Source organism: Haliotis rufescens, unplaced genomic scaffold (genome assembly GCF_023055435.1).
Source record: "Haliotis rufescens isolate VD_foot unplaced genomic scaffold, xgHalRufe1.0.p SCAF_15, whole genome shotgun sequence".
NCBI lineage: Eukaryota > Metazoa > Mollusca > Gastropoda > Lepetellida > Haliotidae > Haliotis > Haliotis rufescens.
Genome location: NW_025963835.1, coordinates 7,544,009 through 7,604,956, shown reverse-complemented (window position 1 = coordinate 7,604,956; position 60,948 = coordinate 7,544,009). Strand labels below are relative to the sequence as shown.

The 60,948-nt window shown below is 41.7% G+C and overlaps 2 protein-coding genes across 3 annotated transcripts; one reads left to right on the top strand and one right to left on the bottom strand.

Annotated features, from left to right (window-relative positions):
- Positions 1-1,914: 1,914 nt before the first annotated feature.
- On the bottom strand, positions 1,915-7,824 carry LOC124119277 (potassium voltage-gated channel protein Shaw-like). Of its 2 annotated transcripts, none has more exons than XM_048396099.1 (2): positions 7,721-7,824; positions 1,915-3,297 (listed from the first exon to the last, which is right to left on the bottom strand). In XM_048396099.1, the coding sequence occupies exons 1-2, from the start codon at positions 7,781-7,783 to the stop codon at positions 2,341-2,343; spliced, it is 1,020 nt and encodes a 339-aa protein (XP_048252056.1). In that variant the 5' UTR covers positions 7,784-7,824; the 3' UTR covers positions 1,915-2,340. The 2 variants fall into 2 exon arrangements, with proteins under 2 accessions (XP_048252056.1, XP_046337693.1); XM_046481737.2 differs by lacking the exon at positions 7,721-7,824 and adding an exon at positions 6,689-7,548.
- A 6,839-nt stretch (positions 7,825-14,663) lies between these two features.
- LOC124119285 (potassium voltage-gated channel protein Shaw-like) lies at positions 14,664-36,717 on the top strand. Its single transcript, XM_046481744.2, has 2 exons — positions 14,664-15,239; positions 34,470-36,717. Exons 1-2 carry the CDS (start codon positions 14,796-14,798, stop codon positions 35,418-35,420), a joined length of 1,395 nt encoding a protein of 464 aa, XP_046337700.1. The 5' UTR covers positions 14,664-14,795; the 3' UTR covers positions 35,421-36,717.
- The last annotated feature ends 24,231 nt before the right edge of the window (positions 36,718-60,948 follow it).

Genomic DNA, 60,948 nt, shown 5'->3' with positions numbered 1-60,948 from the left:
ACTTGCATATTGACCATGGTTCTATATTGTGTTCTGTCTACCACCGCGACCACCTCGAGGAAGACTTGTATATTCTCTGTGGTTTTATATTGTGTTCTGTCTTCCACTGCAACCACTTCAAGGAATACCTGCATATTCACTGTGGTTCTATATTGTGTTATGTCTACCGCCATGACCACTTTAAAGAACACCTACATATTCTCCATCGTTCAATATTGTGTTCTGTCTACCACTGCGACCACTTCGAGGAATACCTGCATATTCACTGTGGTTCTATACTGTGTTCTGTCAACCACCCGACCACTTCGAGGAACACCTACATATTCTCCATCGTTCTATATTGTGTTCTGTCAACCACTGCTACCACTGCGAGGAATACCCGCATATTCACTGTGGTTCTATATTGTGTCATGTCTACCACTGCGACCACTTTGAGGAACACTTGTATATTCTCTGTGGTTCTATATCGTGTTCTGTCTACCACCGCGACCACTTTGAGGAACACTTGTATATTCTCTGTGGTTCTATATTGTGTTCTGTCTACCACTGCGACCACTTCGAGGAACACTTGTTTATTCTCTATGGTTCTATATTGTGTTCTGTCTACCAACAAAACCACTTCGGGATAAACCTGCATATTCACCATGGTTGTATATTGCGTTCTGTCTACCACTGCGAACACTTCGAGGAACACTTGTTTATTCTCTGTGGTTCTATATTGTGTTATGTCTACCACTGCGACCACTTCGAGGAACACTTGTATATTCTCTGTGGTTCTATATTGTGTTCTGTCTACCAACGCAACCACTTCGGGATAAACCTGCATATTCACCATGGTTGTATATTGCGTTCTGTCTACCACCGCAACCACTTTGAGGAATACCTGCATATTCTCCGTCGTTCTATGTTGTGTAATGTCTACCACTGCGACCACTTCGAGGAACACTTGTTTATTCTCTGTGGTTCTATATTGTGTTCTGTCTACCACCGCGACCACTTCGAGGAACACCTGCATATTAACTGTGGTTCTATGTTGTGTTCTGTCTACCACCGCGACCACTTCGAGGAACACTTGTTTATTCTCTGTGGTTCTATATTGTGTTCTGTCTACCACCGCGACCACTTCGAGGAACACTTGTTTATTCTCTGTGGTTCTATATTGTGTTCTGTCTACCACCGCGACCGCTGCGAGGGATACTTGCATATTTTCCGTACACATGTCCCAAGGCGTCACACATCAGGCTATATGATGGATTTTGACTTGTTTTGTCATTATGTGTATTCTCTATTGACTGGGGTGACTTGTGCATCGTCGAACATAGTTTCATTGTTGCAATTATGCTATTTCGTTTTCGCTGAAATATTTATATAACTGTGTTATTTGCACATAGTTCTTTTTCATGCTTCTCCAATCACAAGTATTTTCCTAACAAAGGAGTCAAACAAATATTTCATTATGGCATCATTTGAAGATTTCTGAGTCATGCTTTGTGTTGTGATAAAATTTATCTCAAATACTAAATACCCTGATGACTATGATCATCTCGTTTGTTAACATGATTAAACATCAGGTGCTCTCCATACGAGTTTCCCAATCACCGCCATGTCCTCTCTTCATTTACATTTAGATAAATTAATCACAACGTGTTCGATAGTGTCACATGGTCACATTGTCTTATCTGTTAACGACTTGTGTCGGTACATTACCTGGACTGTTACCCAACAATATTACCCGGTCTGGGTATGACCTCAACCCGATACATTTAACCAAAATTGGCTTTTATCATGCTAATTTTAGCGACAACATTTGAAGATACGTCATGCCTCACTGTCCACTGAGCTCGGAGAACATGTCCCCTAGAAGTGATATGCCAGCGCGCAACACTGACGTGAAAAACATCACGCACACGTTTATAGTGAAATAAAACATTTATCACAACCATTGCAATCGTGCGTGCATAGACATTGGAACAATATTTAAAACATATTGCACAAAAAGGGTGAGCAGTGAAACAAGGAACAATCTGTATCTTGTGAGCTGATGCATGTTTGTACACGTGGTTTAAAAGTCGGAAGTAAATAACGTTCTTTCCTTTGAAATATATGCGTGTATCCATCTCCTTATGGCAATCACAACGTTCAATAAACTTTCACTCAACACAATGGAAAAACACATGTGGTCAGTCGTTCTGTATTCATGGCAGGCACCAGAGGGAAGTGTTTCCGAGAGGAGGGGGGCGACGGGGTGGAAAGAACAAGCAACAGTCCCGCAGTTCACATCGGATCTCACGAGCACTCAAATGGGTAAACAGCGGATCTATTATGTTCAACTTGAAACTTTTAAAAGTGAGTGGACGAACATCCACTATCATCGGCAGTATTTCCAGCTGTAGTCACACTTGATCCGTTTGCAACGTTGCTCTTCACCTCACCTTCCGTCTGGTGTGCACCCTCGTAACTCTCAACTCGCATCACTTCAAATGTATCCCCGTGTCTACGCATGTAGGCACATCTCCGATGGCGCTGTTTCCTTGCAGGTAGGCAAGAGTAGTAGGCACTGAAGTTTGTGGCAATGATTGCAATGGGCATGGAGAGCGTCACAAGCCCTGACAGGGCACATATGATACCAACTACATAGCCTGGGATGGACTCCGGGTAATAATCGCCGTACCCTACAGTCGTCATGGTGATTATGGCCCACCACAGAGCAACCGGGATGTTTTCAAACGTGTTTGTTTCTGCTAACACCTCAGCAAAATAGGCCAGTGTTCCAAATATGTTGATGGCAATAATCAACACAGTGAACAACATGAAGATTTCTTTGATGCTTGCCTTGTAAGTGAGAAACAGTACCTTCATGCTGTCAAACCTGCGTGCTATGTGGAATATACGTAATATTCGCAGAGAGAGTAAACTCCGGAGGACAATGACGATGATAGTGACCTCCTGTGATTGGTTGTTTTTCAATACAATCTCGTCAAGAAAGAATGAGCCCCACATTATGAAGACAAGTGCAAGGTCGACCAGGTTCATGAAGGAGCGGAAGAAGGTCTTCTTGCTTGGTGAGACCACGAACCGGAGGGGCAGCTCGAGGGTGAAGAATACGATACACGACACGTCCAGGTAGAACAGAATGACGTGGGAGTCACTCTCTAAGAGGGTACGAAAACTCTGGTAGGGGCCGGTTGTGTTGGTGCTGTTGGTGTTTGGCCTCTCTACCCGCAGTTCCCGGACTGAAGACAGGGTGAACACTACTATGGCCAGCAGGACGAAGATGAGATAGATGAGGTTCCATACCTGAAACACAAGACTACACAATGATGTATGTGCATATTGGCAGGGAAATACACTATTGCTAGCGGTTGTCAATCTTATATAAACAGCTCATATTAGAAATCTGTTTGATGGCTGTTCTGAATAGCACTTCCGCTATCGTTTCACTGTTTTTTCTGGTCCATCACTTGTTCGTCTGGTTTGTTTTACAGACCACCGGCGCATATCAGGAGTACTGCTGTGCGGCGCCAGGCAACAAACAAAGACTTACTATTTAATGCAAATTGTTCAAGTGGTGGGTGCTACCGGTGGGGCAGGACATGCTTCCCTTTACGCGAACACCTGTGTCATCACCTATACTCTGTGATCCTTTCATGTAATTGTCAGCGCTACACCCAGTGGAATCTGTTCGGGAGATAAGCGAGACTGGTTATTCTCTCGTGTTGCCGTTTTATTTACAGTGACATTCATTCAGGGAGACCTTTACACTGTAAATGTGTAAAAAAGAGACAATATGACTTTCCATAAGGGATCCGCTAGGCCAGACAGAAATATCAACTTGTACTGTTAAGGACACGTTGTAGTAACTCGAACACCGTTGTGTCGAAGTTAAAGGGACCTACGGAAATACTTCAAGGTATCCAAGTTTCGTGACAACCGAAAATGATAAATTAGCTAGGAAGGAATAACAGAAGCCATGCTTTTACTTCGAGACAACATTAAGTTCAACACACCAAAGTTCGACAAAACGGCTTTTGACTGTTTGTGCATGAAAATGTTACCAGACATTTTCAAATGGATGGTATCTGGTATCGTTTCTGCTGTACTTTTGCAATTTATGGACGTCAGGGGAAATGTATCTTTCTGGTGCCAAGCAATTTATGAATTAAGAACTTCCAGAAACTTTCGCAAATGAGTGTATTTGTAAGCATTTAGCTTTACTTATACATTTAGTGTAGTAATAAATCCAAAATATGCGTCTGCTTAAATGAACAATGAACACATATGATAAAGGTTTTCTCATTTCTGAGTGTATGCAGATCGTGTAGCCCCAGGATGGCCTCCACTCTACCCTGTCCTTTGATTGAGGAGGACGTGCGAAGAATATATGAATACCCACATAATAAGATTAAGAAGGAGAAGAAGAAGAGTAAGAGGAAGAGTAAGAATGAGTTTATATGGCGCCTAAATCCATCTCTAGGTGTTCAGTGGAGCTGTCCACATAAATAAACACATGTGGAACAGATGAGACGTGTCTTAAACTGGGATGGAGAAGATGATGTCCTTCTTTATACTTATTTGGTGTGTTAAATCAAATATTTAACATATTCTAGTTAATCAGTACGGGGGTCATTCAAGTATAGAATATGAGCAATATTTGACTTGAGTATAAAGCGTGAACACTATATTACCAGTCTTGTGGAGTATAAGCTAGTAAAAGAGTTTGAATTGTTATTATTATTTTGTATTGTATGTACACCCTGAGAGGAGGAGCACCTCACTTGGTCTATTCATGATGAGTATTGAACCTTCATAGACTATATGAAAGGCGCACGCCTTATCCATGGGGCTACCATACCGTTATTATTTACCACTAGAAACCCACATGTCTATTAGCACATGGATGGGGTATTGGTTTCAATCACTTGGTAGTATAATCTAGTACAGATGTTACAAGCGTACAAGCATGTGAAGTCTTTTCTTGAGCACGTTTACTGTCGTTAAACCTCCGTTACACAGCCAGCGTGTATGATATCCGACTTGTGTTACATGTGTGTGTGTGTGACGTGTATATAGGTATCTATTTTAGTTCCTTATCCTCTGTAAACTCCACCTTATTGTAATACCTCACCACGGTCGGGTAGGCTTAACCTATTTATTACAAGGCAGGACTCTATAGACCAGTGGCATGTACGTACCACAAAGCCACCTCAACGCTCCAATACAATACTGATTTATGGGACGAATGGCTTGATTTTACATGGCCACGTTGTTTAACATGAGGAGACAGATTAGACATATGTAGCCCACTCATGAACATTACCCACCGTTGAAATCATAGACTTAACATTTAGGCTCTGAAATGAACATATTTTACAGAAAAAAACAGCAGTTAAATTATCTTCTATAATAAAATCCTTCATTTTCAGAAACTGCAGTATTCTAGACTTGCTGTATGACAGACTATTGAAATCACAAAGCTGTGTCTATAATCGATTGAAGTCTTTAATTGACCTACATACCATCACGATTCTACAAAGTAGATTGCTAATCATTAGCCACAACCTCAGCGGAACTAACGACTTTCATTGTACAGATTTTACTGACTGTGGCTGAATGCTATATATTCTGTTAAATCTCACACTTAAGCTAAAACCGATTGACTACTTTCAACTCTGTGTGAGGACCACGTCCGTCCCTGCATGTTAGATTAGGGAGAGTTGTTACTGGGAATCCCCTCTGCGACATGTGGTCAAATACCTACTGTGTTTATGATACGTCGTGCCAGGTCGCCTTGACATATATGATCACTTTACACTGACAGCACACGCCCATACAGACAGAGGAATGAGAGAGTGCGGTCATGCACTATTTCATTACGTAAAAGCTGTATAATAAGTTATGCATAACTTGCCGCGATATGAACACGTTGTCCTACTTAATTATAATGTGTGTCCTATTTCACCTGCATATACAGCAGCAGAAGTATTGTGCGGGGCATTACGGAAACATAACGCCTCTATGTTATAAGTGGTCTCGGCAAGACGTACCTACATTGTAATCCCCTGAATATTGCCGCCTTACAGGGGATCGATATCGGCCGGTGGCTATTGTCCTGGAAGAAATTTCCTCGACGATAAAGCCAAAGCTACAATTGTAATGTAATAATAGCGTGAACTAAGCCTAAGTACTCAAAACGTTACCTATGAACTGTATCGGCCCTGGCATTTGATATAATCAACTGAAATCTGTTCTTTCTTCTACTGACGTCTATTCAGAAGTGAAACCCGCAAACTTTTAATTCATGAGAGGTCAACTCATATTGTGATTTATATCAGAACATGTTTTTCCAACATAATGTTCCCCCACACGCGGCCATGTTCCCCCACTAATTCCCCCTATACAGACACTCAGGAGCCCATTACGAACATCACGGTGGATCATGGCCGGTCCTAAACGACCGCTACTTGAACAACAAGTGCGAATGATATTCCTTTTCATATTGCTATGAATCAAACACAGGACTTGACATGCGTTTTGGAAAACGATGAGTGATGGTACATAAATAAATGTGTATTGACATAGTTCTATGTACACATACCATGTGCAATGTCTAGTATATCAAAGCTACATGCATACAGTATTATCATACGGCCTACACTATGGCAACTGGTTGATAACTGCACCACTTTACCTTGGCGGTCTGGGAGTAGAACGGTTTCTCCATCGTCAGCCAAATTTTCTCTTTCCAAGATGGGTGAGTCTCCGAGGAAGTGCCATTTTCTCCCAATGTTTTATCCAAAATGTTCAAAATTTGTGTCTCTTGCATTTGTTCGGTGTATTTATTCCAGCAACATTCGGAGATCATCTCCTCCGGGATGTCCCAGAACTCGAGTTCCTGTTTGAGGGCTAGGCCACACATGGTAGACGGTAGGTGCAGCTCGCGAGTCCTATACAGGTTCAGGATCGAGTTCACCACCTTCGGGTCTCTGTCAAAGAAGAACTCATTTATGTCGGGGTCATATTCAGGCGAACTTTGAGTCAATCGACCGAGCCTTGTCTTTGGAAGTTTTTGAATGGTTTTCCAATAAGTGACAAATTTCTTCCCCGCGACGTTGATTGTGATCCTGTCCATGTCAGCTGGGGTAGAGTATTTTGGCCAGGGCCCAGCTAGAGCATTACCACACGGGGTGCTGACCGAGCTCTATACAGGTGGAGTTACACCATCAGCTCTCTGACGTTATCCCCGTGTATACCAAACAGTGTACACGTAAGGAGCTCATTGTCCCGTGGGTGGTTTCTAGCCGCCTTGTATTCAGTAATATATAATTTATAGCCTATGTAAAAATTGGATGTAATGTAAATATTACAAGCTTTTGTCATATGTAAGTGGAGCGTTTAGCTTACTTCAAACTTTCATTGAATGACATAACATCTTGTCACACCAATCCAACAACGGATATCAGCAGCCTATCAGCTTGGCAAAGACTTGTATTTGATATTTAGCTTCCAGCAACAGGCTGGCGATATGTTTGAGATCCTCCGGGTCATCTCGCTCTCGTTCAGCCCAGCACTGTTGAGCAGTACAGTAGTGAACTATCGCAATAAATATAGTTTAGTTATATCACGTGCTTGTCTAATGTTGGAGGCAAGCGCAGTCAAGTGACGCCGGTCATAACCGTTAATACGTTTTGCTGAAAGCCAAGATTGCGAGTATGTTGCTTACCACACAAGGATCATAATCAGGGCGAACCTGTGCTCCGAACTCGCCATCAGCAGATCCTGACATGGCAAAGGGACGTAGTCCAGCACGTAAAGGTTCCTCGCCTCATACTAATGTGACCTCCACTCCCCCTTTCCACCCCACGCGTGCCCCCTAGGAGAGGTGCTAGAGAGGCAGAATCCGCACTCTAGCACTCGGGCGACTAAATTGGATAGGCTAGTCCGTCCAACCCATTTATCAGTCCCCCCATTTGACTGACAGGTCAACAAGGGTAGGTTGTTGATGCTGAGCTTGGTCTAACTATTGTTGCCATGGATCAGCCCAGATTGGCTAAGAGTGTCTCAATTAACACATGTCAATACAAATATAGCTATAACTGTTTTGTACTAAAGCCGAGCCTTAAAGAGAACAATCTGTTAGATGACAAGTATTGTTTATCAAGCTTGGTTGTTGAACTCCACTGAAGATAACGACCACTGTTTACTGAGTGCAGACTGGGGAATCAAAACATAGCTAAAGCCACAGCTGTCGAAATTACTTGTAACACATAATTACCAACCAGATATGTATGTATACAAACAGTGTAATTATATTTCTTTCATTAGACATTGTTACACATAACTGCCAATTTGTTACTACCAAACTTTCAAGATGTTTATTAAAATGCCGCAATGTAATCATTCATTGTCTGTTGAAAAAGAAGATATTTGAAGAGTCACAAAAATACCACGAAACCACGAAGGCGGTCAAAGACATGGAGAAGGCTGATAAAATCAAGATAGCTTTTCTCAACCTTGGTGCTCTTCCCTCTCCCGAACGTATTTGGATGCCGCTGGAAACCTAGTGAAATTGGATTCGAATTATTGAGGAGATACCTCGAAAATAGAGAACATGCTCTTTTTATTTAACACAATTTGAGGTTGTAAAGATTTATAAAAAACAACTTTTTTTGGTAATAGTAATCATTTGTGTTTAGTTTGCTAACTTTTTTGTGGTCTACTGCATTTGTAAAGATATCAGTGGATGGAGTAGTACTCCACTCAACCATGACTTAGGTGAGTGAGTGAGTAAGTATTGCTTTACGCCGCTTTTAGCAATATCACCAGAAAAAGGCTTCACAGCAAGTTTTTTTTCCAAAATATATTCTAGGATATAGTAACACGTACATCAAGTTGCAAACAGAAATTTTTTTTATTCTTCAAACATGTGCAAATGTATAAATTCTTAGTTAATTGCAATAGGCACATTGATAGACAAACGTGTATTTAGCCCCGAGTTCATGGCGATTTCATGATGAATCGATTGGAAGTTTATTGCACCGTCACTTTTCCTTTGGTAATCATTGGCGGTATTAACAGGTTGTACGTGGCTTTCATAGATAACATCCATGCTTAATTTAATCTTATAACAGTATGTGAAGGTTCGTGATTTTAATCCCATCACGGGACTCGGAAATGTTTGGCCGCTTCACATATATAGGACATCAAAAATTGTTATGCACTTATCACTTTCACTGAGAAAAGTGCGTTGTTTATTTTTGATATTATACATCTATTTAGGCATGGGTTCTTGCGTCACATCAAGGGCTTTATGGACACATAAGTGTCACTTTTCAATAACAGACCCATTTTGTGAGCACAAAGGATTTACAAAAAACTGTAAAGGGCAGTGTACCATAAACATTACAGGAAGATGCTGTACTCGAGGATTTTATAAATTGCTACACACATCAACGCAGATAAAACGCATCCTCTACATAATGTAAACCACAAAGAACACAAGAGCGCTGAATTTTAATTATCCCAGCATATGTTCCCTCTTCTTCAACTAACGTGGACATACATGTAAGGATTCTTCTCATTTTGCGACCACATAAAGCTAAGGAAGAATATGAAATATGAAATATAGTTTTAATTTGAAACTATCTGGTGTTGTAGATGTGGGGAAGAAAACATCAAGTTTCCGCACAGAGTCCCAGGCACCACTAAATAAGTTTGATATCAAATTGGGTTTAAGATATACGGCAAGTGGAAATGTGAACTATTATTCAGTAGCATGTTACAGAAGCCAGCTTGCATGATCTAAGAATGAAGTTAATCTGATATTTTATATAATTGTGAAAGTGTTTCAAAACAACATAGCAGAGTAACGTGACACTAGTTTTCAGAAGAGGATCCATATCCCTCACATCTTCCCCAGGCAAGGGAGTTAACTGACTATAAACGGGTCCAGTGTCCACCCTTGCTGAACTAGGCTGGAATTTCCTGGTTCGATCGTAGCCTCACCAGAGTTATGTCCCTTCTATGTCCCTCCTATTGACAATCAGATTCCACCTCTCATATCACTTGCATTTGCATCAAACAACATGGCGGTGCACAGTCAACTGATTACGTTAATCGAAAAAAAACCTCACGGTCCCTGTCACAAAGACACCCAGTGCCAATCAGTAAAGCCTTTGCAGGGTGGAAAAGACATTTTCATTTCGACAAGGACGGGTAGTGGGAAATTCCTTCCATACGAATGTGTGCCAGTGTAAATGTGTTTGAAGGATCGCGTTCACCTACTTACCCCCCCCCCCCCCCCCCCCCCCCCCACACACACACACACACACACCCACCCACCCCCTCCCCCCGCCCCCATGGTAGAACAGCACGAGGTACTAAACAACCTGTGTAGAACAACGCTTGAGTAATTTGATAGAAAACGAGAAGATTTGGAAATGGTTGATGGTACACATGAAATTGACCGAAATCTGAACAGCAGTCGCCATGTTGTTTACGACAAGGGTGGAAACTGGACTTGTATTGTCTCTTGCCTCAGGACGATGTATCCTTTACTGTTATGAATTGTTCTAAATTTTCTAACACCGGCGTCATGTGAAGTTTCTCATAATACCAACCCCTGGTTATAGGCAGCAGTGATATGCATAATAGTATATTGCTGACAACGATTATAAAACATTAAATAGAAATTGTACATGTTACGAACGTATCTGTTGTAGTAGACAAGGACGTAGCAGTACATACTATTCTATGCGTACATTTGATAATATATCTATTCATGGCCATCTTGTCAGCTCGCATGTTAAAGACACCTTTGGGAGCCATAGGGTGCCAAGAGACGCCATGTGATATCTCTTACAGGACCATGACAAAGTCTAGTTTAATATCAATTACAGGATCCTGGGATTGATATAACTGCTATTTCAGTGTGAGCATAATGACTAAACACAAATGTTGTTTTGAAATATTCACGATCTAGGTTTGTTGAAATCCCCACACGGGCGTGAGGTCTGTATGTACTGATTTGTATGCCGCACAAAGGAAATCGAAGAATTCACATCCATGATCCAACACTACCCGCAATGCAACATTCACTTTCAAAATAGATTCTGCTAGCAGTTGTGCATAATTCCCCAAAGATCGATGTTACATGATTAGGTACTACCATTTACGGTTCAACATCATACCATGTCCTGACATTAGTTTGTAAGGCAACTAGATCTGTCATCTACAAGCAATCGAATATCTGACCCGGATTGCCTGTAAGTTCCGCATATCACTGCGATTAAAGCGATAGTTGACGAATCGTTTTATTGACAATAGTGGTGATAAGTATCCTCAATTCTGTTGATGAACATGTAGTTTGATACACATGCTAGAAATACATGTTACTGCATGTTCGACCCGTGAAAATTCGGGGTAGAATCGGTCTTCAGCAACTCATGCTTGCCGTAAAAGAGGACTACGCTTGTCGTAAGAGGCGACTAACAAGATCGGGTGTTTAGGCTCGCTGACTTTGATGCATGTCATCGTATCCCAATTGCGTGGATCGATGCTCATGATGTCTATCACTGGATTGTCTGGCCTAGACTCGATTATTTACAGACCGCCGTCATATAGCTGGAATATCGCTGAGTTAAACAACAGACAAACAATTGATGGCACAAGGCTGTGAGAAAACAATACATTTCAACAATAGTATCCGTCGACACGTTCTAGCCTGTGATGAGACTTGAAGTTCAGATGCTAGTATTGATCTTGAAGACTTTAACAACATGCCAGGTATGTGGTTAAATATTGTAATACGCTTTCACAACATCTACTTGAATCTTCATTTTGTCCAGTATTACATTTACAAACAACAAAATATTTTTTTTAACTGAAGTCGATTTGAAAAGTTGAGAAGAGAGTGTTTGAATTTTAAAGAACCTTCCCATTAGAAGTATACTCATGAACCGCGTAGTACATGTTCGCAAACACGCTGAAGTGGAAACTACACTGTCCATTGCTACCTGCTCTTTACTAATCCATTCACGTGTGTGCCACTCCCTACTTCTCCTACAAGAGGAATGAACAGGCCATGAGACAGACAATGGCTCCTGGTCTCTTGTCGAGTTCTCACCATTTAGATGTTTTAAACACTTGATATTAACTGTTATTCTTGTCCGCGGGTACCAGAATGTTCGGTCAATTTAACACAAGTGCCTCACTCTACACTGATGACGTGAGACAGCATGTTTTCAGAGGACTATTTGAAATTACAGAGAGTCATGAGCAAAAACACGCCCTTTCAACAGTCTGATGGCCTTTATCTGTATATTGTTTCCCGGCAGATACAGCAGTATTGACTGATACATACATATGACGGAAGAAAAACAGCACCTGGAAGTATGAGTAATTGCCCTCGAGGCAGCGTGTATCTGCTGTGATGGTTGCTGTGAGGTGATTAGTATTCATGATCATATGTTTGCACATGTTCACTGCACACTACAAGATTGTATCAATAACGTTATATTCTGCTTATAACCTGAATTGAGTTGAGGGAAGAGGAATTACAACTCAACCAGTAATGTAAGATCTTTGTTGACGTGACCAGTTGACCAGAAATATACCATCGCACATGGCCACAATAAAACACAAGAGTGACTGACTGGTACATAGGTAACCTACAACATAAAGTACAACAATGACTGGCTGGTACACAGGTAACCTACAGCATAAAGTACAAGAGTGACTGGCTGGTACACAGGTAACCTACAACATAAAGAACAACAATGACTGGCTGGTACACAGGTAACCTACAACATAAAGAACAACAATGAGTGGCTGGTACATAGGTAACCTACAGCATAAAGTACAAGAGTGACTGGTTGGTACACAGGTAACCTACAACATAAAGAACAACAATGGCTGGCTGGTACACAGGTAACCTACAACATAAAGAACAACAATGGCTGGCTGGTACACAGGTAACCTACAACATAAAGAACAACAATGACTGGCTGGTACACAGGTAACCTACAACATAAAGAACAACGATGACTGGCTGGTACACAGGTAACTTACAACATTAAGTACAACAATGACTTGCTGGTACACAGGTAACTTACAACATTAAGTACAACAATGACTGGCTGGTACACAGGTAACTTACACCATAAAGTACAACGATGACTGGCTGGTACACAGGTAACCTACAACATAAAGAACAACAATGACTGGCTGGTACACAGGTAACCTACAACATAAAGTACAACAGTGACTAGCTGGTACACAGGTAACCTACAACATAAAGTACAACAATGACTGGCTGGTACACAGGTAACCAACAACATAAAGTACAACAATGACTGGCTGGTACACAGGTAACCTACAAGATGAAGTACAACGATGACTGGCAGGTACACAGGTAACTTACAACATTAAGTACAACAATGACTGGCTGGTACACAGGTAACTTACAACATAAAGTACAACAATGACTGGCTGGTACACAGGTAACTTACACCATAAAGTACAACGATGACTGGCTGGTACACAGGTAACCTACAACATAAAGTACAACGATGACTGGCTGGTAGAAAGGTAACCTACAGCATAAATTACAACAATGACTGACTGGTACACAGGTAACCCACAACATAAAGTACAACGATGACTGGCAGGTACACAGGTAACATACAACATAAAGTACAACGATGACTGGCTGGTACACAGGTAACCCACAACATAAAGTACAACGATGACTGGCAGGTACACAGGTAACATACAACATAAAGTACAACGATGACTGGCTGGTACACAGGTAACCCACAACATAAAGTACAACGATGACTGGCAGGTACACAGGTAACCTACAACATAAAGTACAACGGTGACTGGCTGGTACACAGGTAACCTAAAACATAAAGAACAACAATGGCTGGCTGGTACACAGGTAACCTACAACATAAAGTACAACAATGACTGGCTGGTACATACGTAACCTACAAGATGAAGCACAAGGGTGACTGTGTGGAACTATTCATTCAGTTAACGATAGCGGTACCTTTCTTCAACTCTGATGCATCTCCGTCAGGCTTTGAGAAGCAGTGTCTATGAGCACTATATAGCCGTGCTCCGGGGCTCATCAGAAGACTATCATGCCGGGTGGCCTCGCATGTCAAGGTGCCACGCAGTGCCAATACTGACATGTTGTTCGAAGGGGCGTTGAACCAAACTCAGTTTGTCACTCCTGATGTTACACATGCACCGTTAAACTGAGCTGATGTAGAAAAAACACGTTGTGGTGTCAACAGTCCAAATTGATTTCATGAATAATATATTAACCGCCTAATCAGCAATTTGCATGCTCATAATAATCATATCGTGTGAATACAACCTACTCACTAGAACTAGTTACAGTCCAAACGTTGTCTAAGAAACACATGATGCTCACCTGCTTTACTACTCTAATGCAAAATTAATTCTAGCTATTGTTTTTGTTTACAAGCACCGGTCGTTTAGCTGCACAACACATTTAATCAACGAAAGTGAAGCGCTCTTATTTCTCAACAATAGTAAACATTGATTGGCTTGTCGATAGATCAGCGTAGCGGCAGCTGAGCCCGGTGACGCGTGATACCCTGCAACAACCCACAGCGCGGTGGACAGGGAGGGTAGGCTGCAGGGCACTCCGCCGGCGAAGGATAACAGTTAATTACACAAGTCTCCATACTCTTATATTTAAGGTGTGAACATCCGAATTCAGCGTAATTGTCGTCAAGCTTGTCACCATTAATCAACAATTTAGCAAAATGGATAAGGTTGTTCTCAACGTTTCGGGAAAGAAGTTTGTGACGTTTTGGAAAACTCTGAAAAAGTTCCCAGATACCAGACTCGGAAGGCTGTCCAAGACGTCAAAACATTACGACTCTGCATGTGACGAGTTCTTCTTCGACAGAAATCCGAAGGTGATGACTGTTGTGCTGGACATGTATCGGGAAGGGGAGCTGCACTTCCCCGTCAATGTCTGCAGCGCCTGTGTTAAACAAGAACTTCAGTTCTGGGACATCCCCGAGGATTTTATTTCTGAGTGTTGCTGGAAGAGGTATTCGATTGGTAACGAAGATAAGGCCATCGTGGACATTATTGAGAGTTTTATGAGTGTTGTCCCCGAGTTTACTGACAAGGACCACGATACCTGGAGGAAGAGGATCTCAAACACCCTGGAATACCCTACATATTCCAGTGTTGCTATGGTAAATCAGTGATCACAGCATGTACTTATGTATTGCCTTTTTCTCAAACGCAACTCTCTTTGCCCTTCTGCCATCCTTCCATCTAACTATCCATGTGTGTATAACTGTGTTAGTGCGTTCGTGTTAGTGTCTGGGTGTTAGTGTTTGTGTGTGTTTGTGTTTGTGTGTGTGTGTGTGTGTTTGTTTGTTTTTGTTTTGTTTTTGTTGTTGTTGTTGTTGTTGTGTGTGTGTGTGTGTGTGTGTGTGTGTGTGTGTGTGTGTGTGTGTGTGTGTGTGTGTGTGTGTGTGTGTGTGTGTGTGTGTGTGTGTGTGATATCTGCCTACATTGTATTGCGACTTTATTAGACTGACGTCCATCACCGTGCGGCTATATCCGGGCATAGAAAGCACTGATTTATCACGCAAATAAGACATGACTATTGTGATGCAAGTATAATGACAGTATAATGATTTATTTTACTCATTAGCTTGTAGCTGATTGTTTATTTTATATCAAATTGCAAAAGTCTGTTATTGCCTTATTCTCACAAAAACACCGTTTATACTTGTCAGTTGTGTGTTGATCTAAATATTTTTTCGCAGCGATGAGGTTGATGTTGTTGATGTTGATGCCAGTGTAAGTGATGTTGATGATGAGGATAGTGTTGTTGATGTTGATGTTGATGGCGAGGATAGTGTTGGTGATGTTGATGTTGATGGAGAGGATAGTGTCGGTGATGTTGATGCTGATGCGGATGGAGAGGATAGTGTTGTTAATGCTGATGCTGATGGAGAGGATAGTGTCGGTGATGTTGATGGAGAGGATAGTGTTGGTGATGTTGATGATGGTGTTGATAGAGTTGGTGATGTTGATGGAGAGGATAGTGTCGGTGATGTTGATGTTGATGGAGAGGATAGTGTTGTTGATGTTGATGGAGAGGATAGTGTCGATGATGTTGATGGGGAGGATAGTGTTGGTGATGTTGATGTTGATGGAGAAGATAGAGTTGTTAATGTTGATGGAGAGGATAGTGGTGGTGATTTTGATGGAGAGGATAGTGTTGGTGATGTTGATGTTGATGGAGAAGAAAGAGTTGTTAATATTGATGTTGATGGAGGGGACAGTGTTGGTGATTTTGATGGAGAGGATAGTGTCGGTGATGTTGATGGAGAGGATTGTGTCGGTGATGTTGATGGAGAGGATAGTGTTGGTGATGTTGATGGAGAGGATAGTGTCGGTGATGTTGATGTTAATGGAAATGATAGTGTTGGTGATGTTGATGGAAAGGATAGTGTTGGTAATGTTGATGGAGAGGATAGTGTTGGTGATGTTGATGGAGAGGATAGTGTCGGTGATGTTGATGCTGATGGAGAGGGTAGTGTTGGTGATGTTGATGGAGAGGAAAATGTTGGTGATGTTGATGATGATAGAGAGGATAGTGTTGGTGATGCTTATGATGATAGAGAGGAAACTGTTGGTGATGTTGATGATGATAGAGAGGATAGTGTTGGTGATGCTTATGATGATAGAGAGGAAACTGTTGGTGATGTTGATGATTATAGAGAGGGTAGTGTTGGTGATGTTGATGATGATAGAGAGGAAACTGTTGGTGATGTTGATGATGATAGAGAGGGTAGTGTTGGTGATGTTGATGATGATAGAGAGGAAACTGTTGGTGATGTTGATGATGATAGAGAGGATAGTGTTGGTGATGTTGATGATGATAGAGAGGAAACTGTTGGTGATGTTGATGATGATGGAGAGGATAGTGTTGGTGATGCTGATGATGATAGAGAGGAAACTGTTGGTGATGTTGATGATGATAGAGAGGATAGTGTTGGTGATGCTGATGGAGTGGATAGTGTCGATGATGATGATAGAGAGGATAGTGTTGGTGATGCTGATGGAGAGGTTAGTGTCGATGATGTTGATGGAGAGGATAGTGTTGGTGATATGAATAACTATCCACACTGACAGAAGTCACATGCTCAGCCAAATACCTGAATGTAACCTTTCAATCCTTCATTAATGAACTGATGAGAGCCTCTTCTTCCCAGGTGTGACTTTAGAGGGGTCATTTTTGTCACTGCATCCCAAGATAAGTTGCAGCCTCGTGTGTGGTAGTGGCCATTGCAACTGTACATATTGCCGCGTTTATTCATATCACTCACGTCAACATCCGTGGTCTGATCAATATAGATGCATAACCTTTTTCACATATCCTAGATATAGCACACATTTTTTTCATTTCATTGTATTCAAATCCATGTGTCATGGTCAATTAGTGCGTCCAGCCTTCTCCTATGTTATTAAATAACGAGGGCGATCACACAGAGCCGATTGATTAGAAACTGAACTGATGTGATTATGCGTTCACCACTGCTAACAACCTAATCACTCCAGTGTAAATATTTAACCTATGCGTGTCTAGATGTTGACACGATTACGCAGAAACACACTTTTTATCAACGGCAAACCTGTTTTGTTTTACTAGATGATCATTCGATGTATACCAGTCGAGATAATTCATCTTCCATATTTAGCCCATCCCCGATTACCCAGTGTGTTATGTCTCCAGTTAAATGTGATGACTAACTTGGGACCATTCGCCTCAGCTTTTGTTTTAGTCCGGTTCGAATAACACCAAGCTACAAATAGCCTCCCCATCAGGATTACTCTGTTAACAAGACATGATTGAAAAAAAACAGTATTCGACTGGTATTGGGGTGTGACTCTATACGGCTTGGAACGTCTTGCAACATATGGACTGACCCCAAGAAATTATTTCTTCCAGCTAAAAATTCCCTTTAAACAGTCTTCTGATTCGATCAAGGAGTGGGTGTGACTCCGCTTTGAAAGTATTTAAAGTATATCGTGCTTTGGACTGAAAGCCCACAGTGATGCAAGTACCATCGATATTTGTGGGGAGGGGGAGGGGGAGGATTGGTTTACGTCACATTTCAAACGTCATTATATTGTTGACTTAAACAATGCAGATGTAGGTGATTCTAAAACAGCTTGACATGTTCAAACTCTAAACTGCTCGAGGATTATAAACTTTACAATTACTAAGATTGTGGATGAGGAGCATTAATAGCATAACTTCTGATGTAAACTGACCAAGACACCTTACAAACCTTACCAAACTTACATGTGAACACGTTGGGTCAAAACCCTGAATAGTATTACAAAACCGTTGAGAATCAATCACCAAAACACAACCAAAATAGTAAAATAGTGATACAGTGCCCAGATCAATGGAACTTGAGTTTGCAGTGAAGCTTTGGCTTCACTTACAGCATGCTCACCTACACATACATGGGTATAAAGACACGATTTACTGTTCATTCGCACCCATATCGTTGAACAGTTGAGATTAACCTTCAATAGAAAGAAAAAGCTGCTGGAATGATGCATCAAGGAGCAACGCATGACGACGTCGCAAGGAGTTTTGGCTGTAGAAGAATGACAGTCACCAGACACATGACCTGATTCAGACAGACTGGGCGGACGAGAGACAGGCCTAGGAGTGAAAGACCTCCTGTCATCACCAGCCAGGGAACTGTACATGCGTATCCTCCATCTGAAGAACGATATTGTCACTGTGACGTCATCAGCTGAGGCACTCACCCTGTCAGTCGCTGGACAGTGTCCAGAAGACTACGTCAGTACAATATCAGACCTTGCATACCACTACGAGCCGTAAATGCTGACGCTGCAATACTGGTGAAACAGAAATTGACAAAGAGTCCTGTTCCCAGAGAGCAGATTCAATTTTTTTCTAGCAGATGGAATATTTTGTGTCAACCTCCGACAAGGAGAACATTGCTGTATTCCGTTTGGAGCTGGCAGAATCTGTAGCTCTGTCAATGCGGCATCATTAGCCCTGTCTAGACAGCATCTGTAGCTCTGTCAATGCGGCATCATTAGCCGTGTCTATACAGCATCTGTAGCTCTGTCAATGCGGCATCATTAGCCGTGTCTATACAGCATCTGTAGCTCTGTCAATGCGGCATCATTAGCCCTGTCTAGGCAATATCTGTAGCTCTGTCAATGCGGCATCATTAGCCCTGTCTAGACAGCATCTGTAGCTCTGTCAATGCGGCATCATTAGCCCTGTCTAGACAGCATCTGAAGCTCTGTCAATGCGGCATCATTAGCCCTGTCTATACAGCATCTGTAGCTCTGTCAATGCAGCATCATTAGCCCTGTCTAGACAGCATCTGTAGCTCTGGTAATGCGGCATCATTAGCCCTGTCTAGACAGCATCTGTAGCTCTGTCAATGCGGCATCATTAGCCCTGTCTAGGCAGCATCTGTAGCTCTGTCAATGCGGCATCATTAGCCCTGTCTAGACAGCATCTGTAGCTCTGTCAATGCGGCATCATTAGCCCTGTCTAGACAGCATCTGTAGCTCTGTCAATGCGGCATCATTAGCCCTGTCTAGGCAGCATCTGTAGCCAAGTCAAGACAGCTCTGGTGATTTTGGAAGGAAAAATCACTGGACAGCATAATATTGACAAATCTCTCTACTCTTTGAGAAGAATGGCGTTGCATCCCATTTCTTGTGATCAGACCTATCACATCTTCTTATCATGGTCGAGTCCGGGCGTGCATTGATGCTTGTGGTGGGAATACGCAATACTGACTGACAATTATGGCATTCTGAAGGATTTAAGGGAGTTTTATGTGCTGATTTCAGTCTTGATGGTTGATCGAATACTGAACAACTGACTCAAACTGACTCCTTCAAACTGTGGACACAATCGAAGTTATTTTGGTTCTCATTCATGGCATAACTTGTAATGATGTTCATATATAATTCATGTCTATTGACAATACAAGTATATTTATGTTGTATTTTTTCCTATTAAGGGTAAATGATGCTTAATGGGCATTTCGCATTAGTCAAAAACTGTTTCAGTCAAATCACAGCGGGAAAAGTAGAGTCAATAACCTTGTCCAAGGATACGACACAGTGACTTTCATGATATGGCATGTTCAAATCGAACATTTGAAATGATTATAAAAAGATAAGTGTGACAGGCATACTGTCTAACATGCTGATGTCTCGAGTATACCTTTGCTCTCTGTATTGATGAGGATGAGCCATATGGCTGTCAAGACTTTTCTTTGAGGATGAGATATTTTTAAAGTGGTTGGCGATTTTAATTGGAAAACATAACACCATCTCTAGGATGAAACAAGTAACACAGTCCGTATTGATAACACACACCATCTCTAGGACGGAACAAGTAACACAGTCCGTGTTGATAACACCATCTCAAGGACGGAACAAGTAACACAGTCCATGTTGATAACACCATCTCAAGGACGGAACAAGTAACACAGTCCGTGTTGATAACACCATCTCTAGGACGTAACAAGTAACACAGTCCGTGTTGATAACACCATCTCAAGGACGGAACAAGTAACACAGTCCGTGTTGATAACATCATCTCAAGGACGGAACAAGTAACACAGTCCGTGTTGATAACACCATCTCTAGGACGGAACAAGTAACACAGTCCATGTTGATAACACCATCTCAAGGACGGAACAAGTAACAGTCCGTGTTAATAACACAATCTCTAGTATGGAACAAGTAACAGTCCGTGTTGATAACACCATCTTACAGTCCGTGTTGATAACACCATTTCTAGGACGTAACAAGTAACACAGTCCGTGTTGATAACACCATCTCTAGGACGGAACAAGTAACACAGTCCATGTTGATAACACCATCGACATAACAAGTAACACAGTCCGTGTTCATAACACCATCTCTAGGACGGAACAAGTAACAGTCCATGTGGATAACATCATCTCAAGGACGGAACAAGTAACACAGTCCGTGTTCATAACACCATCTCTAGGATGGAACAAGTAACACAGTCCGTGTTCATAACACCATCTCTAGGACGGAACAAGTAACAGTCCATGTGGATAACATCATCTCAAGGATGGAACAAGTAACACAGTCCGTGTTGATAACACCATCTCTAGGACGTAACAAGTAACAGTCCGTGTTGATAACATCATCTCAAGGACGGAACAAGTAACACAGTCGATGTTGATAACACCATCGACATAACAAGTAACACAGTCCGTGTTCATAACACCATCTCTAGGACGTAACAAGTAACAGTCCGTGTTGATAACATCATCTCAAGGACGGAACAAGTAACACAGTCCGTGTTGATAACACCATCTCTAGGACGGAAAAAGTAACACAGTCCGTATTGATAACACTGACTCTAGGATGGAACAAGTAACACAGTCCATGTTGATAACACCATCTCGAGAACGAAACAAGTAACAAAGTCCGTGTTGATAACACCATCTCAAGGACAGAACAAGTAACACAGTCCGTGTTGATAAAACCATCTGAAGGACGGAACAAGTAACACAGTCCGTGTTGATAACACCATCTCAAGGATGGAACAAGTAACCCAGTCCGTGTTGATAACACCATCTCTAGGACGGAACAAGTAACACAGTCCGTGTTGATAACACCATCTCGAGAACGGAACAAGTAACACAGTCCGTGTTGATAACACCATCTCGAGAACGGAACAAGTAACACAGTCCATGTTGATAACACCATCTCAAGGACAGAACAAGTAACACAGTCCGTGTTGATAAAACCATCTGAAGGACGGAACAAGTAACACAGTCCGTGTTGATAACACCATCTCAAGGATGGAACAAGTAACCCAGTCCGTGTTGATAACACCATCTCTAGGACGGAACAAGTAACACAGTCCGTGTTGATAACACCATCTCTAGGACGGAACAAGTAACACAGTCCGTGTTGATAACACCATCTCAAGGACGGAACAAGTAACACAGTCGATGTTGATAGTACCATCGCTAGAACGGAACAAGTAACACAGTCCATGTTGATAGTACCATCGCTAGAACGGAACAAGTAACACAGTCCATGTTGATAGTACCATCGCTAGAATGAAACAAGTAACACAGTCCATGTTGATAATACCATTTCTTGTACGGACATGTTACGTCGTTAGAAGAATTGCTTAACCTAAACTGTGGATTTCACTCAAAGTTAGCGATGTAGTGTTTCATATGCCTGCCAGCCTATGACTTGACAGGGGTCTTTGGTCCCGTTTCACAAAGCATCGCAGGGCGACGATTGTCGTGATTCTATGTTGAGGTATGATAGGTCGAAAGTCGTAGTGCTGCGATCGCTTCGTGAAATGTGTTCGCTGAAAGGACCGCAATTGCCTTACTTGAACATATACTGAACCGCAAAAGAAACGTCACCCCAAGTAACATTGCATGAAAAGTCATTTGAATATCTGGGTAAATTTTGTCAAAATTTCAAAAACTTAATATTACCTTGTCCGGGAAAATGAAATTGGATGATAAAAAAACAAAGCAGATGACAATAAAACCGATCGCTCAAACGCATCGCGGCAACGGCCATGGTAACCCGATGCACGTGAGTTGCGTGCAAATTGAAATGCACATGCGTTCCCCCATTTCTTGCCCTATAAAAATCCACCCAGATCGGATAACATTCATTTGTTATTGAATTGCTACCATATGCCAAGATTGACAAGAAATCAGGCCTTTGACGATTGCAAGCTAGACAAACCGCCCGACAAGTAGCCTATGCATTTCAAGTCCACGTAAGGATCATATAGAGGCTCCAGCAACGGTACCAGACCACCAACACTACAGATGACCGACCACATAGTGGAAGACCAAGGGTCACCACCCGACGTCAGGATCGTCAGATTGTGGGACAGCATCTTCAAGATGCTTTGTTACTGCAGCGTAAATTGCTCGACAGACCATGGGGACACACCAGGGACACATTGGTGCGGTCACCGTGCGTCGACGATTGACGAGCAGATACCTCCACTGTCACAGGCCACACCGAGGACCCATTCTTACACCACGTCATCGCCTGGACCGTCTTCAGTGTTCAACACAGCGCCAGCATTGGCGCCACCAGCAGTGGAGAAGAGTCCTCTTCTCAGACGAGAGCCGTTACTGTATCTCAACAGCCGATGACAGAGAGACAGTCTGGCGACGCCATGGGGAATGTTATTCGGATGCTTGCGTTGTTGAGAGAGACTCGTTGGGTGGTCCGAGCATCATGGTGTGGGGTGGAATTGGTCTTGTACAGAGGGTCGGCCCTGTGGTCTTCAAGAACATCGGTCCAAGGAGAGGCAATGGTGTCACAGCAGCTCGGTACATTGATCAAGTCTTGAGACCATACGCCATACCTCATTATGCACGTCGCCGCAACCACGAGTTTCAGCCCATGCCCACACTCCGAGAGCAACAAGAGACTTCCTCCAGCAGAATGTCATCAGAACCAAGCAGTGGCCTCTCCTCAGTCCCGATTTAAATCCCATTGAGCACCTGTGGGGCGAGATTCAAAGACGGCTGAATGACGTCCGACCAAGGCCGACAACTGCAGCTGAACTGCGTCAGGCGTTCCTCAGAGTGTGGGCTCAAGTGCTTATGGCCTTCATCAACCGCCTCATCCATTCCATGTATCGACGTTGCACGGAAGTCATCAATGCACATGGCGGACACACGAGATGTTGACTTGTGATGCCATTTTCCCAGAGACTAGTGTTGTGTTTCACTTAAAAAACATTTGACACTTTAATTGCAACCTTGATGATCATTTTTGACAAGATTCATCTTTTTAATATGTCTCACAGTATGTTTACAGTGTTTGGACAAATAAGGTTTCTCATATCTATCAATGGTGACGTATCTTTTGTGGTTCAGTATATATGGCAACCATGGCGTTAAGGAGGATTTGGTTCCGTTCCCCGAAGCGATACTTCTGCTACGACGCTCGTAAATCCCATGCTGTAGAATGGATGTACAAACGTCTTAGCGCGTCAATGTCTGGAAAGATGCCATGGCCTGGTTCCCCAAAGCGATCTTAGCTCCAACACGATCTTAAGTCCCATACTTAAAACAATGGTAGCGCTAAGATCACTTTGTGGAACGGGGCCCTTGCCTTGACAGTTGGTTTTACTGTGTGAATTGGAACAAAGACGTCGATGTCGCCAATGTATATGTATGTCTACCGTCACAGCAGACATATAGTTATGAGATAATTTTAACTCATCCCAACAATGATTTGTTGAAATTGAATGTATGAATAATATTGACTGTATACCAGTTCCAAGATTTAAGCATTGATGTACATGTTATTGTTATAAATGACTTCTGATTGTTGAAGGAACCTAACCTTAACCTACTTTGGGTTACTGTGACAACAAAGTAAACTTCGAACCACAAAACATTGAAGATGCAATAAGTATGAATGAATGAGTTTATTTTCTCAAATCATATGGGAGAGTTAAGTTAGGTACAGTCATTTAGATCACAACATCAAACAGAATGGGGATAGTTATGCATACTATGTCGCCTTATTTACCTATCAGTGAAACATGACAAAAAAAATATACAACTTTATGAATACGTGTACCACATATAGATACATTCTTCAACTTAATAAAATATCTGAATGTTGTGGAGTTACTGGTTGATCAAATACACACATGTACATAACCATCGGGGTTCGGGAATAACGTCATATATGCGTCATGGCGACGCACCACAGGGCACGGGGAGTTGACGATATACGAGGAAAAGGGCGAAGGTGCAGCACATATCCTCTTTCGTAGTCAGCTATCATCGACGTGTTGTAAAACTGGACTATATGTACCGATTGTTTGGCATTGAGTGTTTATCATTTGATGATTTGACCCATGCGTCTGGGGTGCACAGCTGCATGCCACCCCTTGTCACTGCATGATGACATGACGGTATATCTGCATTCTAGTCAAAGTAACCCAAATCACACGTTGTCACTGCATGATGACATGACGGTATATCTGCATTCTAGTCAAATTAAAGTAACCCAAATCACACGTTGTCACTGCATGATGACATGACGGTATATCTGCATTCTAGTCAAAGTAACCCAAATCACACGTTGTCACTGCATCATGACTTGACGGTATATCTGCATTCTAGTCAAAGTAACCCAAATCACACGTTGTCACGAACGTGGGTGTACCTTGACGTGTTTGCTGAAAGTCTATAAAAAGAAAGCTGCAAATGAATAAACAAATTTAACCGTTGCAATAAACTGCATCGAGAGTTGATACTGTGTGTTTGAGAACATTGATTCTATTGTGCGCGAAGTGTATTAGTGGCGAGAACTAGAAGGAGGTCTGCTCATAAAGAAACTGTCGGAACTAGGTTGTAGCTACACGATATCGATCTATATTGATTATCGATTACGTTGTTTCAAATGAATTCGGAATCGGATGCCGGGTTCATCATTATTGGGAAGGTAGATCAGTGTAGAAGAAACCACCGAGGGAATCCTACGAGGTGTTACCACAATTTCAAAAACTCCATATCGAGTTACACAAACAGCCAGTAGGTTTATAATGTCACGGTACTTCACCCTACAACAGTCTTACCCGATACTCCTTTAACAAGCCGGAGGACATTGATACCAGGGAATGTCCTGACCACCGGGAGGAGCGAACAAGTGTCCACATGTGCAAACATATTTCAAACTGCTTTGAAAAAAAACTTTAAGTATCTAAATACAGATCTCCTATGTTTCTCTCTGGTTAGCTACATACGTCGTGTATTGCCCATGACTCCCCAGTGTTCCTTCAGGAGACTGTGATGTGCAGCAAGTACCATGTTACATGTACATGTATTGTGATATCCAGCAAGAACGATGTTACATTTATTGTGTATTATGACCTGAAGCAAATACTTGTGTTGTCTTGTGTGTCGTGGTGTAAAGGCAGGTTCGTGTGTGTGGTGCAGTGAAGGCAGGGTCGTGTGTTTGTTGTTGTGAAGACAGGGTCGTATGTGTGATGGTGTGAAGGCAGGTTCGTGTGTGTGGTGCAGTGAAGGCAGTGTCGTGTGTTTGTTGGTGTGAAGACAGGATCGTGTGTGTGATGGTGTGAAGGCAGGGTCGGGTGTGTGTTCGTGTGAAGACAGGGTCGTGTGTGTGTGATGGTGTGAAGACATGGTCGTGTGTGTAATTGTGTGAAGACATGGTCGTGTGTGTGATGGTGTGAAGGCAGGGTCGTGTGTGTGTTGGTGTGAAGGCAGGGTCGTATGTGTGATGGTGTGAAGGCAGGTTCGTGTGTGTGGTGCAGTGAAGGCAGGGTCGTGTGTTTGATGGTGTGAAGGCAGGTTCGTGTGTGTGGTGCAGTGAAGGCAGGTTCGTGTGTGTGATGGTGTGAAGGTAGGGTCGTGTGTGTGATGGTGTAAAGGCAGGGTCGTGTGTGTGATGGTGTGAAGGCAGGGTCGTGTGTGTGATGGTGTGAAGGCAGGTCCGTGTGTGATGGTCTATGTATTGGTGTGAAGACAGGGTCGTCTGTGTGATTGTGTGAAGACAGGGTCGTGTGTGTGATTGTGTGAAGTCAGGGGAGTGTTTGTGATGGTGTGAAGGCAGGGTCGTGTGTGTGATGGTGTGAAGGCAGGGTCGTGTGTGTGATGGTGTAAAGGCAGGGTCGTGTGTGTGATGGTGTGAAGGCAGCGCTGTGTGTATGTTGGTGTGAAGGCAGGGTCGTGTGTGTGATATTGTAAAGGCAGGGCCGTGTGTGTGTTGGTGTGAAGGCAGGGTCGTGTGTGTGTTGTTGTAAAGGCAGGGGGTGGGTGTTTGTGATGGCGTTAAGGCAGGTCCGTGTGTGATGGTCTATGTATTGGTGTGAAGACAGGGTCGTCTGTGTGATTGTGTGAAGACAGGGTCGTGTGTGTGATTGTGTGAAGTCAGGGGAGTGTTTGTGATGGTGTGAAGGCAGGGTCGTGTGTGTGATGGTGTGAAGGCAGGGTCGTGTGTGTGTTGGTGTGAAGGCATGGTGTGTTTGATAGTGTGAAGGCATGGTCGTGTGTGTGATGGTGTGAAGACAGGGTCGTGTGTGTGTTGGTGTGAAGGCAGGGTCGTTTGTGTGATGGTGTGAAGGCAGGGTCGTGTGTGTGAAGGCAGGGCCGTGTGTGATGGTGTGAAGGCCGGGCCGTGTTTGTGATGATGTGAAGGTAGGGTCATGTGTGTGTTGATGTGAAGGTAGGGCCGTGTGTGTTATGGTGTGAAGACAGGGTCTTTTGTGTGATGGTGTGAAGGCAGGGCCGTGTGTGTGATGGTGTAAAGGCAGGGTCGTGTGTGTGATGGTGTGAAGGCAGGTCCGTGTGTGATGGTCTATGTATTGGTGTGAAGACAGGGTCGTTTGTGTGATTGTGTGAAGACAGGGTCGTGTGTGTGATGGTGTGAAGGCAGGGCCCTGTTTGTGATGTTGTAAAGGCAGGGCCCTGTTTGTAATGATGTGAAGGCAGGGTCGTGTTTGTTTTGATATGAAGTTAGGGCCGTGTGTGTTATGGTGTGAAGACAGGGGCGTTTGTGTGATGGTGTGAAGGCGGGGTCGTGTTTGTGATAGTGTGAAGACAGGGTCGTGTGTGTGATGGTGTGAAGGCAGGGCCGTGTTTGTGATGTTTTAAAGGCAGGGTCGTGTGTGTGATGGTGTGAAGGCAGGGCCGTGTGTTTGATGGCGTGAAGGCAGGGTCGTGTGTGTGATGGCGTGAAGGCAGGGCCGTGTTTGTGATGTTGTAAAGACAGGGTCGTGTGTGTGATGGTGTGAAGGCAGGGCCGTGTGTTTGATGGCGTGAAGGCAGGGCCGTGTTTGTGATGTTGTAAAGACAGGGTCGTGTGTGTGATGGTGTGAAGGCAGGGCCGTGTGTGTGATGGCGTGAAGGCAGGGCCGTGTTTGTGATGTTGTAAAGACAGGGTCGTGTGTGTGATGGTGTGAAGGCAGGGCCGTGTGTGTGATGGCGTGAAGGCAGGGCCGTGTTTGTGATGTTGTAAAGACAGGGTCGTGTGTGTGATGGTGTGAAGGCAGGGCCGTGTGTTTGATGGCGTGAAGGCAGGGTCGTGTGTGTGATGGTGTAAAGGCAGGGTCGTGTGTGTGATGGTGTGAAGGCAGGTCCGTGTGTGATGGTCTATGTATTGGTGTGAAGACAGGGTCCTTTGTGTTATGGTGTGAAGGCAGGGTCGTGTGTGTGATTGTGTGAAGGCAGGTCCGTGTGTGGTGTGTAGTGGTGTGAAGACAGGGTGGTGTGTGTGATGGTGTGAAGGCAGGGTCGTGTGTGTGATGGCGTGAAGGTAGGTCCGTGTGTGATGGTCTATGTATTGGTGTGAAGACAGGGTCGTTTGTGTGATGGTGTGAAGGCAGGGTCGTCTGTGTGATTGTGTGAAGACAGGGTCGTGTGTGTGATTGTGTGAAGTCAGGGGAGTGTTTGTGATGGTGTGAAGGCAGGGTCGTGTGTGTGATGGTGTGAAGGCAGGGTCGTGTGTGTGTTGGTGTGAAGGCATGGTGTGTGTGATAGTGTGAAGGCATAGTCGTGTGTGTGATGGTGTGAAGACAGGGTCGTGTGTGTGTTGGTGTGAAGGCAGGGTCGTTTGTGTGATGGTGTGAAGGCAGGGTCGTGTGTGTGAAGGCAGGGCCGTGTGTGTATTGGTGTGAAGGCAGGGCCGTGTGTGTGATGGTGTGAAGGCAGGGCCGTGTGGTTGTGTGAAGGCCGGGCCGTGTTTTTGATGATGTGAAGGCAGGGTCGTGTGTGTGTTGATGTGAAGGTAGGGCCGTGTGTGTTATGGTGTGAAGACAGGGTCTTTTGTGTGATGGTGTAAAGGCAGGGCCGTGTTTGTGATGTTTTAAAGGCAGGGTCGTGTGTGTGATGGTGTGAAGGCAGGGTCGTGCGTGTGATCGCGTGAAGGCAGGGTCGTGTGTGTGATGATGTGAAGGTAGGGGTGTGTGTGTTATGGTGTGAAGGCAGGGGGTATTTGTGATAGTGTGAAGACAGGGTCGTGTGTGTGATGGTGTGAAGGCGGGGTTGTGTTTGTGATGGCGTGAAGACAGGGCCGTGTGTGTGATGGTGTGAAGGCAGGGTCGTGTGTGTGTTGATGTGAAGGTAGGGCCGTGTGTGTTATGGTGTGAAGACAGGGTCGTTTGTGTGATGGTGTGAAGGCAGGGTCGTGTGTGTGATAGTGTGAAGACAGGGTCGTGTGTGTGATGGTGTGAAGGCAGGGCCGTGTGTGTTATGGTGTGAAGACAGGGTCGTGTGTGTGTTGATGTGAAGGTAGGGCCGTGTGTGTTATGGTGTGAAGACAGGGTCGTTTGTGTGATGGTGTGAAGGCGGGGTCGTGTGTGTGATTGTGTGAAGACAGGGTCGTGTGTGTGATGGTGTGAAGGCAGGGCCGTGTGTGTGATGGTGTGAAGGCAGGGTCGTGTGTGTGTTGATGTGAAGGTAGGGCCGTGTGTGTTATGGTGTGAAGACAGGGTCGTTTGTGTGATGGTGTGAAGGCAGGGTCGTGTGTGTGATAGTGTGAAGACAGGGTCGTGTGTGTGATGGTGTGAAGGCAGGGCCGTGTTTGTGATGTTGTAAAGACAGGGTCGTGTGTGTGATGGTGTGAAGGCAGGGCCGTGTGTTTGATGGCGTGAAGGCAGGTCCGTGTGTGATGGTCTATGTATTGGTGTGAAGACAGGGTCGTTTGTGTGATTGTGTGAAGACAGGGTCGTGTGTGTGATGGTGTGAAGGCAGGGCCCTGTTTGCGATGTTGTAAAGGCAGGGTCGTGTGTGTGTTGATATGAAGTTAGGGCCGTGTTTGTTATGGTGTGAAGACAGGGTCGTTTGTGTGATGGTGTGAAGGCGGGGTCGTGTTTGTGATAGTGTGAAGACAGGGTCGTGTGTGTGATGGTGTGAAGGCAGGGCCGTGTTTGTGATGTTTTAAAGGCAGGGTCGTGTGTGTGATGGTGTGAAGGCAGGGCCGTGTGTTTGATGGTGTGAAGGCAGGGCCGTGTTTGTGATGTTTTAAAGGCAGGGTCGTGTGTGTAATTGTGTGAAGACATGGTCGTGTGTTTGATGGCGTGAAGGCAGGGTCGTGTGTGTGATGGTGTAAAGGCAGGGTCGTGTGTGTGATGGTGTGAAGACAGGACCGTGTGTTTGATGGCGTGAAGGCAGGGTCGTGCGTGTGATGGTGTAAAGGCAGGGTTGGGTGTGTGATGGTGTGAAGGCAGGGTCGTGTGTGTGATTGTGTGAAGACAGGGTCGTGTGTGTGATGGTGTAAAGGCAGGGCCGTGTTTGTGATGATGTGAAAGCAGTGTCGTGTGTGTGTTGATATGAAGTTAGGGCCGTGTGTGTTATGGTGTGAAGACAGGGTCGTTTGTGTGATGGTGTGAAGGCGGGGTCGTGTTTGTGATAGTGTGAAGACAGGGTCGTGTGTGTGATGGTGTAAAGACAGGGTCGTGTGTGTGATGGTGTGAAAGCAGGGCCCTGTTTGTGATGTTTTAAAGGCAGGGTCGTGTTTGTGATGGTGTAAAGGTAGGGTCGTGTTTGTGATGGTGTAAAGGCAGGGTCGTGTGTGTGATGGTGTGAAGGCAGGTCCGTGTGTGATGGTCTATGTATTGGTGTGAAGACAGGGTCGTTTGTGTGATTGTGTGAAGACAGGGTCGTGTGTGATGGTGTGAAGACAGGGTCGTGTGTGTGATGGTGTGAAGGCAGGGTCGTGTGTGTTATTGTGTAAAGGCAGGGTCGTGTATGTGCTGGTGTGAAGGCAGGGTCGTGTGTGTGATGGTGTGAATGGTGTGATGGCAGGGCCGAGTAATTGTGTGAATGCAAGGTCGTGTGCGTGATGGTGTAAAGACACGAGCCCTACCCCAGCACACGTCAAGCTTCACCATCACACAGCCTAAATCAGGGATCCGTTCCTTCCCGTAGACCACCAAGTAGCCGTCGTCCGCACACCATCCAACATCCAACCACATACGGATTACATCACAGATTTGCCCCCGCCTGCATTCATGCATACATCTGACCCTGTTCGCACTCCATCACACAACAGGTTCTTCCCCCAATCAAACTCCCAGTCAGGTGCAGCAGCCTCGAACAATCTCTTAACATTTCCCTGTTGTGCTTGAGCCTCTCGTTCTCCTCCTTCCCAAAACACTCACTCCGGGCTCAGATCACTCCCCTTTGGGCTCAAATCAATCCCCAACATTCTTAAAGTATTCCACTTCCACTGTTCTGTTTTGGCATACAGTTATGAAGCTTTCAGATGTTTATTTGATCTCCGTCTTACCTGAGAGGAAAGAAGATGATTGTCGACATACATTTGTAGACAGTCAATAGTGTGCATGAAAGGATCTGTATGTATTGCTATTGAAAAAACAAGCGCTCGTTACAAATAAGGTTTACATAACAAGTGTAAAATCAACACATCTCTGTCATGTGTACCCATCTGTAGTTTCCATCTTCTTCTGATATCTGTTTCATTGAAGTCATGCGCATACAAAAGAAGATAAACACCTTATATTGTAAAAACATGTTATAAAAAGCTAAATTACTCTGTGATCAACAGGGACAGACCAACTGGGCATCAACTGTTAGACATCAGCTTTACTCATGTAGTCTTGGTAATCAGGACAGACCAGGACAAGGTGAGGTCAGGTGAAATTGGGTTTAACGTCGCGTCCACATTTATTGCACTTATATAGCGACGTGCATGCACGTGTGTGTGTGGTTGTGTTTGGCTGCTTGTACTAGTCCGGACTGATGCCGATTAATAGTGCTAGCTCACTGAGATACCATGTTCCAGTTTAACATGAATACCCCACTCAGATACAATATACTGACTCCGAGCCGACCAGTTCTTGTTTTAGCCCCTAAATGCCGAGCGCCAGACAGGGTAACAACAAGTACCATCTTTTAACGTCTTTTGGTATGACGCGGCCGGGGATCGAACCCCGGACCCTTCCGCTCTCCGGGCGGACGCTCTACCACAAGACCACGGGGGCGGTCCAGGACAAGGATATTCCAGGTCATTTCATAGGTGCTTTTAATCAGACCTTGAATGATATCAACATGTAAAATTGGCATTGTTCGCTGTCATTATCCAATAAACCATCAAGTTTTTTTCCCTCTCTCAAAACAGTTTCTGAAGAAAGCAATATTTATTTAATGTAACATTTCGAATAGCACTTGCAAGATTCAGATGTAGCTCTCACGAACTCTTAATGGAACTCTTAAGAGAACACAGAATTTGTCGGTTTTTTAATTAGACACTGTAGAAAAATGAATACAGTTTCTTGTTAATATGTCCGTTGAATGCTGCACTCACATTACACTAATAAATAGTACATCCGTTACCTTAGTTCAAAGAATTGTTTTTCGTTAATATCAAGTCACAATGTAGTAACGAAAAAACTGTCAATGTACATATTTCATGCTACGAACCTAAGAATTATATTAAAATATGTTACCTTATAGTAATTTTATATACACCCATTACTATATAGTATGTGCTATAAAGTATGGCCTCTCAGTATTATGAATAAACACCACTGGCCGTTGGTCACACCTTCTCATAATATTTATTCATGAGGCGGCAAGTTTGCAAAATTCCAACATATATAAAACACGTAATGTATGTCAGTAACAAAATTCATTTGAAGCAAGGTTGTTCATATTGTGAACGAAAAATAATTCCTTGTTACCGTGTACAAATCTCACACAGAGAGATGCTACAATTTATATATAAAATACTCAAATTTACATTAATTCGTCACGCGTTCGAACTTTATTCAAACAATTCCCAAAACAGACAATATCCAAAACAAGGCCATTCCCCGCATTAAACATACATATGATAGAAAACAACAGATACAACTAGTTATAATAATGTCTGAATATCAAAATTCATCATCAATTGTCACGTTCAGTAAAATGTCACTAGGTTGAAGCTGTCACAGATAAACACGGATCCTAACCAAGTCTGATCTCCTTTGACATAGAGTGTACGAACTGCTTGCGTGACTTCATTCCATCAGCGTGAAAGGATTACACACAGAGAATGAAAGGATTAAAAATCCTGAAGATATCCTATCAACATGGTATTAAGCATTTACTACATATTTTCGCCAATAATACACTGTTGCAGGCACCAAGCACCGACACTCAGAATGCTCATCGGGCCATTGTCTAAATCATAACCCTTAATGAGATCCTGCCTAAAGTTACACAATATTTATAATATAAAATGAGTATATGATATAGTAATAGAAACAAGTAATACAATCATCAATGGGCATTTGAAATAGTAGAGGGGGAGTGATTTGAGCCCGGGGAGTGATTGGGGTCCACGAGGGTGGAGTGCTCTGAGCCTAGGTTATGCCACTCTAGGGTGATTTGCGCCGGGGATTGGGTTTAACCTCCTACAAACCATCGGCCCGCACACCATCACACATCCATTCCGGTCCAAAGACCATCATACACCCGGTCCGGCCCACACACCATCATACACCCGGTCCGGCCCACACACCATCATACACCCGGTCCGGCCCACACACCATCACACAGCCGTTCTGGTGCACACAACACCACACATCCGTTCTGGTGCACACAACACCACACAGCCGTTCTGGCCCACACACCATCACACATCCGGTCCAGCCCACACACCATCACACAGCCGTTCCGGTCCACACACCATCATACACCCGGTCCGGCCCACACACCATCATACACCCGGTCCGGCCCACACACCATCATATACTCGGTCCGGCCCACACACCATCAGACACCCGGTCCGGCCCACACACTATCACACACCCGGTCCGGCCAACACACCATCACACAGCCGTTCCGGTCCACACAACACCACACATCCGGTCCAGCCCACACACACCATCACACAGCCGTTCCGGCCCACACACCATCATACACCCGGTCCGGCCCACACACCATCACACACCCGGTCCGGCCCACACACCATCACACACCCGGTCCGGCCCACACACCACCATACACCCGGTCCGGCCCACACACCATCACACACCCGGTCCGGCCCACACACCTTCACATATCCGGTCCGGCCCACACACCATCACACACCCGGTCCGGCCCACACACTATCACACAGCCGGCTGAGCCCTCACAACATCACACACGTGGACCCGCCGGCAAACCATCTATTAACCCACCCTACTCGCATATGAAATACCGACCCTGTCAGAATCCCATCTGACTAGCCACCCCACCAGCACATCTTTACACATCCTTCCGTACCCACACAACAACGCTCATGCGGCCCCGCGCGCACACTTTCACTAAAACACTACCCATCATGTAATACCTATGTCATTCCGGTGTTCTTTCTTCTCCAAAAAGGCATGGAACGCCGCGAAAATGACGATGGTAGTGGTCATCACGCTGACTGTCATGCTGGGGACGGTCCAGTCACTGCGGGTGGGGCTGCCGGAACTGACCAAGAACAACCAGACGATCAAGAAACTGGACATCATTCTCACCACGGACACGGCTCTTTGGATCAACTATACGGAGATAGTGTGTCTCGCCTTCTTCAGTCTCGACATGATTGCCCGATTTCTAACTTCCCCTTCAAAGAAAACGTTTGTGCGCGACTGGTTGAATATTATAGACTTCCTCCTGGACCTCATCATGTGGCTGGCGTTCCTGCTGGAGTACGGGGGCAACCTACTCGGCCACACTGAGGACCTTCGCCTGACAGACCATGTGCTGAAAGCTCTGTTTGTCCTAAACGTGCTGAGACTGTTACATTTCGTCAGGCAATATGCAATGATGAAAATCCTTCTTCTTACATTCAGGGCCAGCTTTGGGCAGTTACTGCTGCTGTGTGTTGGACTAACAATAGCGGTTGTAATTTTCGCAACAGTGATATATTTTGTGGAGATTGGTATGGGCGTTGATACGTTTGACAATATTCCTATCGCTATATGGTGGGCAGTCGTTACCATGACAACAGTCGGGTATGGAGACTACCATCCCCATTCGCCCCCCGGCTACATCGTTGGGATTCTCTGTTCTCTGTCTGGCATTCTTCTCTTGGCTATGCCGGTGGCTATCATCGCCTCCAACTTTACAGCATATCACATGAACTTGGCCGCCCGTAACCAGCGTATAAGGCGTCACAAGATACTGAGGAAGAGGGCTGGGACTAACAAGGGGTTTCTGCCCCCCGATCACACACAGCTGGAGGACTTTGATGAAAGTGACTTCAAAATGAAAGGACCTGCTATGCAAAATGGAATCTCGCACAATCAGGTCCATCCAATCGGTGAAAAGCACACAAAATTGTGATGCAAAACAAACTTTCGTAAACGGGATTACATAATCAAACAGCATGCGTTGAATAATTAAGACTAAGTGTTCATAGCTTATGTGTCTGAACTTTTAACAATTCCACATATGCTGACCATCCCGAATAAACTGACCTGACGTATAAATCAAACTAATACAGGTGATAGAACAGTCCTTTCATCATATCCATTCATTAATTGTCATGGCATGTACAACTGTCCTCGATATGATACCCCCAGAAAGAACATGATATAAGTTAGCTACAGAATGGAGTATCCATGATTCAGCGTCACAATTCACAGCAATACATCAGCAACACCAACTTGTATATAGAAGATGAGTGAGATGACTCGTTACCACGAGTTACCTACCATCCAACTCTCCTGCGACACAGAGTACGTGTACAACATGAAGTATGTAGCCAGGTGCATCGATGTCTCATCTACCCAGTTATTGATAGTGCCCACAGCAAGTAGATTCCAACATCTGAACTTGTTTTATTCAGTAACATTCAACTGGAACCATACGTTCACTTTATTTAATGAATGGTTCGATGATGCAGAACGCTATCTCACGAAGCTCATTTGCCTTTACAACAGAAACAGCCTCTTGAGATTCAGTAAGCAATGACAATGACTCAGCCTGTAAGTAGATAGATGGAACTCAAGGTCTCATCTCCCACTGGGTACAGGATGCACTCCGTAATCATTCCATGTACTAAGCATAATGTCTTATAATTGTGTATGAGATAAGGACAAACATCAAGTTATATTCATTTTAGCAAAAACATGTATATTTTTTCGATATATTTTCATAGTAAATTATGAACATTTCAAATTATAGTAGACGCTGGTTATGTACACCTGACTGGTATATTGCAAAGTGTGTGTAATCACTTGTGAACGATAAGGTAATGCGTACGCACGTCCTGAGTGCTGTTGTCTCCATTCATTGACATGGCCCTTGAGATATTACGAAAGTCCAATGGTTACTTCTCGTTACTTCGATTAATTTCTCGTAGTTTTGATTATTTTCTCGTTTTTTCTAGTTTATTTTAAAAACCTGAAATTTCATTTTTTCTCGTTATTTTCTCGTAACTTCTATTATTTTCTTGGAATGTATAATTGTTTTTCGTTACTTCGTCTCGACAGTTCGATTTTTTCTCTTTACTTGGAGTATTTCTTTCTAATTTCGAGAAAATAAAAAGGATAGAAATTTCGAGTTTTTTTAATGAATTTGAAATAATGTCAAAATAGTCGATATAACGAGAAAATAATCGAAATAACGAGAATGAAATTGAAATTTCGAGTAAATAATAGAAATAACGAAAATTTAATCGAAGTAACGAGAAAAAAAACAAGAAATTGCGAAAACATTTGAAATAAAGGGTAATTTCGATTTAAAATGAAATAAAATCGTGCTACCAAAGTGGCACCATTAGTCCTTCGTAATATGTAGGGTACAGCCACATACAAACTTTGGTTTCAATGCGGTTTCTGAACACATTGTGAAGTGATGATAGCGTCATAAATAATAAATTTAATCATAAAAGAGATATCATTTTGCGTGTTAAATTCAGTTTTCTGATCGCGCTTTTTACGCATTAAGCATTAAACGTTATCACTCAAGGGTTACAAAATATTCAGATATATTATTGGGGTTGTTTGGAATAGGATATTTTATTTTCAAAACTGATAGTAGATGCTAAGTTAAAACCATAATTGCATCTTTTTACGGAAGCTCGATGGCCAAGTGGTGTAAAGCGTCACAACGGGTTAAAATATGATTTTCAGACTTCACGATATAAAGACAAGCATGAAAATAGTATTTTTGTATATATAAGATAGCTACGCGATACATCGCAAAGAACAAGGCAGAACGAGGTGTGGTTCATTTCACGATGAAGCATTGTTCTATCATGACGACGTTTCTGGAGATTCGAACATGCACTGATGACGTCGTATATTGGACGACGTTATTTTTGAGTGGGGAGTGTCTCGCAAGTTGTTCCACAAAGATGCAGCTCGCCGACAGATCGCATCCAAAGATATGACAATCGGTATGGTTTATGCTCCCTGCAGTGTTTAACTGTACGATAAACACTTCCCACTCGTTGTTCATTTCTTAAATACAATTTGATTATAAAATGGCCCCTTTTCACATTCTGAATCACCAGCCTATATATAGCCACAGAGATCGACAGCGTGTTCCCAAAATGATCCCTTCAATAAAACAATTTAAAACAAATATAAGATGCAAAATTCTGTTTTTATAACTTTCAATATTTATTGTTTATTGTTATCATAACTGGCCATGGAAGACCATGCAACCTTAAAGTGTAGGAGGAAACGTCTCACACCGTCACAATACTGTCCTACGTGTTGTCTGCCTTTCTGTAAGGCTGGTTATGCAAGCTTTGGGGGATTGCCTAAAAGTCGGGCCGGGCCGGGCCAAGACGGGCCAAAGTGTTATTGGCTAATTACTTAATTATCGGCGATCATATCTACATATTATTGATGCAACATACACACATGACACTACTGAACAATCACCAATCCAAAACGTGCAGCATAATTAAGTAATTCGGAGTAAATCACTTAAAAACTAGAAAGTGGAGCTGTGTGTTAGCGTCGCTGATCTAGGTAACATGTAAAAGAGCAATCGTTAAACGAAATAGGATTTGACACGTATCAAATACTTCTAGCTATCGTCATACGAATTTCCATCTGTCGGCATAGCGTTTATATTATAGGAACGTACTATATCTAAGTAAATACCACTTTATAACGTCACTGTTCATCGTATTTAAAGCAGACACGTTGGTTAAAGTAGACCTCTTCTCCCTCTACTCTCGACAGTCACACAGTTCGCTCCGACTTTGCCCGGGCTGCAAAATCAACTTTAAACAGACAGATTTATCTTCAAATGTGATTACCCCTATAGATTAGTGTTATATCTTTATAATGTCACAGATTGCAGTATTTATAGACAACAAGGGGCTCGAAAGTGAAGCCCTTTTCCCTCTACATTCTCAACATAGTCTCTATCAGAAGTGTTTGGCTTGTGTTGGGTCCGACTTGGCCCGGGCGGTCAAAATCAACTTTAAACACACAGATGTATCTACAAATGTGATTAAATCTATAGATTAGTATTATATCTACCTATACACCAATTTATAATGTCCAGGTGTATCGCATTTAAAGAAATCTGCGCCCTTAAAGTGAAGCATTTTTACTTTATTTTCTTTAAAAAATCCAAGTCAGAAATGTTCGGTCCGACCTGGCCCGGGCTGTTAAAATCAACTTAAACCTCACAGATGTATCATCAAATGGATTCACATCTATAGATTAGTATTATATCTACCTATAAACCACTTTATAATGTCACAGATTGCAGTATTTATAGACAACAAGGGGCTCGAAAGTGAAGCCCTTTTCCCTCTACATTCTCAACATAGTCTCTATCAGAAGTGTTTGGCTTGTGTTGGGTCCGACTTGGCCCGGGCGGTCAAAATCAACTTTAAACACACAGATGTAACTTCAAATGTAATTAAATCTATAGATTAGTGTTATATCTACCTATACACCAATTTATAATGTCCAGGTGTATCGCATTTAAAGAAATCTGCGCCCTTAAAGTGAAGCATTTTTACTGTATTTTCTTTAAAAAAAAACAAGTCAGAAATGTTCGGTCCGACCTGGCCCGGGCTGTTAAAATCAACTTAAACCTCACAGATGTATCTTCAAATGTGATTAAATCTATAGATTAGTATTATATCTACTTATACACCACTTTATAATGTCACAGATTGCAGTATTTATAGACAACAAGGGGCTCGAAAGTGAAGCCCTTTTCCCTCTACATTCTCAACATAGTCTCTATCAGAAGTGTTTGGCCTGTGTTGGGTCCGACTTGGCCCGGGCGGTCAAAATCAACTTTAAACACACAGATGTATCTTCAAATGTGACTAAATCTATAGATTAGTGTTATATCTACCTATACACCAATTTATAATGTCACAGATCGCAGTATTTATAGAAGACATGGGGCTTAAAGTGAAGCCCTTTTCCCCTCTACATTCTCAACATAGTCTCTATCAGAAGTGTTTGGCTTGTGTTGGGTCCGACTTGGCCCGGGCGGTCAAAATCAACTTTAAACACACAGATGTATCTTCAAATGTGACTTAATCTATAGATTAGTGTTATATCTACCTATACACCAATTTATAATGTCCAGGTGTATCGCATTTAAAGAAATCTGCGCCCTTATAGTGAAGCATTTTTACTGTATTTTCTTTAAAAAATCCAAGTCAGAAATGTTCGGTCCGACCTGGCCCGGGCTGTTAAAATCAACTTAAACCTCACAGATGTATCATCAAATGGATTCACATCTATAGATTAGTATTATATCTACCTATACATCACTTTATAATGTCACAGATTGCAGTATTTATAGACAACAAGGGGCTCGAAAGTGAAGCCCTTTTCCCTCTACATTCTCAACATAGTCTCTATCAGAAGTGTTTGGCTTGTGTTGGGTCCGACTTGGCCCGGCGGTCAAAATCAACTTTAAACACACAGATGTAACTTCAAATGTGATTAAATCTATAGATTAGTGTTATATCTACCTATACACCAATTTATAATGTCCAGGTGTATCGCATTTAAAGAAATCTGCGCCCTTAAAGTGAAGCATTTTTACTGTATTTTCTTTAAAAAATCCAAGTCAGAAATGTTCGGTCCGACCTGGCCCGGGCTGTTAAAATCAACTTAAACCTCACAGATGTATCATCAAATGGATTCACATCTATAGATTAGTATTATATCTACCTATACACCACTTTATAATGTCACAGATTGCAGTATTTATAGACAACAAGGGGCTCGAAAGTGAAGCCCTTTTCCCTCTACATTCTCAACATAGTCTCTATCAGAAGTGTTTGGCTTGTGTTGGGTCCGACTTGGCCCGGGCGGTCAAAATCAACTTTAAACACACAGATGTAACTTCAAATGTGATTAAATCTATAGATTAGTGTTATATCTACCTATACACCAATTTATAATGTCCAGGTGTGTCGCATTTAAAGAAATCTGCGCCCTTAAAGTGAAGCATTTTTACTGTATTTTCTTTAAAAAATCCAAGTCAGAAATGTTCGGTCCGACCTGGCACGGGCTGTTAAAATCAACTTAAACCTCACAGACGTATCATCAAATGGATTCACATCTATAGATTAGTATTATATCTACCTATACACCACTTTATAATGTCACAGATTGCAGTATTTTTAGACAACAAGGGGCTCGAAAGTGAAGCCCTTTTCCCTCTACATTCTCAACATAGTCTCTATCAGAAGTGTTTGGCTTGTGTTGGGTCCGACTTGGCCCGGGCGGTCAAAATCAACTTTAAACACACAGATGTAACTTCAAATGTGATTAAATCTATAGATTAGTGTTATATCTACCTATACACCAATTTATAATGTCCAGGTGTATCGCATTTAAAGAAATCTGCGCCCTTAAAGTGAAGCATTTTTACTGTATTTTCTTTAAAAAAAAACAAGTCAGAAATGTTCGGTCCGACCTGGCCCGGGCTGTTAAAATCAACTTAAACCTCACAGATGTATCTTCAAATGTGATTAAATCTATAGATTAGTATTATATCTACTTATACACCACTTTATAATGTCACAGATTGCAGTATTTATAGACAACAAGGGGCTCGAAAGTGAAGCCCTTTTCCCTCTACATTCTCAACATAGTCTCTATCAGAAGTGTTTGGCTTGTGTTGGGTCCGACTTGGCCCGGGCGGTCAAAATCAACTTTAAACACACAGATGTATCTTCAAATGTGACTAAATCTATAGATTAGTGTTATATCTACCTATACACCAATTTATAATGTCACAGATCGCAGTATTTATAGAAGACATGGGGCTTAAAGTGAAGCCCTTTTCCCCTCTACATTCTCAACATAGTCTCTATCAGAAGTGTTTGGCTTGTGTTGGGTCCGACTTGGCCCGGGCGGTCAAAATCAACTTTAAACACACAGATGTATCTTCAAATGTGATTAAATCTATAGATTAGTGTTATATCTACCTATACACCAATTTATAATGTCCAGGTGTATCGCATTTAAAGAAATCTGCGCCCTTAAAGTGAAGCATTTTTACTGTATTTTCTTTAAAAAATCCAAGTCAGAAATGTTCGGTCCGACCTGGCCCGGGCTGTTAAAATCAACTTAAACCTCACAGATGTATCATCAAATGGATTCACATCTATAGATTAGTATTATATCTACCTATACACCACTTTATAATGTCACAGATTGCAGTATTTATAGACAACAAGGGGCTCGAAAGTGAAGCCCTTTTCCCTCTACATTCTCAACATAGTCTCTATCAGAAGTGTTTGGCTTGTGTTGGGTCCGACTTGGCCCGGGCGGTCAAAATCAACTTTAAACACACAGATGTAACTTCAAATGTGATTAAATCTATAGATTAGTGTTATATCTACCTATACACCAATTTATAATGTCCAGGTGTATCGCATTTAAAGAAATCTGCGCCCTTAAAGTGAAGCATTTTTACTGTATTTTCTTTAAAAAATCCAAGTCAGAAATGTTCGGTCCGACCTGGCACGGGCTGTTAAAATCAACTTAAACCTCACAGACGTATCATCAAATGGATTCACATCTATAGATTAGTATTATATCTACCTATACACCACTTTATAATGTCACAGATTGCAGTATTTTTAGACAACAAGGGGCTCGAAAGTGAAGCCCTTTTCCCTCTACATTCTCAACATAGTCTCTATCAGAAGTGTTTGGCTTGTGTTGGGTCCGACTTGGCCCGGGCGGTCAAAATCAACTTTAAACACACAGATGTAACTTCAAATGTGATTAAATCTATAGATTAGTGTTATATCTACCTATACACCAATTTATAATGTCCAGGTGTATCGCATTTAAAGAAATCTGCGCCCTTAAAGTGAAGCATTTTTACTGTATTTTCTTTAAAAAAAAACAAGTCAGAAATGTTCGGTCCGACCTGGCCCGGGCTGTTAAAATCAACTTAAACCTCACAGATGTATCTTCAAATGTGATTAAATCTATAGATTAGTATTATATCTACTTATACACCACTTTATAATGTCACAGATTGCAGTATTTATAGACAACAAGGGGCTCGAAAGTGAAGCCCTTTTCCCTCTACATTCTCAACATAGTCTCTATCAGAAGTGTTTGGCTTGTGTTGGGTCCGACTTGGCCCGGGCGGTCAAAATCAACTTTAAACACACAGATGTATCTTCAAATGTGACTAAATCTATAGATTAGTGTTATATCTACCTATACACCAATTTATAATGTCACAGATCGCAGTATTTATAGAAGACATGGGGCTTAAAGTGAAGCCCTTTTCCCCTCTACATTCTCAACATAGTCTCTATCAGAAGTGTTTGGCTTGTGTTGGGTCCGACTTGGCCCGGGCGGTCAAAATCAACTTTAAACACACAGATGTATCTTCAAATGTGACTTAATCTATAGATTAGTGTTATATCTACCTATACACCAATTTATAATGTCCAGGTGTATCGCATTTAAAGAAATCTGCGCCCTTATAGTGAAGCATTTTTACTGTATTTTCTTTAAAAAATCCAAGTCAGAAATGTCCGGTCCGACCTGGCCCGGGCTGTTAAAATCAACTTAAACCTCACAGATGTATCATCAAATGGATTCACATCTATAGATTAGTATTATATCTACCTATAAACCACTTTATAATGTCACAGATTGCAGTATTTATAGACAACAAGGGGCTCGAAAGTGAAGCCCTTTTCCCTCTACATTCTCAACATAGTCTCTATCAGAAGTGTTTGGCTTGTGTTTGGTCCGACTTGGCCCGGGCGGTCAAAATCAACTTTAAACACACAGATGTATCTTCAAATGTGATTAAATCTATAGATTAGTGTTATATCTACCTATACACCAATTTATAATGTCCAGGTGTATCGCATTTAAAGAAATCTGCGCCCTTGAAATGAAGCATTTTTACTGTATTTTCTTTAAAAAAAACAAGTCAGAAATGTTCGGTCCGACCTGGCCCGGGCTGTTAAAATCAACTTAAACCTCACAGATGTATCTTCAAATGTGATTAAATCTATAGATTAGTATTATATCTACTTATACACCACTTTATAATGTCACAGATTGCAGTATTTATAGACAACAAGGGGCTCAAAGTTAAGCCCTTTTCCCCTCTACATTCTCAACATAGTCTCTATCAGAAGTGTTTTGCTTGTGTTGGGTCCGACTTGGCCCGGGCGGTCAAAATCAACTTTAAACACACAGATGTATCTTCAAATGTGACTTAATCTATAGATTAGTGTTATATCTACCTATACACCAATTTATAATGTCCAGGTGTATCGCATTTAAAGAAATCTGCGCCCTTAAAGTGAAGCATTTTTACTGTATTTTCTTTAAAAAATCCAAGTCAGAAATGTTCGGTCCGACCTGGCCCGGGCTGTTAAAATCAACTTAAACCTCACAGATGTATCATCAAATGGATTCACATCTATAGATTAGTATTATATCTACCTATACACCACTTTATAATGTCACAGATTGCAGTATTTATAGACAACAAGGGGCTCGAAAGTGAAGCCCTTTTCCCTCTACATTCTCAACATAGTCTCTATCAGAAGTGTTTGGCTTGTGTTGGGTCCGACTTGGCCCGGGCGGTCAAAATCAACTTTAAACACACAGATGTATCTTCAAATGTGATTAAATCTATAGATTAGTGTTATATCTACCTATACACCAATTTATAATGTCCAGGTGTATCGCATTTAAAGAAATCTGCGCCCTTAAAGTGAAGCATTTTTACTTTATTTTCTTTAAAAAATCCAAGTCAGAAATGTTCGGTCCGACCTGGCCCGGGCTGTTAAAATCAACTTAAACCTCACAGATGTATCATCAAATGGATTCACATCTATAGATTAGTATTATATCTACCTATACATCACTTTATAATGTCACAGATTGCAGTATTTATAGACAACAAGGGGCTCGAAAGTGAAGCCCTTTTCCCTCTACATTCTCAACATAGTCTCTATCAGAAGTGTTTGGCTTGTGTTGGGTCCGACTTGGCCCGGGCGGTCAAAATCAACTTTAAACACACAGATGTAACTTCAAATGTGATTAAATCTATAGATTAGTGTTATATCTACCTATACACCAATTTATAATGTCCAGGTGTATCGCATTTAAAGAAATCTGCGCCCTTAAAGTGAAGCATTTTTACTGTATTTTCTTTAAAAAAAAACAAGTCAGAAATGTTCGGTCCGACCTGGCCCGGGCTGTTAAAATCAACTTAAACCTCACAGATGTATCTTCAAATGTGATTAAATCTATAGATTAGTATTATATCTACTTATACACCACTTTATAATGTCACAGATTGCAGTATTTATAGACAACAAGGGGCTCGAAAGTGAAGCCCTTTTCCCTCTACATTCTCAACATAGTCTCTATCAGAAGTGTTTGGCTTGTGTTGGGTCCGACTTGGCCCGGGCGGTCAAAATCAACTTTAAACACACAGATGTATCTTCAAATGTGACTAAATCTATAGATTAGTGTTATATCTACCTATACACCAATTTATAATGTCACAGATCGCAGTATTTATAGAAGACATGGGGCTCGAAAGTGAAGCCCTTTTCCCTCTACATTCTCAACATAGTCTCTATCAGAAGTGTTTGGCTTGTGTTGGGTCCGACTTGGCCCGGGCGGTCAAAATCAACTTTAAACACACAGATGTATCTTCAAATGTGACTTAATCTATAGATTAGTGTTATATCTACCTATACACCAATTTATAATGTCCAGGTGTATCGCATTTAAAGAAATCTGCGCCCTTATAGTGAAGCATTTTTACTGTATTTTCTTTAAAAAATCCAAGTCAGAAATGTCCGGTCCGACCTGGCCCGGGCTGTTAAAATCAACTTAAACCTCACAGATGTATCATCAAATGGATTCACATCTATAGATTAGTATTATATCTACCTATACACCACTTTATAATGTCACAGATTGCAGTATTTATAGACAACAAGGGGCTCGTAAGTGAAGCCCTTTTCCCTCTACATTCTCAACATAGTCTCTATCAGAAGTGTTTGGCTTGTGTTTGGTCCGACTTGGCCCGGGCGGTCAAAATCAACTTTAAACACACAGATGTATCTTCAAATGTGATTAAATCTATAGATTAGTGTTATATCTACCTATACACCAATTTATAATGTCCAGGTGTGTCGCATTTAAAGAATTCTGCGCCCTTAAAGTGAAGCATTTTTACTTTATTTTCTTTAAAAAATCCAAGTCAGAAATGTTCGGTCCGACCTGGCCCGGGCTGTTAAAATCAACTTAAACCTCACAGATGTATCATCAAATGGATTCACATCTATAGATTAGTATTATATCTACCTATACACCACTTTATAATGTCACAGATTGCAGTATTTATAGACAACAAGGGGCTCGAAAGTGAAGCCCTTTTCCCTCTACATTCTCAACATAGTCTCTATCAGAAGTGTTTGGCTTGTGTTTGGTCCGACTTGGCCCGGGCGGTCAAAATCAACTTTAAACACACAGATGTATCTTCAAATGTGATTAAATCTATAGATTAGTGTTATATCTACCTATACACCAATTTATAATGTCCAGGTGTATCGCATTTAAAGAAATCTGCGCCCTTGAAATGAAGCATTTTTACTGTATTTTCTTTAAAAAAAACAAGTCAGAAATGTTCGGTCCGACCTGGCCCGGGCTGTTAAAATCAACTTAAACCTCACAGATGTATCTTCAAATGTGATTAAATCTATAGATTAGTATTATATCTACTTATACACCACTTTATAATGTCACAGATTGCAGTATTTATAGACAACAAGGGGCTCAAAGTTAAGCCCTTTTCCCCTCTACATTCTCAACATAGTCTCTTTCAGAAGTGTTTGGCTTGTGTTGGGTCCGACTTGGCCCGGGCGGTCAAAATCAACTTTAAACACACAGATGTATCTTCAAATGTGACTTAATCTATAGATTAGTGTTATATCTACCTATACACCAATTTATAATGTCCAGGTGTATCGCATTTAAAGAAATCTGCGCCCTTATAGTGAAGCATTTTTACTGTATTTTCTTTAAAAAATCCAAGTCAGAAATGTTCGGTCCGACCTGGCCCGGGCTGTTAAAATCAACTTAAACCTCACAGATGTATCATCAAATGGATTCACATCTATAGATTAGTATTATATCTACCTATACACCACTTTATAATGTCACAGATTGCAGTATTTATAGACAACAAGGGGCTCGAAAGTGAAGCCCTTTTCCCTCTACATTCTCAACATAGTCTCTATCAGAAGTGTTTGGCTTGTGTTGGGTCCGACTTGGCCCGGGCGGTCAAAATCAACTTTAAACACACAGATGTATCTTCAAATGTGATTAAATCTATAGATTAGTGTTATATCTACCTATACACCAATTTATAATGTCCAGGTGTGTCGCATTTCAAGAAATCTGCGCCCTTATAGTGAAGCATTTTTACTGTATTTTCTTTAAAAAATCCAAGTCAGAAATGTTCGGTCCGACCTGGCCCGGGCTGTTAAAATCAACTTAAACCTCACAGATGTATCATCAAATGGATTCACATCTATAGATTAGTATTATATCTACCTATACATCACTTTATAATGTCACAGATTGCAGTATTTATAGACAACAAGGGGCTCGAAAGTGAAGCCCTTTTCCCTCTACATTCTCAACATAGTCTCTATCAGAAGTGTTTGGCTTGTGTTGGGTCCGACTTGGCCCGGGCGGTCAAAATCAACTTTAAACACACAGATGTAACTTCAAATGTGATTAAATCTATAGATTAGTGTTATATCTACCTATACACTAATTTATAATGTCACAGATCGCAGTATTTATAGAAGACATGGGGCTTAAAGTGAAGCCCTTTTCCCCTCTACATTCTCAACATAGTCTCTATCAGAAGTGTTTGGCTTGTGTTGGGTCCGACTTGGCCCGGGCGGTCAAAATCAACTTTAAACACACAGATGTATCTTCAAATGTGATTAAATCTATAAATTAGTGTTATATCTACCTATACAACAATTTATAATGTCCAGGTGTATCGCATTTAAAGAAATCTGCGCCCTTATAGTGAAGCATTTTTACTGTATTTTCTTTAAAAAATCCAAGTCAGAAATGTTCGGTCCGACCTGGCCCGGGCTGTTAAAATCAACTTAAACCTCACAGATGTATCATCAAATGGATTCACATCTATAGATTAGTATTATATCTACCTATACACCACTTTATAATGTCACAGATTGCAGTATTTATAGACAACAAGGGGCTCGAAAGTGAAGCCCTTTTCCGTCTACATTCTCAACATAGTCTCTATCAGAAGTGTTTGGCTTGTGTTGGGTCCGACTTGGCCCGGGCGGTCAAAATCAACTTTAAACACACAGATGTATCTTCAAATGTGATTAAATCTATAGATTAGTGTTATATCTACCTATACACCAATTTATAATGTCCAGGTGTATCGCATTTAAAGAAATCTGCGCCCTTAAAGTGAAGCATTTTTACTTTATTTTCTTTAAAAAATCCAAGTCAGAAATGTTCGGTCCGACCTGGCCCGGGCTGTTAAAATCAACTTAAACCTCACAGATGTATCATCAAATGGATTCACATCTATAGATCCGATTATATCTACCTATACATCACTTTATAATGTCACAGATTGCAGTATTTATAGACAACAAGGGGCTCGAAAGTGAAGCCCTTTTCCCTCTACATTCTCAACATAGTCTCTATCAGAAGTGTTTGGCTTGTGTTGGGTCCGACTTGGCCCGGGCGGTCAAAATCAACTTTAAACACACAGATGTAACTTCAAATGTGATTAAATCTATAGATTAGTGTTATATCTACCTATACACCAATTTATAATGTCCAGGTGTATCGCATTTAAAGAAATCTGCGCCCTTAAAGTGAAGCATTTTTACTGTATTTTCTTTAAAAAAAAACAAGTCAGAAATGTTCGGTCCGACCTGGCCCGGGCTGTTAAAATCAACTTAAACCTCACAGATGTATCTTCAAATGTGATTAAATCTATAGATTAGTATTATATCTACTTATACACCACTTTATAATGTCACAGATTGCAGTATTTATAGACAACAAGGGGCTCGAAAGTGAAGCCCTTTTCCCTCTACATTCTCAACATAGTCTCTATCAGAAGTGTTTGGCTTGTGTTGGGTCCGACTTGGCCCGGGCGGTCAAAATCAACTTTAAACACACAGATGTATCTTCAAATGTGACTAAATCTATAGATTAGTGTTATATCTACCTATACACCAATTTATAATGTCACAGATCGCAGTATTTATAGAAGACATGGGGCTCGAAAGTGAAGCCCTTTTCCCTCTACATTCTCAACATAGTCTCTATCAGAAGTGTTTGGCTTGTGTTGGGTCCGACTTGGCCCGGGCGGTCAAAATCAACTTTAAACACACAGATGTATCTTCAAATGTGACTTAATCTATAGATTAGTGTTATATCTACCTATACACCAATTTATAATGTCCAGGTGTATCGCATTTAAAGAAATCTGCGCCCTTATAGTGAAGCATTTTTACTGTATTTTCTTTAAAAAATCCAAGTCAGAAATGTCCGGTCCGACCTGGCCCGGGCTGTTAAAATCAACTTAAACCTCACAGATGTATCATCAAATGGATTCACATCTATAGATTAGTATTATATCTACCTATACATTACTTTATAATGTCACAGATTGCAGTATTTATAGACAACAAGGGGCTCGAAAGTGAAGCCCTTTTCCCTCTACATTCTCAACATAGTCTCTATCAGAAGTGTTTGGCTTGTGTTTGGTCCGACTTGGCCCGGGCGGTCAAAATCAACTTTAAACACACAGATGTATCTTCAAATGTGATTAAATCTATAGATTAGTGTTATATCTACCTATACACCAATTTATAATGTCCAGGTGTATCGCATTTAAAGAAATCTGCGCCCTTGAAATGAAGCATTTTTACTGTATTTTCTTTAAAAAAAACAAGTCAGAAATGTTCGGTCCGACCTGGCCCGGGCTGTTAAAATCAACTTAAACCTCACAGATGTATCTTCAAATGTGATTAAATCTATAGATTAGTATTATATCTACTTATACACCACTTTATAATGTCACAGATTGCAGTATTTATAGACAACAAGGGGCTCAAAGTTAAGCCCTTTTCCCCTCTACATTCTCAACATAGTCTCTTTCAGAAGTGTTTGGCTTGTGTTGGGTCCGACTTGGCCCGGGCGGTCAAAATCAACTTTAAACACACAGATGTATCTTCAAATGTGACTTAATCTATAGATTAGTGTTATATCTACCTATACACCAATTTATAATGTCCAGGTGTATCGCATTTAAAGAAATCTGCGCCCTTATAGTGAAGCATTTTTACTGTATTTTCTTTAAAAAATCCAAGTCAGAAATGTTCGGTCCGACCTGGCCCGGGCTGTTAAAATCAACTTAAACCTCACAGATGTATCATCAAATGGATTCACATCTATAGATTAGTATTATATCTACCTATACATCACTTTATAATGTCACAGATTGCAGTATTTATAGACAACAAGGGGCTCGAAAGTGAAGCCCTTTTCCCTCTACATTCTCAACATAGTCTCTATCAGAAGTGTTTGGCTTGTGTTGGGTCCGACTTGGCCCGGGCGGTCAAAATCAACTTTAAACACACAGATGTAACTTCAAATGTGATTAAATCTATAGATTAGTGTTATATCTACCTATACACTAATTTATAATGTCACAGATCGCAGTATTTATAGAAAACATGGGGCTTAAAGTGAAGCCCTTTTCCCCTCTACATTCTCAACATAGTCTCTATCAGAAGTGTTTGGCTTGTGTTGGGTCCGACTTGGCCCGGGCGGTCAAAATCAACTTTAAACACACAGATGTATCTTCAAATGTGATTAAATCTATAAATTAGTGTTATATCTACCTATACAACAATTTATAATGTCCAGGTGTATCGCATTTAAAGAAATCTGCGCCCTTATAGTGAAGCATTTTTACTTTATTTTCTTTAAAAAATCCAAGTCAGAAATGTTCGGTCCGACCTGGCCCGGGCTGTTAAAATCAACTTAAACCTCACAGATGTATCATCAAATGGATTCACATCTATAGATCCGATTATATCTACCTATACATCACTTTATAATGTCACAGATTGCAGTATTTATAGAAGACATGGGGCTTAAAGTGAAGCCCTTTTCCCTCTACATTCTCAACATAGTCTCTATCAGAAGTGTTTGGCTTGTGTTGGGTCCGACTTGGCCCGGGCGGTCAAAATCAACTTTAAACACACAGATGTATCTTCAAATGTGACTTAATCTATAGATTAGTGTTATACTTTCAACCTCAAGTCCATTAACCTCTATTGGTGTATAGGTAGATATAACACTAATCTATAGATTTAATCACATTTGAAGATACATCTGTGTGTTTAAAGTTGATTTTGACCGCCCGGGCCAAGTCGGACCCAACACAAGCCAAACACTTCTGATAGAGACTATGTTGAGAATGTAGAGGGAAAAGGGCTTCACTTTCGAGCCCCTTGTTGTCTATAAATACTGCAATCTGTGACATTATAAAGTGGTGTATAGGTAGATATAATACTAATCTATAGATGTGAATCCATTTGATGATACGTCTGTGAGGTTTAAGTTGATTTTAACAGCCCGTGCCAGGTCGGACCGAACATTTCTGACTTGGATTTTTTAAAGAAAATACAGTAAAAATGCTTCACTTTAAGGGCGCAGATTTCTTTAAATGCGATACACCTGGACATTATAAATTGGTGTATAGGTAGATATAACACTAATCTATAGATTTAATCACATTTGAAGATACATCTGTGTGTTTAAAGTTGATTTTGACCGCCCGGGCCAAGTCGGACCCAACACAAGCCAAACACTTCTGATAGAGACTATGTTGAGAATGTAGAGGGAAAAGGGCTTCACTTTCGAGCCCCTTGTTGTCTATAAATACTGCAATCTGTGACATTATAAAGTGATGTATAGGTAGATATAATACTAATCTATAGATGTGAATCCATTTGATGATACATCTGTGAGGTTTAAGTTGATTTTAACAGCCCGGGCCAGGTCGGACCGAACATTTCTGACTTGGATTTTTTAAAGAAAATAAAGTAAAAATGCTTCACTTTAAGGGCGCAGATTTCTTTAAATGCGACACACCTGGACATTATAAATTGGTGTATAGGTAGATATAACACTAATCTATAGATTTAATCACATTTGAAGTTACATCTGTGTGTTTAAAGTTGATTTTGACCGCCCGGGCCAAGTCGGACCCAACACAAGCCAAACACTTCTGATAGAGACTATGTTGAGAATGTAGAGGGAAAAGGGCTTCACTTTCGAGCCCCTTGTTGTCTATAAATACTGCAATCTGTGACATTATAAAGTGGTGTATAGGTAGATATAATACTAATCTATAGATGTGAATCCATTTGATGATACATCTGTGAGGTTTAAGTTGATTTTAACAGCCCGGGCCAGGTCGGACCGAACATTTCTGACTTGGATTTTTTAAAGAAAATAAAGTAAAAATGCTTCACTTTAAGGGCGCAGATTTCTTTAAATGCGACACACCTGGACATTATAAATTGTTGTATAGGTAGATATAACACTAATCTATAGATTTAATCACATTTGAAGATACATCTGTGTGTTTAAAGTTGATTTTGACCGCCCGGGCCAAGTCGGACCCAACACAAGCCAAACACTTCTGATAGAGACTATGTTGAGAATGTAGAGGGAAAAGGGCTTCACTTTCGAGCCCCTTGTTGTCTATAAATACTGCAATCTGTGACATTATAAAGTGGTGTATAAGTAGATATAATACTAATCTATAGATTTAATCACATTTGAAGATACATCTGTGAGGTTTAAGTTGATTTTAACAGCCCGGGCCAGGTCGGACCGAACATTTCTGACTTGGTTTTTTTTAAAGAAAATACAGTAAAAATGCTTCACTTTAAGGGCGCAGATTTCTTTAAATGCGATACACCTGGACATTATAAATTGTTGTATAGGTAGATATAACACTAATCTATAGATTTAGTCACATTTGAAGATACATCTGTGTGTTTAAAGTTGATTTTAACAGCCCGGGCCAGGTCGGACCGAACATTTCTGACTTGGATTTTTTAAAGAAAATACAGTAAAAATGCTTCACTTTAACGGCGCAGATTTCTTTTAATGCGATACACCTGGACATTATAAATTGGTGTATAGGTAGATATAACACTAATCTATAGATTTAATCACATTTGAAGATACATCTGTGTGTTTAAAGTTGATTTTGACCGCCCGGGCCAAGTCGGACCCAACACAAGCCAAACACTTCTGATAGAGACTATGTTGAGAATGTAGAGGGAAAAGGGCTTCACTTTCGAGCCCCTTGTTGTCTATAAATACTGCAATCTGTGACATTATAAAGTGATGTATAGGTAGATATAATACTAATCTATAGATGTGAATCCATTTGATGATACATCTGTGAGGTTTAAGTTGATTTTAACAGCCCGGGCCAGGTCGGACCGAACATTTCTGACTTGGATTTTTTAAAGAAAATACAGTAAAAATGCTTCACTTTAAGGGCGCAGATTTCTTTAAATGCGACACACCTGGACATTATAAATTGTTGTATAGGTAGATATAACACTAATCTATAGATTTAATCACATTTGAAGATACATCTGTGTGTTTAAAGTTGATTTTGACCGCCCGGGCCAAGTCGGACCCAACACAAGCCAAACACTTCTGATAGAGACTATGTTGAGAATGTAGAGGGAAAAGGGCTTCACTTTCGAGCCCCTTGTTGTCTATAAATACTGCAATCTGTGACATTATAAAGTGGTGTATAGGTAGATATAATACTAATCTATAGATGTGAATCCATTTGATGATACATCTGTGAGGTTTAAGTTGATTTTAACAGCCCGGGCCAGGTCGGACCGAACATTTCTGACTTGGATTTTTTAAAGAAAATACAGTAAAAATGCTTCACTTTAAGGGCGCAGATTTCTTTAAATGCGACACACCTGGACATTATAAATTGTTGTATAGGTAGATATAACACTAATCTATAGATTTAATCACATTTGAAGATACATCTGTGTGTTTAAAGTTGATTTTGACCGCCCGGGCCAAGTCGGACCCAACACAAGCCAAACACTTCTGATAGAGACTATGTTGAGAATGTAGAGGGAAAAGGGCTTCACTTTCAAGCCCCTTGTTGTCTATAAATACTGCAATCTGTGACATTATAAATTGGTGTATAAGTAGATAAAACTAATCTACAGATGTGAATCCATTTGATGATACATCTGTGAGGTTTAAGTTGATTTTAACAGCCCGGGCCAGGTCGGACCGAACATTTCTGACTTGGATTTTTTAAAGAAAATACAGTAAAAATGCTTCACTTTAACGGCGCAGATTTCTTTTAATGCGATACACCTGGACATTATAAATTGGTGTATAGGTAGATATAACACTAATCTATAGATTTAATCACATTTGAAGATACATCTGTGTGTTTAAAGTTGATTTTAACAGCCCGGGCCAGGTCGGACCGAACATTTCTGACTTGGATTTTTTAAAGAAAATACAGTAAAAATGCTTCACTTTAACGGCGCAGATTTCTTTTAATGCGATACACCTGGACATTATAAATTGGTGTATAGGTAGATATAACACTAATCTATAGATTAAGTCACATTTGAAGATACATCTGTGTGTTTAAAGTTGATTTTGACCGCCCGGGCCAAGTCGGACCCAATACAAGCCAAACACTTCTGATAGAGACTATGTTGAGAATGTAGAGGGGAAAAGGGCTTCACTTTAAGCCCCATGTTTTCTATAAATACTGCGATCTGTGACATTATAAATTAGTGTATAGGTAGATATAACACTAATCTATAGATTTAATCACATTTGAAGATACATCTGTGTGTTTAAAGTTGATTTTGACCGCCCGGGCCAAGTCGGACCCAACACAAGCCAAACACTTCTGATAGAGACTATGTTGAGAATGTAGAGGGAAAAGGGCTTCACTTTCGAGCCCCTTGTTGTCTATAAATACTGCAATCTGTGACATTATAAAGTGGTGTATAAGTAGATATAATACTAATCTATAGATTTAATCACATTTGAAGATACATCTGTGAGGTTTAAGTTGATTTTAACAGCCCGGGCCAGGTCGGACCGAACATTTCTGACTTGGTTTTTTTTAAAGAAAATACAGTAAAAATGCTTCACTTTAAGGGCGCAGATTTCTTTAAATGCGATACACCTGGACATTATAAATTGTTGTATAGGTAGATATAACACTAATCTATAGATTTAGTCACATTTGAAGATACATCTGTGTGTTTAAAGTTGATTTTAACAGCCCGGGCCAGGTCGGACCGAACATTTCTGACTTGGATTTTTTAAAGAAAATACAGTAAAAATGCTTCACTTTAACGGCGCAGATTTCTTTTAATGCGATACACCTGGACATTATAAATTGGTGTATAGGTAGATATAACATTAATCTATAGATTTAATCACATTTGAAGATACATCTGTGTGTTTAAAGTTGATTTTGACCGCCCGGGCCAAGTCGGACCCAACACAAGCCATACACTTCTGATAGAGACTATGTTGAGAATGTAGAGGGAAAAGGGCTTCACTTTCGAGCCCCTTGTTGTCTATAAATACTGCAATCTGTGACATTATAAAGTGGTGTATAGGTAGATATAATACTAATCTATAGATGTGAATCCATTTGATGATACGTCTGTGAGGTTTAAGTTGATTTTAACAGCCCGTGCCAGGTCGGACCGAACATTTCTGACTTGGATTTTTTAAAGAAAATACAGTAAAAATGCTTCACTTTAAGGGCGCAGATTTCTTTAAATGCGATACACCTGGACATTATAAATTGGTGTATAGGTAGATATAACACTAATCTATAGATTTAATCACATTTGAAGATACATCTGTGTGTTTAAAGTTGATTTTGACCGCCCGGGCCAAGTCGGACCCAACACAAGCCAAACACTTCTGATAGAGACTATGTTGAGAATGTAGAGGGAAAAGGGCTTCACTTTCGAGCCCCTTGTTGTCTATAAATACTGCAATCTGTGACATTATAAAGTGATGTATAGGTAGATATAATACTAATCTATAGATGTGAATCCATTTGATGATACATCTGTGAGGTTTAAGTTGATTTTAACAGCCCGGGCCAGGTCGGACCGAACATTTCTGACTTGGATTTTTTAAAGAAAATACAGTAAAAATGCTTCACTTTAAGGGCGCAGATTTCTTTAAATGCGATACACCTGGACATTATAAATTGGTGTATAGGTAGATATAACACTAATCTATAGATTTAATCACATTTGAAGTTACATCTGTGTGTTTAAAGTTGATTTTGACCGCCCGGGCCAAGTCGGACCCAACACAAGCCAAACACTTCTGATAGAGACTATGTTGAGAATGTAGAGGGAAAAGGGCTTCACTTTGAGTTCTGTGTTTTCTTTAACTACTGAAATATGAGACAATAAAGTGGTAAATAATTAGATAAAATACTAGTCTTTAGATATAAATAATGTTAGGAACTTTAGAAGTGCTTGGACAGTTATTAACACGTGTCGTGTCAGTCTTTTGACATTCGAGAATATCCATTTCCAGAAAACATCCTGTGTTGGTTTAACACGAATTAGTAAAGGTTAATTACCTAAACACGTTAATTAATGAAAGAAGAGTAGTCAAAACACTGTCGTTTCCTGCCCAGGACATCACACCCCTACACGCTAAGGTCGGTGAGAAGCATTCTAATCAAAGAATACACAGTCAAGACGCTGACTTTTCTACGAGACTCACGGTATGTAGTCATAATCATCAGTTAATTACATTGTTGAAGGTGCATTTTTATTCAAACTCAATTAAATGAGCAAAACTATATATACGTTTGTGGACATTTGGGATCTGCCTAGATATGCGCGTTTCGTTTTATTATTCTGCAATCCATTTTTAGTATTACCCGCTGGCCCGGCCCGGCCCGACTTTTCTTGGCCCGACTTTTAGGCAATCCCAAGCTTTGGCATATTCACGCTCGGTTCGTCCGGTTGACAGAGACGATACTAGTTGTTGCGCTGCCGCTGGTTACAGAAGAACTTGTAGACAAGCTGGTGGTGAACATGTCACGTGACATTGACTTTATTGACGTGTGTAGAGGACCAATTTGACTAGCCGGACCAAATACAGACGTGTAGCAGACTTGACAGGGCGATTTATTTATTTTTAGATTTACTTTTTTCAGTTCTTTTAATACAGGTGACATAATTTTTCAAGTGTCCACGAAATGTCACAAAATCTCTCACATCACAATGTCAGAAGATTCAGAACGTATATTGTACCACCAATGCACAAATACAGTCTCGCAACATTTGCTTTTCCAGTTCCAAGTGAAATCGACCCTTTAGAAAAATTGCGAGTGTTCTGCCTTATTCGAGCATGCGTAAATGGGTAGGGGAGCACGGAAACTTTGCAATTGCATGCGTGTCCGAATTTTCTGCAATGGAAAAGCTTTGGTTTGTTTGTTGTTTAACGCCGCACTCAGCAATAATCCAGCTATATGAAAATAATCTGTAAATATTCGAGTCTGAACCAGATAATCCAGTGACTGACATCATGAGCATCGATCTACGCAAATGCATCAACCAAACATGCGAGCCTGACCACCCGATCCCGTTAGTCGCCTCATACGAAAAGCATAGTCGTCTTTTACGGCAGGGATGGGTTGCTGAAGACCTATTCTACCCCGGATGTTCATGGGTCGCGATGGAAATGAGACGAAAAAACTCTTCTGAGTGATTAAGCGGGGATGAATTATCAGTGCTTGTTCACTCTCAGCGATCATACACACGTCTTCCAAAGATACTGCAACTTGTAGACCCCCATCACCCCCCCCCCCCCCCCCCTCCCCTCCCCTTCGTATACAAACACACACACCACACCACACACAGCACACCACACCACACACACCACACCACACCACACACACCACACAAGATACATGTTACATTTTCTCGCCTACTACCCAACACCTAAATTAATGAGGTGAATATTTGTGTTTGATCGTTATTGCTGAACAAGTACTGAAAATGTATCTATCCCCATGGCTTCGAGCCCAGTAACCTTGTCATCAGCCTGTAGGACATCTGGAAGTTGGAAGACTGCAGGACCTGGACTGGCGTATCGGGCGGCGTGTTTCAACGTAGACTGCAGGACCTGGACTGGCGTATCGGGCGGCGTGTTTCAACGTAGACGGCAGGACGTGAACTGGCGTATCGGGCGGCGTGTTTCAACGTAGACGGCAGGACGTGAACTGGCGTATCGGGCGGCGTGTTTCAACGTAGACGGCAGGACGTGAACTGGCGTATCGGGCGGCGTGTTTCAACGTAGACTTCAGGACGTGAACTGCCGTATCGGGCGGCGTGTTTCAACACAGACAGCAGGACGTGAACTGGCGTATCGGGCGGCGTGTTTCAACGTAGACTGCAGGACGTGAACCGGTGTATCGGGCGGCGTGTTTCAACATAAACTGCAGGACGTGAATTGGCGTATCGGGTGGCGTGTTTCAACGTAGACTGCAGGACGTGAATTGGCGTATCGGGTGGCGTGTTTCAACGTAGACTGCAGGACGTGAACCGGTGTATCGGGCGGCCTGTTTCAACGTAGACTGCAGGACGTGAACCGGTGTATCGGGCGGCGTGTTTCAACGTAGACTGCAGGACGTGAACCGGTGTATCGGGCGGCGTGTTTCAACATAGACTGCAGGACGTGAATTGGCGTATCGGGCGGCGTGTTTCAACATAGACTTCAGGACGTGAACTGGCGTATCGGGCGGCGTGTTTCAACACAGACAGCAGGACGTGAACTGGCGTATCGGGCGGCGTGTTTCAACGTAGACTGCAGGACGTGAACCGATGTATCGGGCGGCGTGTTTCAACATAGACTGCAGGACGTGAACCGGCATATCGGGCGGCGTGTTTCAACGTAGACTGCAGGACGTGAACCGGTGTATCGGGCGGCGTGTTTCAACATAGACTGCAGGACGTGAACCGGTGTATCGGGCGGCGTGTTTCAACGTAGACTGCAGGACGTAAACCGGTGTATCGGGCGGCGTGTTTCAACATAGACTGCAGGACGTGAATTGGCGTATCGGGTGGCGTGTTTCAACGTAGATTGCAGGACGTGAACTGGCGTATCGGGCGGTGTGTTTCAACACAGACAGCAGGACGTGAACTGGCGTATCGGGCGGCGTGTTTAAACATTGACTGCAGGACGTGAACTGGCGTAGCGGGCGGCGTGTTCCAACTGTCTCCGCCGAATCTGATGTTAGAATTCTAAGGAAAATAATGATCATCTACATTAAATCTCGAGTCACACCTTTCGTAAACAAACTTCTAAAAAATCCTGCTAGAACTAGCGAGCATCTCGAATATCCTGGAAACTGACATATTGATCAAATATTGATTTCGATCCTCAAGGATTGACATTTTAGACAAGACATAGACAAGATGTGAGATATTATTTTCTGTTTCTGCGGATCTACTTTTGAACAACTGTAAGTCGAATTAACATTCTTGAATCTTGAAATCACTGATAAATAGTCAAGGTGCAACTTCACACTAATTATGTCCATTTAACATTAAGTATATTTTAATATTAACCAGTGGGAAATATGGAGTTACTGGAAGAAAAATTAAATAATTTTTCAGCAGAAGCTCTATAACAGTATAAGAAATAGTAGGTATGTTTATGTCAGCTGTCATTGAAACTATTACACATTATAATTTGCAGCGGTATCACGAGGGGAGATAAGCGATATATGTGGGTAATGGCAACTACATCATTCTTTAGAAAATTCTCTTTTGTTATTAATTGATGTTGCAGTACTCCTTCTTATAACACATAAAATTATACTTAATTGCAGAAAAAAGTAAATGTGCTTCATATAGAGTTCAATGAAAATATAATTTATATATTTTGAAATTAAACAATTCATCTTTCAATACACACACTTTCGTGAACACATCTCGACTTTACATTTTTCACAATTTGATCGTGGATGTTTGCGTGTTTGTTGGGAGCCTGATGATACACACACACGTGGGTTTTTTAATGTGAACAGCACACAATGATTTTTTAACTGTCAGATGATCATAAAAAACATGTTTCTTTATCCGTGAATAACGCTTGCACAATGCTACGGATTGCTGAAAATCAACGTCTACGCGTCGTGGGTATGCTGCAAACAGGAGAAGCGCAAAACGAACCTATTATTGACATTTTAATGTTCATCGAAACACAATTTCATCTCTTTGGAGACTTGCCACGGGTCGGTCGTCCACGTGTGACGTAACGTCAACAACAGAACCACATTCGGTTGGTGTATGTACGGAATCGATACCAAACTGCGACATCAAGAGCTGGGATAATTCCTGGGTTGACACCAATTAGTGGCAGATTGGTACACAACAGGTTGAAGGAGCACAACAACCGGCCCCGACGTCCAACGAAAAGCCCACGTTTGCTTCCACGTCACCGTCAGGGACGCCTAGCTTTTTGTGTAGACAACATCTGAGGTGGGAAAGATACGACAGGGACAGTATACGGTTGAGCCCAGGTTTCACGTGGATATCTCGGATGGTCCAGCAGAACGTTTTGGCGAAGCTTACGTTACTCACCGTCGTCAGTTTCGGAGTGGAAGTGTAATGGTATGGGGTGGAAAAGACAACGTTACTCATCATTGTTAATGGCAATTTGAATGGCTTACGCTACCGGGACGACATCGTGCGAGATCATGTTCTACCGTTTGTGCAAATGCAGGAACGTAACATTACGCCAGCGTAATGCCAGCCCATACTTTGCACATTTTGAGGCGGTATAGCATTGCTGTACTGGTCTGTCCCCATAGACGATGTCTGGGATGAGATGATCGACGCCTACGGCAGGACCAGGACCAGTCGGTGACGCTAGCTCAGTTGGCCCAATCTTTAGTTGACATATGGAACAGCATCCCCCAAGCTGTTTTCAGTCATCTGATGTATGTATCATCGCAAATGGTGGTCACACCCGATATGACATTGTCAATTGAGTTCTTACCCCACCCCTTTTTAGGGCGTGTCCCTCTGTCTTCTGTTACCAGGTATTGGTTTTGTTTATGTATTTGTTAATTAGACGAAAGATGAAACCGCAAATTGTAATTTTCAGTGACATAGCATTTACACAACTTTACTATGAAGCACAGTTACTTTTTTCAGTTGATATAGTTATATATTTTATTATCA

Coding starts and splice junctions, on each gene's coding strand:
- LOC124119277 (XM_046481737.2), bottom strand. CDS start 7,129: ATGGACAGGATCACAATCAACGTCGCGGGGAAGAAATTTGTCACTTAT. Junction 3,298..6,688: donor TCTACTCCCAGACCGCCAAG/GTAAAGTGGTGC, acceptor CTTGTGTTTCAG/GTATGGAACCTCATCTATCT.
- LOC124119285 (XM_046481744.2), top strand. CDS start 14,796: ATGGATAAGGTTGTTCTCAACGTTTCGGGAAAGAAGTTTGTGACGTTT. Junction 15,240..34,469: donor CATATTCCAGTGTTGCTATG/GTAAATCAGTGA, acceptor TTCTCCAAAAAG/GCATGGAACGCCGCGAAAAT.